Source organism: Haliotis asinina, chromosome 1 (assembly GCF_037392515.1).
Source record: "Haliotis asinina isolate JCU_RB_2024 chromosome 1, JCU_Hal_asi_v2, whole genome shotgun sequence".
NCBI classification, from domain to species: Eukaryota; Metazoa; Mollusca; class Gastropoda; order Lepetellida; family Haliotidae; genus Haliotis; species Haliotis asinina.
The window spans coordinates 51248264-51310424 of record NC_090280.1 but is presented as its reverse complement, the minus strand read 5'-3'; the positions used below and the strand labels follow the sequence as shown (position 1 = coordinate 51310424).

Below are 62161 nucleotides of genomic sequence, written 5' to 3'. Positions count from 1 at the left end.
CTAGTGGTGTGAAAGATATTCCCATATGTGTGGTACAAATTCCAAGCTGCGCGAAAGATATTCCTAAATGTGTGGTACATATTCCCAGTGGTGTGAAAGATATTCCCCAATGTGTAGTACATATTCCCAGTGGTGTGAAAGATATTCCTAAATGTGTGGTTCATATTCCTAGTGGTGTGAAAGATATTCCCATATGTGTGGTACATATTCCAAGCTGTGTGAAAGATATTCCTAAATGTGTGGGACATATTCCCAGTGGTGTGAAAGATATTCCCATATGTGCGGTACATATTCCCAGTGGTGTGAAAGATATTCCCCAATGTGTGGTACATATTCCCAGTGGTGTGAAAGATATTCCCCAATGTGCGGTACATATTCCCAGTGGTGTGAAGGATATTCCCCAATGTGTGGTACATATTCCCAGTGGTGTGAAAGATATTCCCCAATGTGTGGTACATATTCCCAGTGGTGTGAAAGATATTCCTAAATGTGCGGTACATATTCCCAGTGGTGTGAAAGATATTTCCATATGTGCAGTACATATTCCCAGTGGTGTGAAAGATATTCCCCAATGTGTGGTACATACTCTCAGTGGTGTGAAAGATATTCCCCAATGTGTGGTACATGTTCCCAGTGGTGTGAAAGATATTTCCATATGTGTGGTACATATTCCCAGTGGTGTGAAAGATATTCCCCAATGTGCAGTACATATTCCCAGTGGTGTGAAAGATATTTCCATATGTGTGGTACATATTCCCAGTGGTGTGAAAGATATTCCCCAATGTGCAGTACATATTCCTAGATAATAATAATAATAGTAAGTCTTTTATAGTGCACAGTGTCCATACACCAATTGCTCGCGGTGCTTTTGATAAGACAGCTAGTCTTGACATCTGGATAATATTTTCTGAAGAGGAAAGTGTTCAGCTTTGACTGGAAGGTAGACAGTGTTTCAGTCTTTTTAATAAATAAGGGCAGAGATCATCCCAGAGAGAGGCGGATGTGAAAACGAAGCATTTGTGTCCAAAGGTTTTCAGTTTAGGTGTGGGAATTTGAGCACTGAGTTGTTGGCTGATCTCAGACAGCAAGATGGAACATACTCTTTCACCAAGATGTATGGTAACATACTAACAGTGGTGTGAAAGAAATTCACAGATGTGTGGAAGATGAGATACAGAGCAATCTGTGTGCAGTCTGTTTCTGTAAATATCTACAAGTGAGGGTATACATGGCAGCAGGGTAGAAATAGTGTTACTGGTAATTCATGGAATTTCCTAGATCTTTCCATCTGCAGACAGTAAAGGTATGGTTGAGAGATGTGATATCAAAGAAGCAGCTGAGTCGGGAAAATCAGATATAGAGATTAATGAGTGTGTGTTTGTGTGCATGCAGGCTACCAAGGCAACAGATGCTATTGGGATTGGGGTTTAAGCAGCTGTACTTAATCTCACGTAAAAACACTGTCTCCAGTTTTGTTTGTCAGAATCCTAAGTCAAGGTGTCATCAGACCTATTATGTTTTTACTAAAACTGTAGTGAAATATTGCTGCCTGATGGTAGCTCAGGTCAGGGAATGAACTGTCATAGTTTTAGTCACATGGTGTGGATTGTAAATTGTATATACATACTTCCTCCACCCCTTCAGGAAAGCCAGTGCAATGGAGAGGTTATTTGTACATAGATGTATGTAGTAAGTGCTCAGGCCAGTATACAGGCAGTGAGCTTGTGAATCATGTTCTGTGTCTTGAACCAGTAAACAGGTGCTTGTTGTGACATGGCCAGTCAAGGTCCGGGTTAGAATATTGGGCTTCAGTAACCCATGCTTGTCGTACAAGGCGACTGACTGGATCAGATGGTCAGACTCACTGACTTGGTTGACATGTTATTGGATCCCATTTGTGCAGATCGATGCTAATGCTTTTGACCACCGGATTGTCTGGTCTAGACTCGGTCATTTACAAACCGTCGCCATATAGCTGGAATATTGCTGAGTGCAGAATAAAACTAAACTTGTAGTGACAGGGGGACCTCCAGATCATGCCTGTCTCAATGCCACAATATCATGACATGATGTTTCACAAAACACATGATTTCTGACGGAGATCATTGTATTCATTGACATTCTAATGTGGACTCTGAAGTCTGTTGAAATAGGTGCTGGGGTTCTTAATGTTAGCAACATTACTCCATAATCTCAGGTCCTAAAATTATAATATTTAACATTACGGTGAATACAAGGACATACCGACTGTCATATCTTATTTCTTCTATTGCTGTGCACAGTGTGTTTAGTAATGTCTTGATCCCAACAAAAGTCAGGCTGAGATTTGTCAGCCTCAGTGCTTATGTGCATGCAATCTGAAAGTCCAAAGTCATATGTGACTTATTGGCAAACAAGGATAAGTTGAGCACTGGCCAGACAGTTGACTAGTATTGGCATTTAGCAGTGCTGCCCACTGGCGCATGCCATTGTAAGCAAAGTGGTCCCTTGTCTGTGATCAAGTGTATTGCGATGGGTGATGAGAGACACAAACCGGTAGCATTGCTAGCTTCTAACAGTGCCTGTTTCGATGTACGTTCTTTCTCCATAAACTTAATAACATTGTATGACACTTTTCGGGTTTGAGAATATGTTATCTGACCCTGCTGACTTAACTTTGACATGTTTAATTCTCTCAAAATATATATCTATATATCCGAATATAACCAACTTTCTCCAGCCACATGAGTCTCTTTATGAGCAAGGCGTATGTAGCTACATGCGGAATCAGTTTTATCATCATGCAATGCACATGCACTAGCCTGCATCTGCTCTACCTTTCACAAACCAAGATGGTTAGCTCATTGCCTTGCACCGCCAACTTCTCTGCACCAGTCCAACTTATCCTTGTTTACTATTAAGTTTAGTGCTCTTCTGTGTATATATATTGGTGCATAATTCTGTTTTGTTTCATACTACTGTTAAGAACACCCTGCTCTTTCATATTGCTGTAGTATATGCATATTGGCATGAGGACTATAGCAGTGGGAAAGAAGAAAGTGTCCTATGTTCAGTATACTGAACAAAAATAGTTAGGGATATATGTATACCTTTTGAAATTATGAATAATGATCTATTGATTCATTGACACACTGATGAAATATCAATCTTAAAAATACCAATATCCCTAACTTATTTTTGCCAGTGAATGTGTATGTAGTATGTAAAACATCATTCCCAGCATTTAACTCGAAAACATCTCTCTCTCCCATACAATAAGATGTAAGTAGATGTACACTGAAATATTGTTTGTGTTAGATGTGCCTCCACAATGAACTCACCTACATTAGCAAATTGCTGGATTAATGATTCATGAAGGGTGACAATGTATAGATGCCTCTTTCTGTCATACAAGGAGCCAGAGGAACATCACCTAAAGATCAAGTAAGAATATGATCGGAAACATGGTCCATCATATTAGAAGGCTTGACATCCATAAATTAATGTATATCACCTCTAAATGTCATTCCGATCCTTAATGAATCATGGTTATTAGTGCTCCATTGTATCTATAAAGAGGAGATGGGTCATACAGCAGGGATGTCCATATTTACAATGGTATCCCTGTGTAAGTTTGCTGTGTTGTGAGAATACCTCCACAAGGCAGGGTACTGTATAGAACAAATGCTGGGTCACATTGACCCATGAATAAATCATTTTCATATAATACTACCCTGGCTTGTCTTGTTTCTGTGTAGTTAAAGTGAGAGATCATGGTTTGAAGCTGTTGTTAGCAGTATTTAGACAGTATTTCGTCAGCCTGTCTGCATGGGGGTAGGAAGAGAACCATATGATACAGGCTTCCCACAGTGTTATTTCCCAATATAGGAAGTAAAAGCCAGGTCTCCTGGATGACGTGAACTCAAACATTTCTTTTTTTTGGAGTCCTAATAGTGATTGCTTAAGAAAAGCAGTGAAAAAACTTGATGTCCATTAATCATGTCTAGTGGCTTAAAGGATAAGTTACTGAACGAGGGTCCGGACCCACAAAGCGTTCATAACGTTATAACCGGTCATAACTTAAGTTTATCATACGATCATGAATGTCATAGCTCTGTGGAAACGTTTCATGGATCTGGACTCTGATCTCTACATCAATCCAAGGGTGACAATATATTACATTACACTTGGCTCACACAGACGTGGCTTCAAAGACACTGGATGAAATGGTTCTTATTACTCTTCTGTCTGCTCCCCGCCAACTTTCATCAAAATGGTGTCAAAACCCTGCATCACTCCTGTCTGTGCTTGCACCTTAATCTGGCAACTGAAGTGCTGCTCACCATGGTGTTAAACAAAACTTGCCAATCAATCTCCACTAACAGACAATAACACACTTCACAAATTTCACTATCAGATCACTGAGTCCTCACTGGACCATCAATTTGATTCCATAGAATTTCTCCTGCAATCCCACATAGAAGATATGAGATTTATTACCAAGACGATGGAATTAGCGTCTTTACTACATATACCAGGTTTTAAGGGACCACTGCAGATGGTGGTGCCTTGCTCATTCTCAATAATCTCCAGAATAAACATTTCCAAGCTATGATCACTTTCTCCATGATCTCAAGGGGGTGAGTGAGTTTAGCAATATTCAAGCCATAGGCAGCGGTCTGTAAATAATTGAGTCTGGGCCTGACAACCTGGTGATCAACTCATGGTCCGAAGGCATATGATGGATAGACAGATAGTTGGAACAGACCACTTGAACGCAACTTCACGGAAAAATGAATGGAATGAGTTTTCATGTGTCTCAACCACATGAACAAAAAATGATTTGAAATCACTTGAGTTTGATGAGAGATTGCAAGGTACATTGCAATATGCCCCAATGCCAATAACATTTCAATCTGTACTTCATGGTAGTTACTTTTTTTCATTGAATAACATTAAATGGCGCATGACGCATGAAAATTACCAATGTTTTGTGAATGGAAATTGATGGAAGGGAGATAACTCTAAATCTGTTTTCGTTGTGTCGTCCACAAAATCTAGCGATGGCTATAAAATCATTCAACTCTCATTCCAATAAATAATTTTGACAAAACGTTAAAATGTACTCCCTGTGAACATTAAGAAGGGGAATTACATACCAGAAACTTTACTAATACAATACCTACTGGGAAAAAATGCACTATGCAAAATTCAAATCGTTTGATTCACACAGGTGGGCTGAAGTGTACAATTCAATACCCATGCTTCAAACAGTTCAAAATTAACATTGAGGAGTTTGGGAAGATAAATACATTGTTCACTGGTCCCTCAGGGGATAGCACAACAGACAGAGCTTAATAACTTGTCTCATTAGGGTGCACTAAATAGCTACAATGGAGTTAGATTGTTAGGTTAGATACCAGACTTAACAGATCACAGAGGTAACATATTTCATTTCATCACATTTACATTTTTTTAAGAGATTCCCATTTAAATCCCCATTTTTTATCACCTGAATTACTTTATCAGTCAACTGAGAGATTTACATTGGGTTCCCCTCATTAAAGGAATTCATATTATCTAACTTAAAACAATCTTAGTACTGACTTGTTGCTACACAGAGCTACAGGATGATATATTCTGTTTTCCTTTTGCATTACTGGCTTGTAATATACCAAGTTGCATTAGTCTACCAGACTTATCAAATCAAGATCCATTAACTACATTTGAAAGATAGCAGTGGCACGTAATTCACTTCAGTTTCCGCATATGACGTGCAATGAAGATACAGAGATCTGACAGGGAAACACTGGGTTATCCAGTAGCTCAGCTCTATATTGTAGTGACAGTGAATATGGTTTTTACGCCACTTTAGCAACATCGGAAATGGGCTTCACACATTGTACCCATGTGGGGAATCAAAGTGGGTCTTCCACCTCATGAGCTATCACTTAAACCATTGCACTACCCCATTACCCAGCTCTGTATCAATACAAAATCGTTTAAAACAGCAGGTCAGAGACAAAGAAACTGCGGGTAGGTGTTGTCCTGTTCATCCCTTATAAGCATGGCATCCCTAGAAATGTATTGGCATGATACTGAACATACAAGATGGTAAGGATAATACTCTTGGATATGCTATATCTGTTTTATTGCATCATCCAAATAGTTCAATTTTGCAACAAACCTTCAAAACATCACAAATGGACTGGATTAACAACATGAACCAACTGGTCATCAGGTCCAATAACAATTGCAATACAAAACAAATACCACCTCGTCAACAATATCTGAGAAGGTGAAACCTGGGGAAGTTAGGACTGCTTGCCTACTGTTCTCCTTAGTATACCATAGTTGTCTTCTATCTCACCAGTGATCCCATACTTCACCAAAGTGATCGTGTATCTCACTATAGTGATCCCATACTGCACCACAGTGATCTTGTATCTCACCATAGTGATATCATACTTCACGACAGTGATCTTGTATCTCACCATAGTGATATCATACTTCACCACAGTGATCTTGTATCTCACCATAGTGATCCCATACTTAACCACAGTGATCGTATACCTCACTATAGTGATTTCATATTTCCCCAAAGTGATCACATATCTCACCATAGAGAGCGCATATTTCACCATAATGAGACTGTTGTACTACAGTGAAACTATGTCTTATCATACAGACCTTGCCCCTGACTGACCCTATGTCTTACCGAAACTGTGTTACCTGAAACTGTCTTACCAAAGTAAACATGTCTTACCACAGAGACCCTTGTCTTATATAATTATATTCCTATTTATTAACTATCCCTCAATAATTCCCTAGCAGACTTACAAGTTCAATAGAAAAATACCTTCTTTCATGTTTTTAAAGATAACGATCTGTCATAGAAATTAATATCAAACAGAACTCTGAAGAAGAACTGTAACAAACTGATGTCTATCCAATGTCATTTGCCAACCTCAAAACGAGGTGTGAGACCAGTGCCCCTACACAGCATATCGAAGTCTAGAAAACACCACATGAGCTGTTCCAGATATTAACGCATTGTTAGCAAACTCCAGAATAATCTGAATCAGTGGGAAGAGATTCCGCGTCTGCTCTGGCTGCCTCTTGTCTGGCGGACTGTAGTTGTGATCCTGGTTCATACAGTCAGCTGAATGCAGCTGGTTCAGACCAATCCACCGACTCAACAAACGTTTCATCGCAGTTGGAAACAAAGAAGTCACAATAGATTCTGCTGGAGGCAGATTGTCTATACAGTTGATATGCTCTTTCTTGAAAGCATCCACACGCTTTGCAATATTTCTTTCAAAGTTATGAAACTCCTGACCCAACCATTCAGCTACTACACATAATGCAATATTTTTCCTCATAGGAATATTGAAGGCACAGTTTCTCAGTTCCTGTTGGAGGGCTGTATCGCCTAGGGATGTCCTATAGTAGCTGAACATTTCAAAAGGAAAACAGTTTGATGGCGATATTTCATAATGACTTAGTTCCAGCTTCAGAAACTCAAGGACCTGGGCTACAACAGAGAGTTCAGGTTCCGATGGATGAGCATTTCTTTGTTCTACAATGTGTTGTATGAAAGAGTCCACTGTGGTGCTGGCCACACTTCCACTTGTTACAGCCCTATCACAGACTGGGGCAGAGAGCACGGGGGATGGGAGGCTCACAACATGTTCTCGTTTCACAGCACTACTATTCTCTGTTTGGTCCACATTGTCAGTCCACGAGAGAGACATGGATTCTGGAAGGTCAGGTTCACTGTAGTGCTGTAGCCACACATCCTGCAAAACACGAAACACTCTTTAAACTCTGCTTTAGCCAGTGTATATGGGTTCAAAAAACAGCTATTTAGTATCAACAATATAAATGCATTTTGTGCAATTTGCGAAAAACCCACAGAACTACATGTTTTTTTAATATGTTTTATTATTACCATTAACAAAAATAAAAGGTACATCTGAAACACATCCAACTTTCAAGAACCAGCTATTTACTCCCACTATTCCAGACTGGTAGTGAGATTATTCTTCAGTCTATTGGGTATTTATAAATCCTGAATTATCTATTACACCCTTTATCAAAACATGTCTCTATCAAATGCTGTTGTATTATGTCCTTGGGACTTCCCACTAGAACATGCTAATCTGCTGTTGCATAGCTGACAATACTAGCATACATTTCTCAGGTTATCAGAGGTTATGTGCTTTACTGCAATGTGTAACTGTAATGAATGCATTTGATAGGTAAATAAGAATAAGGAGGCAGTACAGTATGTAAGCTATAAAGACTACACAAGGACGTGTCATGTGGTGTTGTTATGCAATTGGATGCTAGGCCTTTACACTATTACAGCCTCAAAAAGGAAGTGACATCTTCATTACATGTATTATTATCACAGTTTACACTTATATTTACATGTCATGCTGCCTCACTCTTTTGAAAATATCACCAAGTGAGTCAGTTATTATCTCAGAATTCTTTACTGCCAAGTTTGCACAATATTTGACTTTTCTATCAAACGAGAATTCAGACACATAACCACAAAACTGATGTTCATAAGTGTATTTCTATTGGTAGTTTGTTCCAAAACCTCCTTCAAAACTTAACTTGTCTCTAAATGGCAGCCGATTATCACATGTGAATAGAGTCAGTTGTTACAATCTGGGGTCCCATTTCACAAAGCTCTCGTAAGCCTTGGATGTCGTAACTTTTCTCACATTGGTATTTCCTGTTACAGTATAGGAGGCAGAAATAGTATGAGGAAACTTATGAGATGTTAAGCTTATGAGACCTTTGTGAAACCGTCCCCAAGCCCCAGATTTTTTAAGCTCTCTTAACACTAAGACAGTCGTAAGTGCCATACATTAACTTATGACTGTCTTAGTGCTAACAGAGTTCTGAAAATCGAGGCTCTGGCTCACTAGATCAAACAAATAATTCTTAACATACTCCTATGGTTTTATTCTCGAGAGTAGTTTGAACTTCTCATAACTGACGTCACGTGATAGTTGCTTCAGTAAACGTTCCTACCCTTAATTTGAGCAAACAGTCTCTCTGCACTAACAGTTCATGGTACTCAAACACGGCTCTGAACACTCCTTGGATGTTGTAAAACCATACACTGCCACTGTTGGCCACACCATTCAGACGAGAGTCTGGAATTAAGAAGCATGGGATGTCAAATTTCAGTGTATAATAAACTAAAACAACTGAAGGACTAACATTACTTTTGGATAAATTTGGTCCGTCATGACCATTGCAACCATGCTAGGCTTGTCCAGCTGTCTAATAAACATAATGAAGCCATGTAACAGTTGTCAGTAATCTGTCACATAGAATCTCACTGATTTTACTTTTACATTTCAAGCTACCTATAACTTACATATTACATGTAAAAATTGCAGAAAATTAGTTTTACTCATGTTATTAGTAATGTTTCTGCTCATATCAGATAGAGAGGTAAGGATTCAAGGAACTGTCTACCTGAAAATAGCAACTTCGTTGCCAAACCCTCCTTTCCAAAGCGATTGTGTATCCTACAATTATTTTTGTTGACTTGGCTGATCCCGCCAAGGACATCAGCAGCCATGAACAAAGGGATGCCAAGAGTCTGCAACAGAATAAACAGAATCTTGTCCAGATGTGAGTTTGTTATCATTATCAGGTAAAGTACCATCCATTGATAATGTTGTTGTTTTCTATTCTAAATGGTTATCATATTCATATCACTAATAGAAGCACTCACATTGATCATAAGTTGGTTGTATTCAGTTCAATTCTCACAAGGTGAGAGTGACTCTTGTTTACTGCCACGATCAGCAATATTCCAACAATAAAACAGCAACCTTAAAAATGGATATGTTTGGATGTGACAAACAAAAGACTGACAGTCACACCAACAAACCACCAAATTATTCTTATCATAACGTAATTACGTCATATTAACAGTGACATGATGAGGATGGGAGTGGTTGTAACATTGTTAAAACAGTATTACAGGTATATAACAACGTTGGAGGAGAGCCTGATGTGCTGCTGGTTATGGACATTTGCGCAGCTGCATAAATGGAGCTGTCAAACCTACAACGAAGTTAGGATGAACCAATCTCTTTTGTCAAATTAATGTGGTGTCCACATGGTGGTCCTTGGCCATAATGTAAAATCACAAACCTGTAAAACAGTACAGTTTGAGTGTTGGTGTAGAAAAACTACCCCTGTTTACCAGATGTATTGAGTTTTATCAAAACAAAATGTCATGTCATGATATGAATGCACAGTTTGGGAACCATCAACTGGCCCTGGCTAAGATCTGTTTTTCAAAGGTTTCAAATAAAATTTGGTGTAAGTTTGTTTTTTATATAATATGGGCTTGTCTGGGACATGAACCAACTTTCTCCTGGCATAGCTAAGAGCTACAACTCTGCAGAACCAAGATTATTACACCTTCGCCTGTTGGGAAAGCAATGGCCTCTTCGAAATCAGAGCAATCATACAGTATGTCTTCAAAGACAATTTTGAACAATATTTGGGAACACCCTGGTTGCACTTTATATTTTACTTTTTTCCATTGCAAATAGGTGTAGAAACAATGGTAAAAATAAAGTCCTACAACAGCAGTGACAAGTCCAATTCAGCCAAAAGACAAGATGTCTATTAAATATGTTTTGTGCCAACAGAAGAGTGGTTGCGGTGTCACTTGCTAATATTGGGAATTTGCGGGGAGGGGGAGGAGTCTCAAATCAAATGCGTGAAAGCTCACGTAAATGATTGGGAGTAGTGCACTTTACCGGGTGCGCTTTTTCCGATTTTTTTCGCTGTGCTGGCGGGGCTCGAACGCTCTCAGCAGGGGTCGTGGGATTCCAACTGAATTCCAATTAGACTAATTAGCGGACACGCTACCTCGGGACCACCAGTGCGATCACAGTTAGTTAGTGCTCGTTTAACGGGTCATTACCCGACTAGCTCTGTGCATGCGCAGTGACTATGGTTTGTTTTCATTTACTGCGCATGCGCAGAGCTAGGCCCCACCTACCCATTCATCAAAGCGAGAAGCCACACCTAGGCATTGTTTTCAAGATGTTGTGCAGCCAATCCAGCGAAGCTATGATATATGATGACGTTTATCGTTTGACTTTCGATTCGTGGATGGATATATGGATATAATCGCATCTAAGGTAAGCCAACCCTAACCTTTACTCACTAACCCTAAGGATCTAGAAGGGGGGTCCCTAACCCTAAGGATCTAGAAGGGGGGGGTCCCTAACCCTAAGGATCTAGAAGGGGGTCCCTAACCCTAAGGATCTAGAAGGGGGGTCCCTAACCCTAAGGATCTAGAAGGGGGGTCCCTAACCCTAAGGATACATCAGCGCGGTAAAGTGAGACAGTTCAGTAGATCACTATAGCGCGCTCATTAGCGAGCGCTCAGCAGTCCCGCGTCGCGCGCCCGGTAAACTGCACTCTAGCCAAATGATTTAGCAATGATGTGACACTGAACTTCATCTTAACTTATATGACCGACAGTATCATCAGTATGAACCCGACATCATGTAGATGATGTTCCTTGTGAATTTCTTACGGTTTTCAACGTAGGTATTACCGAATTTAACATTTCGTTCACTGAATATCCTCTGCTTAATCTTGACACTAGTATATATCGAACTGTACGTCCTCCTAAAACCACGTGAGGCAGTTTGACAGACGGGAATGGTCTGCTAGATGCAGCATCTTCCCTTTGATCCGCCATCATTTCTCGTATTGTCACTGATTTACCCCGTGACATGCACGCACATAAATATGAATGCAAATAAAGTTATAAAGTCGTTGAAAAGAACGCAAAATACTTTCGAAAATTTGAAGTACATAACCTACCTATTCACATTTACTTTTTTGAAACGGTTATTACTATTTCCCCCAATCAACACTCTCTTTGAATTTCCTGGGGAGTTAGGTTAGTCAAACTTCCGGTTAATTCTAAAATGGCCGACTTGTTCGGCGATTCCGAGCTATTTGCTGAATTCGACAAAGAACGGGACACTCAGAATTCTTTCATTCATTCTGTAGAACAGAATGACAAAGGAAGGATTGTGTTTTCTTTAGACGAAGAATCGTGTTCCTCAGACAATGAAAGTGACGAAGGAGATACTCAAAAACTCTCAGAGGAAGAAAGCAAAACTGAAAGTCAAAGAAGTGACAACATATCGGAAGGGGCATCTCTTTCAGCGAAAGATATCTTAAGTCGGTGTGCAGATGAAGGAGACAGTGTTTCACATAATAACCATTCATCGGAAACATCTTTTAAAATACAACATGAAAGTATCCTATGTTTGAACACAGGCTCAATATCGCATGGCAAGACCACGTAAATGTCATGGGCCAAATAATAACAAAGAGCCGATGAGAATTGATATCATGTGTGCAGTGATGACGAGTCATGTAATTTGTAAACGTTTAGCATTTAGTCTATTAATATGTACCAGAAACAAAGCAGTGACACCTTTTCCAACAAAGTTTTTGTGCAAGTAATAGCTTTTAGTTACCTCGGCAATTTACAGTGGTGGGAAAAGAGTGCCTTCCATTCCCCCATATTCTTTCTTCCACAGTTTTTAACAGGGGCAATGCCAAGTGGTTCAACCCTATATATTGTACTTAATTTCGGGGCTTTTAGTTATAGGGACACCTGCAGTTTACGGGTCCCTGCCTTTGGCAGTCACCCGGAAGTAGAATGTATTCTATAGTAACGTGTACGCACCTTTGGCGCGTCATATATAAAAGAAAAGCACGCGAGAGCGGGCTGATCTCCGTTAGGAGGCATTATAGACGAATTTAGAGGTCATTTTCGTGTTTACTGGCAAAAGTTTAGTTTTAAACACGAATTTTAGTAATGCTCCAAAACATTAATCCAATCGTTAGTAATCAAAGGGAAATCCTCATGACGTTCCTTTTCTCTGATTGGTCAAATGTGGACGCATGTGTCGAATGTTCCAAATAAGGTAGTGGGTTACTAGGAATGCCAAAACTTGAATGAGATGGGATATGTGCATGCGACAGTATATCATAGTAAGGAATTTGTGAATGCAGAGAATGGTGTGTGCACAAATAAAACTGAGAGTACGTGGAGAGTGGTGAAAGCGTCCCTGCCCAGGTATGGAACTGCGAAAGGATTGTTTGATAGTTCATCGTGAGGTAAAAATATTTACGTTGTTTTGATGATCCTTTTGTAACATTTCTTGCGTTTATCCACCATGCGTTTGACCCCCTCCAAAACCATGCATACTTTAAAATGATTGAAATTGAAAAGAACCTGCCCCCCTAAAACCCCCCATTCTGTTGAAATATGAGATTACAAAAAAATCATACATTCGGTAGCACTGGGAAATTGTATCGTGATCTTAAAAAATGAATAAACACTGCAAATGACAATATCATGACATAATACTGACCCTAAAATAATGTTGTGGAATGAAGGTCTTGAGCTGATTCTCGATTATAACCCAAAGGTAATTTAATAGGTCAAACAAGGCCATAAAACAGCGGCAGTTAATCGCCGGAGTAAACAAAAAATGGCGTCAGCGTTAGTGCTCGCTTCGATGAAAATATAGCTTCTGCGCATGCGTCACGTACACTTCCGGGGACCCGTAAAGTGCAGTTTACCCTAGTAATATTTGTGAGTCCTCTAGTAATTGTTGTATTAAGTATTGTTAATAATTCGAGCATGTATCAATACATAAATGTTATCTGGGATGGGGAATGGGAAGAACTCTTACCCAGTGGTGGGTCTGGCCCTAGGGGTCCATTCCACCAAGTGATCACAGCAATAAGGTAATCATTACTTCCATACTTCAGCATGTACAAATAAGCGTTCATTTGATGATCACTTTGTGGAACTGGTGTGTTTCAATGTATTCAAGTTTCACAAATCATCCATGCTTCTGTGGGCCTGAGGATAGTATGTGAGAAGGTTAGGGAATTTACCTCAAACAGAACCCTAACCCCTCTGGTCATCTTTCCAACAAAACACTGCTGCACAGACATGAATTGGATACTGATCACTGTGTAAACAAGCATCAGTCATCACTTGTATTTTTGACTGAATGGAAGTAATTTTTTTTAGCCTTAACTATATCAGGGGACAAATATTACAGATATGCAAAGATTATTGATTCCACAAGGTAAGTTAAGACTTATGTGGTTTGTAAGTTTGATATGTCTGAATGTTCATAATTATTGTATGGATAAATACATTTACTCATGCTTTGTGAAATTTCTATAAGCTCATACTTTATTTACTCAAATGTCAAAAAGTGTCATAAATAATTGGCTACATCCCTTAATGTTTTTGTCTGAGAGTTAGGATTTGAAGTAGCAAGTACATTCAGGAGTCAGTTTAGTACTAAATACTACTACTAGACTACTTCACACAGTTCTTGAGTCTCGGGGTATGCTGCCACAATTGCCACCTATTACAATTACCACCCAGGACTATTGCCACCCAAAGCATAAAAATAATTCAGTTTCTTTACCAACTTTTATCAAGTACACATGCATACAACACATCTTTTAAAGTGAGTTCATTACATCTGAATGTTGTGGTCCACACTGCCCAGAAAGTCCACACATATTCTATTTTGGTACACAGTTGTGATTGCTTGTAATCTTTGTTGAAGATCAGTAATAATAATGTTAAAAGTTGGTCAGTATCACATTATTAATACACGCATCCGAAACATTAACTTTTCATGAGACCCGTGAAGGTCCCGGGGTAGAATAGGCCTCCAGCAACCCATGCTTGCCATAAAAGGCGACTATGCTTGTCGTAAGAGGCGACTAACGGGATGGGGTGGTCAGGCTTACTGAGTTGGTTGACTCATGTCATGAGTTCCCAATTGCGCAGATCGATGCTCATATTATTGATCACTGGAATTTCTGGTCCAGACTCAATTATTTACAGACCGCCGCCTTATAGCTGGAATATTGTTAAGTGCGGCGTAAAACTAAACTCGCTTGCTCGCTCGTTAACTTTTCATGATCTATAGCTCAGTTTATTGACAACATGCATTCATTTTCTGAAATATGATTACATAAAATTATGAGTGGCAGTTGTCCTAGGTGGCAATTGTCCAGATGGCAATTGTCCTGCTCTTAGGCTTCCTAGAGCATTGATTTGAAAACACTTTGGAAGAGTATGTGCAATGTTTCTGTTACAGGTCAGTTCCAGATGAAGACAGCCCTGCAGTACAGGTCCTCTTCCATAACAATTCCTTTTCCAGGTGAGTGCTAATACTAAATAGCATTCTCTTGACCTTTCTTCAGTCATCATGGTCATTTAGAGATGTTTGAACACTGCCAGGTTGTCTTGAGAAAGCCAAAGGATCTGTTTATATAGCATGTTGATATGAAATTTTGTGGGCAAGATTGTTAGCAAATTTAGGTCTTTTGTCAAATATGGTTGCACTGTTATGGACAAATTTGTTTTTCATATTCGATTTTCTGCTTTCACATCTGACAGAAACTTTGATCCAGTATTAAACTTACAGGACAATAGATAATTTGAATATTGATGAAAAAGTTTAGCTTCAGTGTTTACGTTTGTTCATAGGCTTTACCTAATGAAATTGTGTTGGCAAAACCACATACCTTGTACTTGAAATGTTGTTAATGTCATTCAGGAAATACCGACCACAGATAGAGCAGTTCCTGGCTGGTTTGGTGGAGAAAGAGATGTACAACTCTCGCCATGGAGACAGGATGCCAGAACTACCACTTCAGGTATTACTTTGACATAGTGTTGATGGTGATTTACAGACTGGGAAATTCAGGCTCAAATACAGTTTATTTTATTCCTTTTGCAATTCTTCTTAATTCATTCTGTTCTGAAAATGTAGTTGGTAAGATGACATTTTATTTGATGCTTTTAGAAGATGCTATTTGATGAACATAGAGATTTTTCTAGGTTACAAGAATAAAAAGGAGATGTATCCCAGGAAAATCTCTATGTTAGACATTTTAGATATTTCATTTGGTTCTGCTCTTCTACATTTTAGACCATGCGTGCTATGTCCATCAAAGTCAACAAGTTTCTTTAGTGAACGCTTTTTTCAATAAGAAATAATCTCTCCTTGAGTCTTATAAAATAAATGCCACAATTCTTTCATTCAACATGTATAGAATTGAGCCATATATTGACGCCAATGCTCTTTGTTCAACAGTCAAGCGTTCCTACCTGTGTTGATCTCAACCCCAAACTTCCAGCAGAACTCCGAACCAACTCCATGTGGATGGCCCATGCAGTGAGTGTCTTGTATATGCTTTTTGATATCATGTACTGTTAATTACTCATAACTCCAGATAGTACAGTGAACAATAATTCAAGGTTAACAGGTTTTACATATGAATAATGGGAAAGCGTTACCTCTATCTATTGGTAAATCCCTAACCATGCCAACAAGATTGCATGGGAGGTAGGGTTTCCAGACAATCAATGTCTGGCATTACTCAGATTGCCTAGGAGGTGAGGTTTCCATACAATCACTGTCTGGCGTTACTCAGATTACGTATGAGGTGGGGTTTCCAGACAATCCACATCTGGCATTGCTCATATTGCCTAGGAAGTGAGGTTTAGGAAGTCAGTGTTTGGCATTACGCTGATTGCCTTGGAGGTTTTGTTTTCAGACAGTCAACATCTGGCATTGCTCATATTGCCTAGGAAGTGAGGTTTAGGAAGTCAGTGTTTGGCATTACGCTGATTGCCTTGGAGGTTTTGTTTTCAGACAGTCAACATCTGGCATTGCTCATATTGCCTAGGAAGTGAGGTTTAGGAAGTCAGTGTTTGGCATTACGCTGATTGCCTTGGAGGTTTTGTTTTCAGACAGTCAACATCTGGCATTGCTCATATTGCCTAGGAAGTGAGGTTTAGGAAGTCAGTGTTTGGCATTACGCTGATTGCCTTGGAGGTTTTGTTTTCAGACAGTCAACATCTGGCATTGCTCATATTGCCTAGGAAGTGAGGTTTAGGAAGTCAGTGTTTGGCATTACGCTGATTGCCTTGGAGGTTTTGTTTTCAGACAGTCAACATCTGGCATTGCTCATATTGCCTAGGAAGTGAGGTTTAGGAAGTCAGTGTTTGGCATTACGCTGATTGCCTTGGAGGTTTTGTTTTCAGACAGTCAACATCTGGCATTGCTCATATTGCCTAGGAAGTGAGGTTTAGGAAGTCAGTGTTTGGCATTACGCTGATTGCCTTGGAGGTTTTGTTTTCAGACAGTCAACATCTGGCATTGCTCATATTGCCTAGGAAGTGAGGTTTAGGAAGTCAGTGTTTGGCATTACGCTGATTGCCTTGGAGGTTTTGTTTTCAGACAGTCAACATCTGGCATTGCTCATATTGCCTAGGAAGTGAGGTTTAGGAAGTCAGTGTTTGGCATTACGCTGATTGCCTTGGAGGTTTTGTTTTCAGACAGTCAACATCTGGCATTGCTCATATTGCCTAGGAAGTGAGGTTTAGGAAGTCAGTGTTTGGCATTACGCTGATTGCCTTGGAGGTTTTGTTTTCAGACAGTCAACATCTGGCATTGCTCATATTGCCTAGGAAGTGAGGTTTAGGAAGTCAGTGTTTGGCATTACGCTGATTGCCTTGGAGGTTTTGTTTTCAGACAGTCAACATCTGGCATTGCTCATATTGCCTAGGAAGTGAGGTTTAGGAAGTCAGTGTTTGGCATTACGCTGATTGCCTTGGAGGTTTTGTTTTCAGACAGTCAACATCTGGCATTGCTCATATTGCCTAGGAAGTGAGGTTTAGGAAGTCAGTGTTTGGCATTACGCTGATTGCCTTGGAGGTTTTGTTTTCAGACAGTCAACATCTGGCATTGCTCATATTGCCTAGGAAGTGAGGTTTAGGAAGTCAGTGTTTGGCATTACGCTGATTGCCTTGGAGGTTTTGTTTTCAGACAGTCAACATCTGGCATTAGTCAGAATGTCTAGGAAGTGGGTTGGCCAAAGTTTCAGGGTTTTAACTATTGATATTGTCCGTATTGTTAAATTTGCAAGTAGCAAGAACGTACAGCAAGGAAAAGTTACTATTTTGCTTGAATGCACAATCTAATGGGCTAATGCTGAAGGGCTGCACTGGGGTTGAACCATCCCAAGTATGGTGGACAGCAGACTTTTAGCAGTGCTATTTATCATGACTGATTCAGGGGATTTCCCGTGATAGACCATGTTTGAGATAATTTGTGTTTCAAATGCACAGGTTTTCTGTGTCCGGGCAGATACAGTTCATGACATCCATTTCTGATGTGACCTTCTGTGGTATACATGAGAATATTTCCTGGATTTCTGTTTCATTTTGAACATTTTTTAGACCAATGTGAATCTGTATCAAATGACCCCTCAAGAGCCCTGGCTAAATTTTCAATATTTTTTTTTTTATCTTTGCTTTGCCATTCTTTGTTTTGCCAAAACTAAAAGAGGAGTAAGACCATACTCACTTTCATAATCAGTCATAATTTCTTCTGTCACTGACAAGCTTATGGTGTAATTTGTTCTGCAGATTATTGGCAATGCGCAGTTTCACCATCTCTTCCTGGTGGACACACGTGGCTGGCCGCTGATCAACCTCAACCCCAGTCTGACTGATGGGTGGGAAGTGCCTCGGTATCCTTACAGTTCTTGAACCAAACTTGTTCACACATTATTGCATTCATGCATCATTCTCAGAAATTCATAACAAAGTATTGCTATGATATATTTATGTATCTGTGAAGATCCAGGTTCAAATTGTCTTCAACAATGCATGCTTGTCAAAGGAAGCTACTAACAGGAACAGGTTGTTAAGCTCACTGACTTGGTTAATATATGTCTTTGTATGCCAGTTTCTGTGTCAATCTTGGGACTGTTCCATGGATACTTGATAATTACCAGACTGAAACGACCACTAACGGAAAACAAGCATTGGTCCAATACTGGCTCTATACTGTTGCACATTATGCTAGTACCAACGGATCTGACCTCTGGGACTCTTTTCACGAAGCAACCTTTACTGAAGTTAGTCTTAACTTCCTTAGTGACTTGACCCGTGAAGGTCCCTGGTAGAATAGGCCTGCAGAAACCCATGGCTGCCATAAAAGGTGACCTTGCGTGTCGAAAGACTAAGAGGCGACTAACAGGATCAGGTGGTCAGGCTTGCTAACTAGGTTGACGAATGTCATCGGTTCCCATTTGTGCAGATCGATACTTGTGCTGTTGATCACTGGATTGTCTGGTCCAGACTTGATTATTTACAAGCCACTGCCATGTAGCTGGAATATTGCATAGTGCGATGTAAAACTAAACTCACTTACTCACTCCAGACTGAAACTCCATTATGTAGCTGATGTAACGGAGTGTGATGAACAACAAACATTTTATTTTGGAAGTTTGTTAGATATGAACATGTGTCTTTGACTAATAAATAAACATTTTTATAGTGTTGCTTTTTATCCAACAACTGAAAATCATTCTATATGTTTTTGTCTGTATGGGTAATTTTACTAAACTAAACATTTGCACATCATTGCTTCAGTGTGTTATTTGTAAAAATGTTCTGAACTAAAGCATTTTGTATTGAGGTTTTAAAGGTTGGACTTCAAACAAATGGTGTGTGTTCATGTTGCCAGAGGAGGTACGTTTCCATAGTAGCAACTCTGTTTATGGAGCCGAAGATTCATCTAGTGTTCCATATTTCACTTGTAGACCAAGACAGGCAACTTCCCTGACCCCCTGCTTTGCAGGTTTACGGGTTGTACATTTATTTGGTGCTGACGTCAGCATAATGAAGACTTTTTTTCTTTTTTTTTTGAGAAAATAAAATTTTCCAAAATTTTCAATTTTTATCTATACTAATCAAATGAATCTCTTTAGTCATCAAAGGCAGTCATCAAAATATATAGTGAAAGGGTGACATTTACTGTAAGGCTTATGTTTATTCTAAAAGTAAATTTCATGGTTGATCACCGAGCACCCATAGCCATTAAGTCCTGTCATTTAGTGTCAGTCATGAGCAGACAACATGTACGCTTCTGAGGAGTAGCCATTGGGAGACTTACTGGAAACACATTTTGTATTTGTAATTATAATACCTTGACCTTTGTGAGGTATGAGCAGCTGTTCGAGGAGCCCCTGCCTGTGGAGGAGGATGGGGACAGGCCGCAGGGGAAGAAAGCAGGACGGTGAGACACCCAACACTCATTCCACTCTCCCCAAGCCTCCAGCACACTCCACCCTCCCAACACTCACTCCACCCTCCCCAACCATCCCAGCACTCACTCCACCCTCCCAACACTCCCTCCACCCTCCCAACACTCACTCCACCTTCTCAACACTCACCCCACACTCCCCAACCCTCACCCCACCCTCCACACCCTCACTCCACCCTTCAAACACTCACTACGTCTACCCTTCACTAGGCCAGAACATACCCTCGTCCGGAGACCCTCAAAACACCTTCTCTCCACCCATTCTCCTAAAGAATACCTGCTCTTCACACCCTCCAGAGGCCCTCAAAACACCCTCACATCACTCTTTCTCCACCCCTCTACCTTTCATGTCCCAGAACACCTGCTCACCACACCCTTACTTCACCTTCTCACCTCTCCACTTCAACACACAAGTGTCATAAAATCATTATTAGGAACATCACTTTAATGTTTTTGTAGCCCCAAACCTAGCTGTTTCAACTGTGGTGGGGAACATATAATGTCGGAATGTCAGGTGCCCAAAGACTACAACAGAATTAAAGCTAATCGGAGAGAATTCATGGACAAGAACTCCCCCACCATGGGCCCCAAGAAAATGAGGTATGTGTTAAAGCATTCACTCGTCACGATGATGACACATGGGCAGAATGTGTGAAGCCCATTTGTGGTGTCCCCCCTCCAAGATATTGCAGAAATATTGCTGAAAGCTGTGTAAAACTAAACTCACTCACTTACTCCCTCCTTTATTTGTATGTACAAAATTATTGCAGTGATTGCATGTTTTGGTATAATCTTCTTGTGGAAGCAGAGCATTGATTTACCATCTGGTTATTCTCATGATGTAAATTGTTTGGTGAAGTCTATATTTCCTTAATCTTTGTTATCCAGTAGACAGTTTGACTTCTTTGCTCCACTTCAATTGTTTATTCATGTTTGGTCAAATTTCAGTTTGTCATCAAATAAGGCTGTTCAAGATCGATTCGCCCACTTCAAGCCAGGTGTCATTAGGTAGGAACACAACTTTCCCAGTGTAAGTTAAATGCTAACTGCTATAATAAGACTTCCAGTACACGGTATTAAGAACCTACACCGAAACATCTCTCCTTCTGTAATAATGAACTTGCTCATCCACGAATCGTTAGCCTTCCGTTCATCTGCGAATTGTTAGCCTTCCGTTTGTTAGCCTTCTGTTTGTTAGCCTTCCGTTTTGCCCAAGCTGCTAATTGTCTCTCAAAAAAGTCAACTAATATTTTTCCATATCTCCATCTGTGTTCATTTTCACCATGTCCATTCCGTGTTCCAGCAAAGAGCTCCGAGAGGCCATGGGCCTCGGTCCGCGCCAGCTACCGCTCCACATCTACCGCATGAGGATGCTTGGATATCCCCCAGGCTGGCTCAAGGAGGCTGAGGTTGACTCTTCTGGCCTTGTTATGTTCGACAAAGATGGACGAGGTAACTATTTAAATGTCCTGGTCTCTTTTTGAGGTTGTGGACTTGTCCCCAGAACTGTGTGCTGTCTCTTTGTATGGCTTCTGCCAAATTGGCTACTTTTGAAGATGTGTGTTAGAACTGATCTTCAGCAACCCAAAGGAAGAGGTGACTAACTGGATGGCTGGACTCACTGATGAAAATGTAGATCCATGCACATACTGGATTGTCTGGTCCAGACTCAATTATTTACAGACCGCACCCTTGTAGCAGGAAGATCTTGGCCATTACAATGATGAAAATGGGATGCATAATACAGCAGTGTGGTTTAGTTTCTCAACATGTTTGTCGAATCTTGCTGATGTAGGATTTGTTTTGTAGAGGTGAACCTGCGCGGAGAGACACTGGAGGATGGGGAGGTGAACCAGGACGAGGATGAGGAGACACCTGAAGGTGAGCAGTAGCACCTGAGGGGGACAGATGACCTTGATGGATAGGGCCAAGGCACCCCTTATTTATGTGATGATGGGGGTAAAGACACCCCTGATTTATGTGAGGATGGGAGTAAAGGCACCCCTGATTTATGTGAGGATGGGTGTAAAGGCACCCCTGTTTTATGTGAGGACTGGGCCAAAGGCAGCCCCAATTTATGTAAGGAGGTGGGAGGTGCATAGTAATCAATGATATTAACCAAAAATTTCAATCATTGTTTTCTGTTCACTTGCCCTTTTAAACTTTCTTGTGAAGAAAGACAGTAGTATTGTGTGAGGAACAATGTAAATGTATGACAAAATAAAAGAATGATCAGCTTAACACTGAGAACCTCTCCTTTGTGCAACATGAAATTCATTCTGGGTTTCAGTGAAAATCGACACAAAGAAAATTATCGAGTATCCTGGATTCACAGTGCCGGTGCCACACAACATGGTTGACGTAAGAACCATACACTCTTATCATGTTACAGTCATGGTTCCAAGACATTTATTTGATACAGGAGAACTTTGTGTGTAAACATTTGTATCAAAGTTTTGAAAATGATATTCCTTATGGATGATTTATACACTGATTGATTGCTTTGAATTAGCTATTTGAAGTGCAAGACTTACTTTAATTACAGAAGTTTAAAAATAGAATTTTTTATGATTTTCTAGCCACCCAGATGTTTCACATACGATCTACCAGAAATGTTTTCACAGGCATTCCATCATGTTTTGATTAATAATTCACCTATGTGCAAAAAACAATCTAGCATTGTCATTTTAACCAGTAATATATCATGGTTTATTTGCCAACAATCCATCATGGTTTGTGTACCAACAATCCACATTTGTCACCTCACCAACAATCCATCCTGGTTTGTTTACTAGCAATCCATCATTGTTTGCACTAACATGCTACCATTGTATGTTTACCAATAACCCAATATGTATTGCCAGGAGTGGGAGAAATTAAACATGCCCCCGCTGCAACCCCATCAGCTGAAGAACACCCTGGAGCAGATTGTGGAGACTACAAACACAGTGAGATCCCAATAGCCCTGTCAACAATCAAATACTATCCAGACATTATCCAGAGTGTTTATATGTTAATAGGGGAAGGGCATTTCATTTTGGATATTTCACGCTTCTCTTTAATGCATCTGTATCTTCAGATTATAACCAAAAGATTATTGACAGTACATACAATCAATGTATTGTGTGTTTAAGCTGTGGTTATTGCATCATTATGTCATCATTAAGGGTTTTAACCACTAAACTCAAATTATACTTGTCATAAGAGGCGACTAATGGCATCGGGTGGTCAGGCTCGCTGACTTTGTTGACACTTGTCATCAATTCCCAATTGCGCAGATCGATGCTCATGTTGTTGATCACTGGATTGTCTGGTCCAGACTTGATTATTTACAGACCGCCGCCATATAGCTGGAATATTGCTGAAAACTCACTCACTAAACTCAAATTAAATGTAACAGATAGTTGACAGTTGCATGAATGGAACATTGTATCTGTTTACCACATTTAAGATCAGATTATGGCAATCATTTAATTGTGTTTTTATTTTTTCTGTATATTGCTTATGATCCTTGTGAACAGGAGAAGAAGCGGAAGTTGGAGGAGGAAGAGATCGAGAAGGCAAAGAAGTTCAAAATGGACAACCCTGAGGTGGAGATGGACCTTAGCGATGAGGATGAATCCAGGGACGGTAAGACCCATGCAGGACATGCGGTGACAGCTCAGTCTCTCCTGGTTGTTACTTAGGAATTTAAGTCTAGCTCCTCTGACTTACCAAAAGAACTGGAGCTTTGTATGGTGCCAACTATGTTCCTTAAATTGCCCACAGAATTATTCACTAATTTTAAACATGGCCACTCTCCATCATCCTCGGCCCTGGGCGGTGGAGTAGCCTAGTGGTTAAAGTGTTCGCTCGTCACGCCGAAGACCCGGGTTCGATTCCCCACATGGGTACAATGTGTGAAGCCCATTTTCTGGTTACCCCGCCGTGATATAGCTGGAATATTGCTAAAAGCGGCGTAAAACCAAAATCACTCACTCACTCACTGGTTAACAAGATAATCATAGTGCAGCATTGCTTGAAACTTACATAATTTAACACACTCAAGATCATTGTAAGACGAGTTGCTTTGAACAGGACTCTGAGCTAAAGAGTTTCGGTATTGATATCGGTATGTTAGCAAATGCTGAATTACTTCAACACAAACGTTTCATGGATTTAAGTATTTGTTTCCTTCCAATCATTTCAGATGCTATCAGGAAAGGTCACTTTAATGGGGACTTTGTTCCTCCTCTACCACTTGACACGCCCCCCAGCCGTCCCCCACCCCCTGACAGCACCCCACCTGTCACCCCGCAATCTTCCTATCCAGGCTATCCCACGACCCCGACGGGGATGACCCCTCCCCCTCTTCCAGATGATACCCCACCAGTACCACCCCCCTTGCCTGATGGAACCCCGCCCTCAACTCCCAGACATAGCCGGTCCAGCAGTCTTATACGAGAGAACTCATCACAGGGCAGCACGCCAAGGTCAGGGTCACCTTCTCTGGAAACTTTGGAGGAGCAGTACAAGGCACTGGTGAAGCAGCTCGGGGGCGAGGGACCGGCAGCCAATATGGTCATTGTGGATAGCTGTTCAGGGGATGACCCAGAATCCAGTGCTACTGAGATGTCCGAAGTTTGTGCTGAAGATTCTCAAGATGAAAAAGTAACCATCAATAGAACTTTATCTCGGACTAATTCTGCCATGTCATTGGAAGGTGTGGACAGTCCAGGATCTGTGAAGTCCCAGGATTCAGAGATTCTTAGAATGAACTCTACATTTAAAGCAACAGAGTCAATATCTAGGGAATACAGTACCCCAATCGTTCAGCGTCCAAACAGTTTCAATGCCCTTCCAGATGCTTCAAAGTTCGGAGTTGGTGTTGAAGATCATATACCTTTTGAAAACCTGCCCGACTCAACAGGAACCTTTGAAAAGATGCGCGGTCTTTTGAAACTGATTCGTAGCAAGGTGACCATAGGGAGGAAGAAGAGGTGATTCTCACAATGGCATTTAATCTTGTGCTGTAAAATCACATTGTAAGGTCATAGTTTCATATTTGCTTGTTTACTGATTTGACCTTCCATGCGTCACAGTGATCAGTAAATAATAAAATCCAACAGGTTTGGTATTGACAGAGAGTGATCAGTTATATTCCACCTTACCGAGGAAGAGACTCCTGGAAGTCAAGTAATTCAAGTGGTGGTAATTCATAATGCTTGTTGTACAGATTTTTATATTTTAAGCTCATGAGAAGTTTCATCTGTGCTGTCTCTTTGAACTGCTACAAGATTTCCTTGACAGATCATTACAGTCCATTCTCTTGCTACCACTTATGTGTCCAATATCGTTTATGTTGACTTTCAGGAACAGAGGCAGCAAACGTTGAAACATTTTTAATCAGGATCAGTCTCCAAGTCTTAACATTTTATGTGTTCAGTCATCTGATGGTTCTCATGGAATCTGTAACTGATCATGGTGAAATCTTCACTCCTGTTTAAATGCTGACATTTGAAGAAGATAAGCCATCATATGGTTGAAAATGTTTGTATTGATGAAATTGTAGGAGATTGCACTGACCCAAGTATTGGTAATCCAGTGGCTGGTCAATCCAAGGGACTGGTCAATCCAAGGGACTGGTCAATCCAGTGGCTGGACAATCCAGTGGTTGGTCAATCCAGTGGTTGGTCGATCCAGAGGTTGGACAATCCAGGGGCTGGGCAATCCAAGGGGCTGGTCAATCCAAAGCATTGGCCAATCCAGTAGTTAGTCAATCCAGTGGCTGGACAATTCAGTGGGTGGTCAATCCAGTGGTTGGTCAATCGAGGTTGGACAATCCAAGGGGCTGGTCAATCCAGGGACTGGGCAATCCAAAGGACTGGTCAATTCAGTAGTTAGTCAATCCAGTGGCTGGTCAATCCAGAGGTTGGACAATCCGGAGGTTGGTCAATCCAGTAGTTGGTCAATCCAGTGGTTGGTCAATCCAGAGGTTGGACAGTCCTGCTGTTGTTTTTTGTCGTTTGGTCGTTTTTGTGGATGATCTTTTTTCAACCATCTGATAAATAAAAAAAAATATTATGCATAGTTTATAACACATAAATGAATGAAAATAGCCTCTGTATTTAGTTGTAAATCTCAGTTTAGAGGTTTTAATTTGGTTTTAATCAATGAAACAATTCTGGCTTACCTCACTGCTGTTATTGAATCTGTGAATCCAAGATGCCAAACATTCATGCATTGTTATGCTTGCACAAGGATAAGTATGAATGAATTGAGTTTTATTTTTATTAAGAACATTCATTTAGTATTGGCTGTTTACTTACATTATCAAGACGACTATACTAAATGCATGCACAATGTCATAAATCATCCAAACTTCATTGGAACATAGTCATCAATCGACCATTAGTTTCACATAACATTTTACATTTAGTAAGACTTGTAAGGAGGTATGGCCTTCTTTTACATGGATAAAGTACATTAACAAATTGGTGCTTGTAATTTGTTTCATTTTCACCCTCACAGCAGTTGTCTCCCCTGGTATTTGCATCAGGACACTGTTCCACAAGGCTGTAGTGGAGTTTGTACATTTGTAAATCTGTGTTATTGTTACTGGAGTTAATCGCCTTACAACTACAGTCACTGTGTGGAGCCGGCTCTGGTCTAAATTAGGTAATAGTTTGCCTTACTAGAAGATGAATATGTTGCCTGATCATCGTACGTTGTGGCACATTTTCTGTCTTTGTATCCAGATAGCTTGAAAGGACACACTTTGCCATGTTCCAGGTGAACGACTGATCCAAAAATAATCAATACAACACAAAGCACTGGTTGGCAACATGATGATATCTGCACAATTGGTATGCAGTGTAACCTGGACGCTGAGCCAACCTCTTCTTCCAGTCTTTTCAGTCCATTCCTATGCCAAGCTGCCTTCTTCGTATGTCAAGTAAGGGTTGCTGTCTTCAGAGGTTGTTATTCTTTGTAATACACACTTTCATTTGACGAAATGAGGAAAGTCCAATTTCAGTTTTACGATTTCAGCAATCAGGAATCACATAAGAAAACCAGGAAAGGAAATTTTATCAATTTTATTTTTGACAAGAATAAGTAAGTCATTCAGTATTTATGAAATATTTGTCAACTGTCTTGCAGTCAACTGCCAGTGAGAATGCCACCACTGTGACAATACGAAAGACAAACAGTAGGAATATTTACAGTATTCAGTAGGACAATGTGAGAGGTAAAGTGACGACCGAGTTGTGTCGTTACAAATCTGGAGAATTTAGTCGACATAGAGCTTAGCTAAACATTCTTCCAGTGAACAGTTTTCCTCATGCATGATCTATGACCTGAAAAAGAACAGCCCTTATTTTAACCTGGTAAGTTCAAAGTGATCTGATCACATTCATATTGAAAGAAGCGTTTAATAGGCCATCCAAGTGGCAAAGAATTAAAAAAAATATCTCAACACTCAAGATTTGTTAATCCTGAAATGTATAAATTGAGGCAATCCTCAACCTCTGAACCATCAGGGGTAAAGAGTGTTTTCAGAAATATGAATAGAAATAAAACAAAAATTTTATTCCATTGTAAATTTCATAATGTACACCTGAAGAGGTAATTGCTCTGTAATACGGCTATGATTGCTGAAACTTCTTGCTGACAAAAATATCTATAACTTTCAATTTCTTGAACAGATTCACAACCAGGATCAACCTCAGAACACTACTACCAGTAACCATGGCAATCAAAACAACCTTTTTGATGATACCAGGAATTCCCAATATGAAAAAATGCTGAAAACTTACAAACATCGCATAAAAATCAATCATCACCATCATATATTATCATTTAATCATGTTTTAATCATGAAAATGGTGGACCAGCTGAGGTTGTACATCATGTAGTGTATAACTAAGGTACTAGTGATCACCTCAAAGTTGAGATTTAGTTTCAGGGCTGTGCTCTATTGCACACCAGACATACTCTGGATTCTAACAAGCAAAGGATATCACAAATAACTGTCGGTCAACTGTCATGTTTGTCATGAACACTTTGATTTCAATACAAGTACAATTAAAGGATAGATGCATGTTTTCATATGTACAGACACATTTTTACACTATAAATAAAATAATATAACAAGAAACAATAATATCTGCAAAAATAGTTTTATCTCTACACATTTTCTGTCAAAATATTTCTTTGCAATTCAATTTCGTGTTCAGGGTCTTACAAATGGTATCACAAAGTTACAAATGAAAATAATGTAACATCACTTTGAGCTTGTCTTAATGAATTAAGTCGTGACATATCCGAGGCAAAAAGACAATCAAAACTGCACTCTGATAGTAACAGATATTGCCATCACTTCATATCATATATTTAATATTTACAATACATTAGTCAGATCTGTTAGGAATAATTCCAAATATCGACATCACGTCAAATTAAATCAAACTTTAACAATATTCCTCAAACCAAACTGCCTGAATGGCTGATTGTGCCTTTCTAACTACAACATAATCAAAAGCTTATTCTAAGATGCCCAATCAGCTGCCTAGAAACCAGGATCATCACTGATTGTATCACATTGTTACATCTAGAAAAAAAACAAGCATAGGAAACATCCAGGACAGATTTCACAGTCAATAGTGGAGAGATGACCGTCTGTTAGACCTTCACAAAAAAAACCACTACATTCAACAAGTAATTCTGTGTTTATGTTTTCTCAACCATGCCAATTTCTAGGCACCAAAGCCTTGACTTCTTGGCTCAAAACACAATTTTGACTCCCTGGGTAAATAGTGATATAAAAGCTATATTAGCTTATATTAGTCTCATGTCAGGACAATACCAGGGCTGATGCCAACAGAGGAGTGGGCCACTCCTTTACCAGCATTGTTGTGGACAAAGGTTAAATGTGGCATATTCAGTCTTAAAGCCACAAGGAGAAATAGATCAGTGATAATATTTTAAAGAATTAAGGAACCTGAAAACAAATGCCAAACGGCGCTTCCAACATATTCCAAAGATTTATGTTGCCAGAGGGGTAACTAACCATTGTATTTAAGGTGACCATGATGAAAGTACTTTTGGGTTTATACAGATGTTACATTAGCAGTCACTGGGCACTGGGCATTACTCGCTTGTTTTTTCCGTGACAGAATCTGTAATGAGATTTACTGTATTAAGCCCTAGAGTCATGTCTAAGTCTTCTACCGCAGATGGGTTGGTCAACAACATACAATGGCATGATTAACAACCACTACTAATAGCCAAGGCCACAACAGGTGTACTACCTGTCCAACAACCAACACACTGCAGCACCCAACATCCTACACTGTCAGCCATGTTTACCGGTCTGCAGCACATAGCAAGCAGTGCCTTATAGAGCCAAACCTTACATCTTGAGGTAACCATCAGGTCTCATTAGAATACTAATAGTTTTTGAGTGTTTAAAAGACTAGTAGACTTGTCCAACCCATGAAATTCCCCCTTCTGTGAAGACTAGTACTATAGCTTGTATGAAGAAAGCATCTTTGTGACAACAAACCTTGTGCGTTTCTAATGGACCATGCTGTATGAATAAACAATTCTACGTATGGTTTGTAGTAAACTTCCTTAAGCAAGTAACTAACTTGCCGTGGCCTTGGCTTATTGTCTTTCAGAGAGATAACACATTATACATTATGCACCACCAATCACCAAAATAATATAAAGTGTGGCTGTTGTTGTGGCAGCACAAGCTTGTCCTCGATAGGAATGCCAATAGATTCACCAAGTCCAGTGTGTGAAGTCAAAACATGCTGACACAGCATTCTGTTGGAATACAGTACAACGTCCCTGTTTCAGCATAAAGCTGAGAATATTCTTCTGTTATCGGTAGTACAGTAACCTGACACATTCTGAAAGAGAACTCCATATTTTTCAAGCTTGTCGGCCATGTTGACTTCACCCAGTGATACCAGCTTGAAAGTTGGGTAAACTTTTCAAGGACAATTGTGTTGAAGACAGTCACTCAGAAGAGCCCATCACACATCAGGATTTGGACAACACTCCCCACACTGACTGGCACCCAGTCCTCCACAGTAGTCTGCCAACAAGTTATTGCAATGCTCACTACCACCACCACATGTTTACATCCAGTAAGAATGGTCTTCAGCAATATTGTGTAATCGATATTCATGTCCATCAGCTGTTGGGAATTCGGGGGAGGGGGCTTGGTCCAGAAGAGTCCACTAGTGAACTGGAGGGGTGGGAGGAGGGGGGCTACCCCCGTAATCCTGCAACAAAGGTCAGTAGCAATGAGTGAATGTTATATATATATTTGTGTTATCAAAAGTAAATGACAAAATGAAGTCATTACATTGCAACTGTTGCACATAGCACATTCCTGAAAAGTAATAGTGCAAGCAGACAATGGAATGACATCACAAATGTAATTTAATTTATGTGACCGTTTTCCTGCATCAAGACATCCTGCAAAAAGGACTTGATGAGCATGTAGTTGAAGCACTGATCATGCAATCATCCATGGTCGAAAAAAAACATGCTGGAGACATAATCTATTCATGGGACCCCAATAGATGGTCTGTGGACCCAACAGTATACAGACTGACAACAGACCAGTGCTTGCCCTATCTCATCAATGGTAAACATTAAATTAAGTAGCAAAAACCTTTCAAAGTCAATGTGGTTTGATCAAACCACTATAAGTACAATGCTTTCGTGATGATGTTAAAGAAGGGAGATTAGCGTCATATAAATAACTGCAGTTAAGTCTCGTACAGCTTTTTCTTGGCTACATAGTGTTTGGTTTTCGGAAATATTCGGATGATGGCTGTCCTGAATCAGACGCTATGACAATTATGAATAATCTTGATCTTGCTGGTCACACATAAATTCTGTTTAACAGGTCAATGGGCTATGACAATGATAAATTTATGTGAAAATATAGTCACTGTGGTGTAATTTCTTTATGACATCAGAGCCACATTCTTGTCCTCATAAGATAATTGACCCTGTCTCTGAGCTGGATTTCTTATAAAATTATTTTCAGATAATTATCCAATAAAACCTTGAAGAAAATATTTCAAAATTTCAAACTTGTTTATTGCAAATTTGAATCAGAATGTATCAGAATCAACACTACCTATTCCTTTCATAAAGGTATCACTACCTGAAAGACCTTCAAAATTGAGTGTGGGATAAAACAAGGCAGTGTTAAACTTACATTATTTCTTGCTGGTTTCCCATCACCCTGGTTACGGAGACTCTGTGGACGGAGGAGGTACAACGCTGTGGCAACCACAAGCCAGCCAACCATCATCATCATCATGGTACCATAGCCGCCATCAGGGGCAGCATTTGGGCCCGGCACTGAAACAACATTATCTCATTGTCAGGAAGAAAGTAAAGATAAAACTATGGATATTATTATTGCATGTCAGAATAATACTGCAAGACATTGCCATCCATGGTGAGACAGTGTCACAACCACTGAAATTCGGAGTAGTCTGTTGAGGAAACTGTTCTGAAGACTTCTTTGACTTAGAAGACCAGCAGGTAATAACTCTGATCCATTGTCAATACCATAATTACACCACAAATGCAAGAGGTGATGTAACTGGCAGAGGAAAAGCAAGTATTTTATCTTGTTCAAAGGGCTTGACACAAGCTGTAAGGTGTAACTTTATTCCCCTGTAAACAAGCCCTCTTGTCTTAGTAGCGAGTGAGTTTAGTTTTGTGCCACTTTTCAGCAATATCACAGCAGAGGGACACCAGAAATGGGCTTCACTTGTCTCAGTAAAGTGATTCACTGAGGCTGTTGTGACTAATGACTAATGCGACTAGTGTCCAACCCCACACTCAATCAAACACCCCACAGTGCCCCAAAGATTGTGACTGGTCCCACATTAACAAAACCGAAGTGTTGACTGGGTTTGCTGTCTGTCCACTATTATTCACTTCCACTTCCTTTTGTGGTAAAATCAACCTGCCTAAAGCACTGACACTTTAGAATTACAGCCCTTAACTGCCACTAGTCAGTCAAGAGTGCCATCAAAGGATATTTACATGCCCTCAGAACAAATTATGAGTATCAGCTTGCAAACTAGGGTGAATTTTCAATTTTTCTGGTCAAACCAGACGTCAGTGAGTATGTCTGGTTGTTAGCTGACTAAAGCTCACAAATATCTTTGTATGTTTTGGGGTTTAGCCACACCTGATACACTTTGAAATTGAAGGCCATGACTTTGTTGAACCAAGCCAAAACAATATACTGAACATATTCTAACAAAGCCATCAGGGCAAAATACTGAGTGATGTTTCTCGGTAATATTTGGTAATCAATATTTTATTAATATTTTAGACCAGCAGTTAAGTATGAGGTTTCAGTAATATTCTGTTGGTCTGGAAATCCATACATTTTATCTCCTATATTAGCTGATATGATAATGGTGACATCCTGCATCTAGCATTTTGTATTATTTCCCACACTGTCATTTGTTCAAGAATCCAATATTTCCCTTAATTATGCATCCGCACACCAGCCTCCCTACAACATATACATCATTCATGGATTCTCCATCAATAATTCAACCTGGCAGTGCTACTTTGAAACAGTATAGGTTGATCGACCAAATGTCAACCATCATGGACGTCATACTTTACACATGCACCCACATGGATACAACACTACATATAAGCAATACTGCTGCAATGGTCAGTGGTTATCATGGTGAGTGAGTATAGTGTTACACTGCTTCTAGAAATATTTCAGCAATATCACAACAGGTATAACAGTGTTAGTGTTACACAGAGTACCCCAAAGTGGAATCAAACCCAGCATGACGAGTTAGTGAGTGAGTGAGTTTAGTTTTAAGCCGCACTCAGCAATGTTCCAGCTATATGGCGGCGGTTTGGAAATAATCGCGTCTGGACCAGACAGCCCAGTGATCAATCGACATGATGAAGACACACTTCTTCCCCTGTCAATATGGTCACTGAAGCAAGAGACCTTACCCTCCAATGACTAGCCCATGTATATTTAACATGCTTTAAGAAACAAATACCTTTCATAATCTGTTCAAGTGAGTACAATCACAACAGGTGATTAAAGTTAAAAAAATATACTTTTGGAGGTCCAAATGCAAGAATCACAGAAACAAACTAAGATGCAGTTAACAAAATAAGAATGGTATAAAGACGGAAAATGTCCTTCACGAAGGGATAGAGAAACCATGTGGGCTCAGGGGGACAACTGGTGAAACAAGGTCGACCTTCACAAGGGAATAACAACAAAATAATGGCAGTTGAAGGAAAGTAGTACTTACAATCCTGGACACAGTTATTGTCTGTGCAGTATGACTGTGAGTTCCGTAGCTGAAAAGAGATGAACAACAACGTTTAACATCACCATCAACCCATAGGGAGGGAAATAATCACTTTATGTTCTTTTGTTCCTAAAAGGTCACTACCCATCAAATATTTATAATCACTGGAGTAAATGTAAGCATTCAACTGTTCTAAACTAGATTTTGCAAAATATTCTGTTTAAGACACTATAATTTACACATGAACGGATCTAATGTACAACAAATTTGTAACATTGAAAATCTATCATTTTCATAAGTTCAAAAAATGATCAAACTGATGGAAAATTGGCAAATTCTTAACTAAGTATTACTCGTAAAAACGATACTTGCACATGCTTTGTAGCAACTGACCGTATGATAAGCATGCAGTTGATCTGCATAAGGTCTGCAGTTGGTTCCCCCAAGTTAATGGAGAAATTCATCTTTCATGTAACCATTTACACTGTATATACATAACATATAGCGAGAGCTTTCAGTGAATCTGAGACTGGTGAAGGTCCAAGGCAGAATAGGCCTTCAGCAACCCATGCTTGACATAAAAGGCAACTATGCTTGTTGTAAGAGGCGGCTAACAGGATCAGGTGGTCAGGCTCGCTGACTTGGTTGATACATGTCATGGGTTCCCAACTGCGCAGATCGATGCTCAAGTTGTTGATCACTGGACTGTCTGGTCTAGACTTGATTATTTACTGACTGTCGCCATATATCTGGAATACTGCAGAGTGCAGCGTAAAACACTCACTCACTCACTTAGTGTGTCTTTCTTTTGTTTGGTAGTACAGATGCAGAATATGGGGTGATGGATCAGGGAAGGGTCAGACATAGGTCAATGGCATGAAACTTTTTGCTATGTAAATTGTAATTGTTTCCACTTATCTTGTATGGGGACAAGGCAATAAGAAAAATCTTAAACGACTAATGGTAGTAAGGAATAAACTTTAAATTAAATAAGATACACACATGCAAATACTGGGGTGATTAACATTGAGGATCAAAAGGAAATGTGGCATTTCTTGACCAGCAAATTACCTCAATAGCCTACATCATATCATTCATATCTATTTCCAATTACATATATTTCAACATTTCAAACTTTCCTTGTCTATGTATGCAGGAGACATATCCCCAAAACCACACATTACTCCAAGCTGAACAAAACAACGATATTAATAACAGCTGTGTTTTTCTTGGAATATTCGATGTGAAATCTAAATCATCCAACCACTCTCTTAACTTTTGCAACAATGTACCCAACAGCTTTTCCTTATATGGCTTGAGGACGATATCTATATATTACACCACTACTACAACAATTTGACTCCCTCACTCTTTCTGAATTGTTCCATGGTTTCATACAAGTTCACAAACTACTTTACTCTATTTGAAACAGAAATAATCACCAATTTGGTTTCATCATGTTACACATATTGATATATTTGCCTTTGTTTTTGAGAATCAGTAAAACCAGAACAGAAAACAAACTGTTATGATATCACATTGACATCATATCACATTATCAACTAATGTGAGAAATACCTCTATACCTTCAAAATATCAAGACATCCATCACTGTTAACGTATTTATTGATCAACATTGGACATATGTGAGCTGTTAACTGCCATCTCCCCACACAGATGCAACAGATGGCAGACAACTAACCTTATCTCACCGGCTGATGTAAACATCCAAGTCAAACCCTGATACATGATGGTACACGCAGTAAAACACATGACACATGCATTACACGTTGGCAGGATGTTGCCATGTTTCTTGCTCTATAACTTGCGTCTAAGGTCAACTATGACTTTTGATTCTGAGCCACATTGAACATCTGCCTCATCACAATGAGTTCTCAAGGTTTACTGTCAATTTGGATAAATTATTTGGAAGTGAATGAGTGAGTTCAGTTTTAAATCAGTGTTAGCAATATTCCAGCAGTATCACAGAAGGGGACATCAGAAATGGGCTTCACTCTTTGAAATACAAAAAGTTGTACCCATGTGAGGATACAAAACTGGTTCCTCAGTGAGACAAGCAAACACTTTAACCACCGTGCTACCCAACCACCACATATACATGAAGAACTGCAAACATGCTGACAGAACAGGGTATTTTAAATACAGTATGCAGTTTTGTAGCTCACATGAAAGTATTCTTGAACACATTTCGACAAGTTATCAAATGGGTGATTGAGTGAGTTAAGTTTTATGCCACACTCAGCAATATCCCTGCCATACAGAGTCGGTCTGTAAGTAATCGAGTCCGGGTCACACAATCCAGGGATTAACATCATGAGGATCTATCTACACAGTTGGGATACAATGCAATGACATGTTTCCACCCAGACATCAAACCTGACAGTCCAGTCTGGTTAGTTACATCTTATGACAAGCATGGGTTACTGAAGATCAATTCTAACCCTGCTTTTCATGGGTATTTACCAACAGACATTTGTTAATAAAGACTATAAAGATTTAACACCATAACTGTCTACAAAATATTACCAAGGGAAGAGATGGACAACCCATTTTCCACATTCTCACAGTGAAAAAATCTCTAACATACTACCTACTGGAACTAGAAAACAACATTGTTTTTAGTGTTATGATTACATCCTTTTGGACAGAAACAACTGGAAAACATTTCTGCTCAATCCACTGGACATTTATTCTCAAGAAGCTGGAAAAGTGGAAGAGCTCAACAAAACAACCCTCAAAATAACTTGAGTGCAATTCTCCAGAGACTTACCAAGTTTATGAGTCTTTGCATAGCATTCTCGTGGTTCCATATACACTCACACGGGTCAAAACCTCCATCGGCCATCTTGTCTGGAATACAGAACATTTGTATTTATAAGGCATACACCTTTATGGATTTCAACTTCTGGCTTATGGCATAGAGCAACTGGAAGAAGTAAATTCATTAAGGAAATGACAAAATAAAATTCATTGATCTTGCATAGCCATTCCTAATGATCAAAATTGTCTGAATCATGCTTGTTGCCATGGCTGCGAATGACTGAACATTTTCAGTCAGATTCAAGGAATTGAGTTACTGACATATTGATTGCAATTTACCATTCACTAAATTCTTTATCTGAATCATTACCCAAGTCAGTATTATTGAATCAGACACTGTCCTGAGATTTGGAAGAACTTGCAAAGACAAATTTTGGATTCTTTGCACCTATGTTCAATTCATCCCATGTAAAACTCTTGATTCCAACTTTCATATTCGCTGCCCAATGAACTTGCTGAGCTGCTAGGGCACATCTTGAGTCATGGCTATTCTGGTCCTCATCAGTGTATAGTTTTCCTGGAGACCCACAGCGCTATATCTTGTATTCAGTAACATCCACACTAAATAGAGCTAGGGTGAGAGGAGGGTAAACAGAAGCAGTGACGTGCGTACCTGCTCACAAGCCACAGTAACGTGTACTGGCTAGTGACCAGTTATCACCATTTTTTAGCATTTTTTAATGATTTGCTCCATTGTTTCTTAACACAATGAGACAAAATTTCTGCTGATGATAGATTAGCTATTCATGCATGTTTCCTGCTTGATTACAGTTGCTGATCGTGCTTCTCTGAAATGCAGTCAACAGGAAGCGCTGTAGTTTGTATCGTGCTTTCTCAACAACTAAAAAGACCAGTCAAAAATTCACAACACAGCCAGAAAGATTTTCATTCAATTCTTATCATTTATGAAATTTCATGTAAACACACTAATGGTCATGTGACATCCCCCAACATGTTTGGGCCTGGTCTTCTCTGAAGATTCATATTTGTAACGTCTACTATGTAAAATACTTACAGTGATTTTACCTGTCATAGTCTATCACTTTTGTGGTGTGCTAATGTTTGAAATACTACAGAAGCACAAGTTAAGCTTTCTGCACAAGCACTAGTGCCAGGTGTTGGTGATAACTGGTACAGTCCTACATCACCCACCAATATCCCTACCCCAGATCTGCCTAAGCCTCCATCACTTCATTTAATTCACAATGCAAAATGAAGTGCCCAATATAAAGCACAACTATGCTACCCTAATTATTATAACAGGTTTTTGCTTCTATCAGTGGCACATAAAAAAAAAAAAAAGTGGTAGAAACACACCACACCTTTCCACCTGTGAAACAACACTTTAGGGGATTTGTTGCAAGGAGGGTGAATTCACATTTAAAATGGACATGCCTGCATTACAAATATGTCCCTGAAATGCGAGTGTTGTCCACTCGGCGACATCACAGATAGGAATTTAGCATCCTCATTAAATAATTTGCTAGACCAAGTACCACAGTGGTTCAGGCTTTCATCAAGTCTCCTACAACCATCTCATTCCAGTAAACGTGTTGTTATCATCGCATCAAAGGCATCGTTGTGACACGCCAGTCCGTAAACTAACCTGACCGTGAAATTGCATCTCCCGTTCAGATCAACCCGACGACTTTGGTGTATAAATGTCATAACTGCCCGGAAGCCAGCCGTGACTTCGACAAGGCAGACAACATCCCATATACTGCCCAACAAGTATTCGTTAAATAATATTCACTGTAAATCTACTTATATCTGCAGCCGTGTAAACTCCATGCCAGCTGTATGGAAAATGAATCGTTATTACACTTTGATAACCTGTTTAGCAACACGAACCCGCACAGCTGCAACAAGCAGTCTTGGGCATACACGTGACCCACATTTGCACCCTCCTTCCAAACCAACGACACCAAGACGACACGGTAATAACGTCCCTATTTGTTTGAGAGTAGCAACACTGACAATGTTTACCTGTTGTGTGACGAAACTGTCCGTTTGACAAAACACTGTAAGTATCCCCGCCCGATGTCCTGAGTCAAATGTTATGATGCTGGCCAACCAAATCGATTCCCGTCCCACTATCAACAAAGCCACGTCAGTCCTGAGCCAAGTGCCCGGATGTAAGTGGTATATCAACTTATAACAGTACGTAACACGCGGAGCTTCCGTGTTGGGGTCACTGTGTTCCGTTTCTTTTGATTGACAAGCTCGTTGCATCATTTACCAGGTCGTCCATTTCATGTGTGCCGTTATTCAATGAAACAAAGCGTCTGTGGAATGTAACCGTAGTGTTTTGGCCACTTTGCAAATTATCAATAGCTTCAGGGGTGCATGCACTATGATTTAGCACACAGTTAGTGTCACTCGACTGATATACAGTCCATCGGTCTTTTCTCACAAAGCAGTTTTAATTGTATATATTTGTTGTGTTTTCGCGTGGAGTAGTAAAGTATATTTATTCAAATGAGTGAGTGAGTCTAGTTTCACGCCGCACTGAGCAATATTCCAGCTATATGGAGGCGGTCTGTAAATAATCGAGTCTGGACCAGACAATCCAGTGATCATCAGCATGAGCATCAATATACGCACCTGGGTACCGATCACATGTGTCAACGAAGTCTGCGATCCTGTCCAAGCGGTGCCGTTAGTCGCCTCTTACGACAAGCATAGTCGCCTGTATAGCAAGCGCGGGTTGCTGAAGGCCTATTCTACCCCGGACCTTCTGGGAGCTATTCAAATGAAGCCAGTATAACATACTACTGATTTTTTTAAGTGCTCATTAACTGTGTGTAAGTCTTATATAACGTCAATGGGATTTTTGTTGCATATATTCATGTATTTCATTCCGTTTATGTCATTCGCTGAGGTTATACAGGTAACAGAACTGTTAATGGTGTGTCTTTATGGATGTGATGGGCATATTACTGTGAAATATCATAGTGAAAAGTTATACCACAGAGAAGTTCTATCATGATAAATAATCCTACCAACCGTATCATCCGTGATTATGTTAAGATAAAAACTAGCTAAGTCACAGTGTTTAAATGTAATGAGATTGTCTCGATGCACTCATTTCTAATTACTGTGTAAATACAAACAGTTAGCAAATAGCCATTTGAGCTGATATATTTTTCTTTAAATGTGGGGAGACTTTATCATTACCAAATGAATCCAGTGTCTTGAAACATGCTAAAGTGGTATTCTAACGCGACGCAGAAAGTCTACAAAATTGCTGGTCCCTTGCTAGAAAAAACTTCCATTAATAATATATTCTTCATATGGTGTAGCAGAATCTGTGAGCTCAATGCTCCAGCGTTTACCAGCGCCGATTGAGCAGTCATGAAGACGTTAATTGTCATTAAACTAAAGAGATGAGCCAAAGCCGATACGAGTATAATAAGGAACGTCAATGTCGCTGCAGGATGTAAACAATTAAGAAACTCACCACAGATAATGATCTCTGAAGGAATCTTAGATATTTAATGATGTGTGTAAATCTAGCTCATTATTTCATGCTACCTAAGTTTCTTATTTAGTAAAATAGCCTTTAAGAAAGTCTCCACGGCTATAAGCAATTCCTCACTTCTCTATATTACTTTGGTATGACGTCCATACAATGAGATGCATAATAACTGTTATAGACGCTGATCGTCAACCAGAAGCTGGCTACAGAATATAAACCACACGTAGTAAAAGTATAGTAGTATATGGAACCGGAGAACGTAACGGGGGATGAAACGCGGCACGTATCATTTAACGTCGAAGATAATGTGTGATATTAAATTTGGTATATATGCATACAAATTTCATTACAAAAGTAACATGAAATACAAGAAAATTGGGAACATAATCCACACGTCAGAGCAAATGGTGATATCTAAGGGAGAGGGGCAGTGTGCTTGCGATTGGGTGCCTCTGAGGGTGTGGGTTCGAATCCCGGATGGGATTCACCCCTATCCACAAACTCCCGCCCACCCCAAAGAACATGAATATGTACTTTATTCAGAAAGTGCAATCCCAAATATACCATGTCACATTTGATCACTTTCTAAACTCTAAAGGGCTCGTGTAATCAAACATATATACTCCTGTGAAATGGAACAGGAGCCCCAGCGAAATGGGAGATTCCGAGTGAGTGAGTGTGTTTTAGTTTTACGCCGGTTTTAGCAATATTCCAGCATTATCACGGCGGCGGAGTCTAGAAAATGGGCTTCACACATTGTACCCATGTGGGGAATCGAACCCGGGCCTTCGGCGTGACGAGCGAACGCTTTAACCACTAGGATACCCCGCCGCCCCATGAGATTCAGAAGAAATTGAGGAAATCTAGACTTGCTTCATTAAGACTTTAGTATTGCAGAAAGGGCTAGGATTAAGTGAAAACAATGCGGTTAAGGGATATGAGTGAGTGATTTAGTTTTACGCCACACTCAGCAATGTTCCAGCTATATGGCGGCGGTCTATAAATAATGGAGTCTGGACCAGACAATCCAGTGATCAACAACATGAGCATCGATATGAACAATCAGGAACCCATGACATGTGTCAACCAAGTCAGAAAGCCTGACCACCCGATCCCGTTAGTCGCCTCTTACGACAAGCACAGTCACCTTTTATGGCAAGCATGGGTTGCTGAAGGCTATCTGATGACTAGAAAACTATGTTCATTGTAGAGTTACTCTTGTCCGCCGTCGCCTATTTCTGTTCATGTCCTGTCTGCTTATATTGCAGTAAAATGTCCGCCCGTATGATTTCATATTTTTGACATTACATGAAAATCAGTCAGACTTTGAACAAATTCCGACCACAAACACACACATTAAATTTGACAAGTAATATGAGAGTCCACTGTAAAATACATTTCCATTTTCCTGTAATTTAAAGTAGAAAACATTTCTGCTGACAGTTGGGGAAAACTACGATAAACGTTACCACTGACACAGAGACACGCATATGCATCGAAATACTACGTAAATATCTATGAAAGCAATAGACAGATACATACATACAGCTAGCTGTATAGGTGAGACAACGATCCTTCAGCACTTGGGTATATAACAGACTCCTTATGTCAAATCACATCAAGGATTATGTTCAGCACTAGTACTTTCGTAGTTTAGTTATATCACATGATCGGAAGAAGATCGTGGTCGACACTGATTGGTGTACGGCCATTTTGAAATGCGACACACGTATGTGACATTTACTGTAAACATGGCGTGAGTGAATTATCCACCGAAACAAACTGTCAGTGATGTCTATGTAATTTTAAATCAGAGGGATTTATTAGGTTTTCCATTTTGTAAATTAGAGGACGTTAAGTTTTGGAGCGAATATTTTAACAAACAGTATTTGACACTATCGTATTACTTGTACCAGGGATAATCTACAATCTGTTGAAGTCTCAATGCTAGTGCGGGTCTCAATGCCAGCGTGGTGTATATCCACCAACATATCCTTAATGACCTTACTTCGCTATATGAAACCCAACAACCGTTGTCCAAGTCCGGGCTTAATGATTAATAATAATTATAAAATGTGTGTTTAGGGGTGAGAGAATTGGGCGATGGGTGATAAATGTGAGTATTTAGCATGAAACAGAAATATCACATGACCACAACAATTTTATAGGGCGCGCGCGTGTGTGTGTGTGTGTGTGAGAGAGAGAGAGAGAGAGAGAGAGAGAGAGAGAGAGAGAGAAGGAGGGAGGAGAAATTAGAAATTGAGCAAGATCAGTAACCACGCAGGGCGACCTAGATAAGAGTACGAAATAACCACTAGTTGCAATCTCATGAAGTATCGGACTCTTTTTATGTTGGCTTGGACTGGATGAATTATCATTTTAATGTAAGTCGTAACCTCATACGGTTACTGAAGAGTCAGACATCCACACACACTCTTTGGTTACTCTCTTTGCTGACAGACAATTCAAGGGAGCACCTTTAGAATACGGCACCACAATTTCAACTTAGGACGTTAGGGTTTGGTCAACCTAGCCTAACTTACCCTAATCTAACCCTAACCCCAACCCTAACCTAACCCTAGTCACTTACAATTATGTTTCTGGTATTCAAAAGGTAGGCCATTCTAAGCGGACCTGTCATTCTCGAATGAAAAAACACAGTCATTACAAGATCAGTTCATCACTGTCCATCTCTTCCCCTAGAACATATTTTTCGAAATGTTTTTTGAACCGTTTGCTGCGGTATGAGATTTCGTCACAGCATCCTTCGCAGCAAACGACAAGTCGAACTGGCGCAAACGACAAACACAGGTGAGCACACAACCCTGGACAACACTGGCTGACACACAGGCAGACGACTGTAATCAGCGAAGCAGAACCACATAAGATGCTTGCGATATATACTGGCGTCACCAACGGCTGTGTCTCGGCAATAACTCCGTCGTCCTTTTCTTCAACCGGCTCATCCAGAAAAACTGACTTTTTGGGAATCATTTTCTTGTATGGATCGTTCAGAAAGTTCTTCTTTATGGCGCCAGCTGTTTCATGGTAAACAGACCTGGAAAGTTTATTAGCGATGTCGGGACGTCGAATCTCACGCAGGCGTAGACTAAGCTTTTGGAAAGTCTGATTGTTCGCACTCTTGTTCCATGCTAGAAGTCGAGTCAGACATGGGAGACTGGCGTCTTTGGTGTCGTCTTTGAGAGACTCGGCATCAATCTGGAACGACTTTATGTACAGGGCGGGGATCAGCTTGTGGCACTCACGACTGGTCAAATGGTCCGCTACAAACTGGATCTGGTGAGCATTGAGATCTGTTGTTGCCACACTGAATGGGATGACACTCAGAATAATGATGAATGCCATGAAGACATCTGCGCACATCCTGTTCGAAAAGACGCGATTTGTCACCGGATATAGCGTCATGGTAGAAATCGTTGCATCATAAAAGCTGGGGTGACGTCATGTTCTAATGGCCTCACTGCCTATACTGACGTCACAATGGACACAACGTCACAATGACCCAACGAATAATTTACTTTCCTACCCAGACAATCGTGACCCACTCGTGTTATTCCGGGACCAGTCTAAGTAAACTTCGTCTCAGTGTATTTCGCTACACTCCACCGCTGAGTCTAACAAAATCCAATAGAAGGTCGCGTCAAGTAACCTTTGAGCAACCAATGACCGTCCAATCAAACGCGAGATGGTTAAATAGATTTAACCAATCAGACAAAAGCTACTATTTAGGGAACGGAGGGACTTTCTAAATATTCAGCTCACCAACACAGATCTCTCCACAAACAAAAATCAGCATATAACAGTTATTTGACCTACAGTATATACGCTTTGGGGTTTCTGGTGACATGGTTACCATTAGCCAATATTTCCGCCAAATAACATCCTTGAATATTGTCAAAAACACTATTTTCAGCGACTATTTACTCACCGTTGTCATGGTTGTACGTAAGCCGTGTGCATCACCCGGAAGCGATCGTAAGCTAAATAGCATTCGGAATCGTTCGGGTACGAACCTTTTCGAGATGAAAAGTTTATAAGGGATGTGCGAATGTGCACTTTCGCGATTTGGTAAACTGTGTTCTGATTGGTCAGTCTCAAAGGTTACCTGACGCGACGTCCCATAAGGTTTTGTTAGACTCAGTGGTGGAATGTAACGAAAAGAACTGGGGATAAGTTTACGTAGACTGTTCCGGACAGGCAGAATAAGGACATGCTTCTTGGAGTTTACGGAAAGGGGCGAATGGTGACGAATGCTACCCAGAGTCATCTCTGCGCCGGATTTCTTTACACTTTCCAACCCAACGGTTCAAACATAGAAAGTTGTCACAGGCTTCCTTTGCGCGAGTCAACTTGTATTTATTGCCATATGCGATTCAGGGCCCAGGTTACCGACACAGTACTTCTACCACTTAAGCACCTTATGTATTATACCTAAGGGACTTCTCAATATCATGGCCGCCTGAAAAAGCATAGCTACGAAGGTCATTTCCGTCTTGTACTGACAGCGGAAAATGTGCATAACATTTGTTGAAAAATACGGTGCCTCCTGTGATCATCGTACTTGCAAGTGTTATATGCATGCAGACTAGCTGATCTCGAAAGATTCGTAACCCTTCGAACTTCTTTAGCCCATCCTTAACACATTGGCTACGATCAAATTTAGAATTCTTAGGGCTACGAACGTTTCGAGACTAAGGAACCAGGGCCTAGATTTTCGAAGCTCTCTTAGCGCTAAGATGGTCGTAAGTCAGTATTAATGTATGGCACTTACGACTATCTTAACGCTAATAGAGCTTCGAAAATCTGTACCCAGGGTCCCGATTCACAAAGCGTTCGCAACGCTACGTCATTCGTAAGCCTATGATAAACTACAGCGTTACGACAGGTCCTAAAGTTACGATCGGGGCGTAGATGGTGTTCTCAGTGTCCAGCTTAACCAAAATATCTAAATATAACATACATATATAGAACGCCATACTAATGCATTTGGATGCATTGTATTGAATGAGAAGATGTAATGAGAGCAGATCCAAATGCACTAGTGTCACGTTCTATATTTACTATATCTTGCATTCATTTATTCAATAATGAACCTGCAGGGGTTCAATACGGCACCTCTGTATTACTATTCTAAGTTTACGTGGGTTTTATAAAGCGTATTATAGTTTGTATGCGCGAACTCAGTCCGGGGAATACAACATATCATCACATAAATTGTAACCAGTTGATCAGTTGTCAATACTCTTTCTGAGGTACAAAATATAGTGTTAACATAGTTTTGGGGATGAGTTCAACGTGGAACATCGTAAATATTTTTAAAAGTGCCTTTATGGTGACTTACTTATCGGTGGTGACATGAAACATGCAGGAGAGGGCTAATTTAAGTTGGATAACTGGCAATTGTTGATCCGTTTTTCAAGTGAATAAAACAAGTTACAGTCAACATGTACACAATGTTTGCGACTTGTCACAATCAAAATACTTTTCAAAACCCTAACTTTTGTGTTATGAAAACACTCTACAAATAACAGGTGTGTACCTTTGTGTGGTAAGTCATGTCAGTGAGTGAGTTTACTTTTACGCCGCACACAGCAATATTGCATCTACATGGTGGCGGTCTGTAAATAATCGAGTCTGGACCAGACAATCCAGTGATCAGCAGCGTGACCATCGATATACGCAACTGGGAAACCATGACCACTCGATCCCGTCTTTCGTATGTCACCGAACATGATAGGAAGGTATGTGTTTTCACAGGACATTGACACAATACACAATAAAATCAGAGGTTGCTGGATAGTCTATGCTCTATACGATCGCTGATTCATTAACCCGAGCGTTAGATTGTTTCTCTGCGTGGTGTGTAATGAGTGCTCCAGGAAATCAATGTCTTGACTATTTCCTTTAGAAATCTGGGACAGATGAAGCTGGGAGATCCGTGGTAGATCGCCATTAGTAATTAATTGTCTATTGTAGATGAGGAGACAGCGGTCTGCACACGCAACGGGGTTGGGTATTTCCGGTTACACACCTTTTACTTCCGGTCTTACATCTTGAAAAGAATGACGACTCATAAATACGGCAATCGTTTGTTTCCGAAACAACGCGGATGAAAGTAGGTGATTGAAGAATGAGGTCAATTTACGCGTAACATGTTCGTGCACGTAGAACCCGAATGTGAAACAGGTCCGTTCTTAAAACAGAATAGATTCATGATTTTCTAATGAAGACTCGCAGGTAATTCTTACAGGTGATCCTGCTTAACGATTTCTTAATGTAACATTGACGTTATACTCGGTCAATAACTTAGCTCCACAGATCAATGTTCTCAGAGACCGCGAGGTGTACATGTGTCCTGATGGGGGCAAAGCATTGTGTGTGCGCTATGGGGAAAGGTTTGAGATGGGGGGTCTCTTACGACAAGCATGGGTTAATGAAGATCAGTAAGCTTATCCGGACCTTCACGGGTATCCTGACAATAGAGGGACGCAACTCTGCAAATCAAGATGTCTGAATATGTTCCATTACCTCATGTAGAGTGAGTGAGTTAGTTAGCAATATTCGGACCACATCAGGGACTGGAAACACCTGAAGTGGGCTTCAAACATTGCACTATTTTGGGATCACCACCTAGACGTTCAGCATATTGAGTCAACGTTTTATCCACGACACTACCCTCATTGAGTGTTTGAATGTTAAGGTGCGGGGTCTCGGGAGCTCGGCCGACTCGACCTGTCTTTACCCGAGGCGTACATCGACCTGAGTCTACCTCACGATGAGCTCACAACGTCTTCGTAACGATCTCAGTACGATTTCGGTCCGACGTTAGTCGACCTTTCTCGACTGAGGTTGACCAGATTGAGAAAACATACCCGACCTAAACTCGACAAGCTAGACCTGTATTCGGCCAGCTCGAACTGTTCATCGACTTAATTTCGACCGCATCTCAAGTCGATCTGTGCCCGACCGGCCGACTGGTTCTCGACGGAAATTCCTTTTTTTCAGCATATACCCTTGGTTTCCAAATTGTAGAAATTACTGGGACGATTTTCATCAGGTACCCATTCGATTTGAGGTCTGCAAAGTAGTAACTTCATCATGATGAACCGTGACCTAACCCTAAACCTGGTCAGTCCCGAGAAGCGAACACTGCTTACTATGTGATTGCTTTCAATTTGTGCACACTGCGTAGCAGAGGGCGGACCTCTGGGTGGCAGCGGGTTGGTGTGAAGAGTAAGTGCTACCAATGACAGCTGATTGGCTCTGATGAAGCAACTGGGAAGATGAGGGCTATTTATAACTGCGGCAGCGAACTCTGTTAGGTCGAGTTGAGGTCGAGATAGGTCGACTTCAGGTCGAGTTGAAGCCGAGTACAGACCGACAGTGACACGAGCGCAGATCGACATGTCAGGCCAGCTCGACCTTCAACTCGATCTAATGTCGATCTAAACTCGACCTTTTATCGACCGACCTCGCCTATTCTGGACCTGGTCCAGGCGAGGTCGGGGAAGATTTTTGACATGTCAAACATTTTGCAAAGTCTTGGTAGACCTGACTCGACCCATCCTCGATATCTCCAGGGTATACGTTCCGATAAGTCTCCACTATACCCTGGACGCATCTACGGCTCTGTCAGATAAATTTATTACCTCCCCTGACTGTCTTTTGATCCAATCAGGTGTCTACGCTGGGAAGTTGAGCGAACCAATCACAACTCACTTTCGTTTTTTGAATTATCTAACCGATTATACTTGGCAACACAAACCATGCAGAGGTTCTCTGGAAGAGTTAGAAGGCGTTCCTGCATATGTTGTTTTAAAGTTTCGGACCTGTCAATTTGTTTGTATGATTTCCCTAAAATCTGGGACGCACTGTGGGCAAACCTTCGCAGTTGCGACCGCTACCTTTGTTGACACTGGCAAGCTCGGTTATAACGGTGGCCTAGCTGATTGGCTACTGTGAGAAGGCGGAGCCAGCAAAGGGAGGTAATGAATGTATCGGGCAGAGCCGTAGATGCGTCCAGGGTATAGTGGAGACTTATTGGAACGTATACCCTGGAGATATCGAGGATGGACTCGACCTAGCTCGATCTGAAAATCGACAAGCTCGACCATTTCAGGTCGAGAAGGTCGAGTAGCGTAAGATCGGCACTGTGAGCGCACCATTAGGTGAAATGAGGTTTGACTCCTGGATGCAACAAGATTATACGGTGTAGGGCAGGAAGTGGCACAACTTCTATTCATGTTTTTAAGAATAACAAACCTAAGGTCAAGTTTTCCGTGTCTGTTTCCTCAATCGAATATTTACACCCTCGCATTGGACTGAATATTCCACATATCTGCAAATGTATTTCGACAGTTGAGTTTTGCATAATATTCACATTTCATCACGGATTAACTGCGCATCAGAAGAATGGTCAGTGTACTTGCATAACGACCATGAAAAAGTGTGTGCGTGTGCGTTTGCGTGCTAGCCCGGACTACTACCTGTACAGTTTTATGTTGAGTCTCCAACATCACCGACCAGCGCTGTGCTGTGGATCGAAATACAAACCTGCCGCTGTCAAAGCAAGCACTCGATATACTACACCACCGAGCCGGTGCATGTATGTTGTAGGTCAGTCAGCAACAGTACGACTGATGTCGAAAAGTCGATAGTTACCAGGAGATCATTTATGACAGCAATGCAAGACCAGGCCCAGAAGGACAGTTTCCTCACGCTGTCAACATTGACTCAACATGGCTGATAATTGTCAGCCATTGCAGTCGTTCACATTGTAACGTTTATCTTCAGTCTTATAGTAGTGAATGAACACATCGGCAATGCCTCACCCATATCGTGACGACCTAGTGTGTTTTTGACTAGTCAAAGTATACACTTTATAGATAAAACAGAAGAGACGAAAAGCGATCCTCCAACTACCTTTAACGTCACAGACCAGATTTTCTATTTATGTTTTATGGCATGCATCAGAAACTCTATAAATAATGCACTGCAAGGGAATCGATGTCCGTGTGTAAAACAGTGAATTATCCCTTCAGAACATTGTAGACTTCATCAGCAGGAATTGATTTCAAGGGACTGAAGTAGATTGTGGTGTTTTTCCTCCGCAACTGCCATGCCAACAAAGGGCTGTAACGTATTGTTTTCCATTCAAACAACTATTCATCGGCTGTTATTGTGAAAACCTGTGCGTGGTCCTGCTCGGTGAGAATGGCTGGTAACTGAGTTGGCTTTAGTGTTCTCAGATCGCCTATTCCTACGAACAACTAACTATCTGTCAGAAGAAAAGAATCACTGCCTGTCAGGAGACATAAAGGAAGGAACCACTGCCTCTCAGCAGGATGAAGGGAACCACTCTGTCGGCAGGATGAAGGAAGGAATCACTGCCTGTCAGCAGAGATATAGGAAGGAACCGCTGCCTGTCAGCAGGATGAAGAAAGGAACCACTGCCCCTAGAGGATGAAGGAAGGAATCACTGCCTGTCTGCAGGATGAGAGATTGAACCACTGCTTGTCAGCAGGATGAAAGAAGGAATCACTGCCCTTCAGCAGGATTAAAGAAGGAACCACTGCCTCTCAGCTGGATGAAAGAAGGAACCACTGCCTGTCACCAGGATGAAAGAAGGAACCGCTGCCTGTCAGCAGGATGAAAGAAGGAACCGCTGCCTGTCAGCAGGATGGAAGAAGGAACCACTGCTTGTCAGCAGGATTAAAGAAGGAACCACTGCTTGTCAGCTGGATGAAAGAAGGAACCACTGCCTGTCAGCAGAATGAAAGAAGGAACCACTGCCTGTCAGCAGGATGAAAGAAGGAACCACTGCCTGTCAGCAGGATGAAAGAAGGAACCACTACCAGTCAGCAGGATGAAAGAAGGAAACGTTCTCTGCCAGCAGGATGGAGGGGACCATTGTTTTTCAGCAGAATGAAGGAAGGTACCACTGCTTGTCATTTGGATGGAGGGAGGAAGAATCACTGTCCGTCAGTAGGATTAAGGAGGGACCATGTGTACAGTAGTGACAGTAGCTTTAGATCATGTGCACATTAGTGACAGTAGCTCTAGACCATGTGTACAGTAGTGACAGTAGTTCCATACCAAATGTAAAGTCGTGACAATAGCTCCAGACCAAGTGTACAGTAGTGACAGTAGCTCTAGACCATGTGTACAGTAGTGACAGTAGCTCTAGACCATGTGTACAGTAGTGACAGTAGCTCTAGACCATGTGTACAGTAGTGACAGTAGTTCCAGACCACGTGCACAGTAGGGACAGTAGCTCTAGACCATGTGTACAGTAGTGACAGTAGTTCCAGACCATGTGTACAGTAGTGACAGTAGCTCTAGACCATGTGTACAGTAGTGACATTAGCTTTAGACCATGTGTACAGTAGTGACATTAGCTTCAGGCCATGTGTACAGTAGTGACATTAGCTTTAGACCATGTGTACAGTAGTGACAGTAGCTTTAGACCATGTGTACAGTAGTGACAGTAGCTCTAGACCATGTGTACAGTAGTGACAGTAGCTCTAGACCATGTTTACAATGGTGAGAGTAGCTCTGGACCATGTGCACAGTAGTGACAGTAGCTTTAGATCATGTGCACAGTAGTGACAGTAGCTCTAGACCATGTGTACAGTAGTGACAGTAGTTCCATACCAAATGTAAAGTCGTGACAATAGCTCCAGACCAAGTGTACAGTAGTGACAGTAGCTCTAGACCATGTGTACAGTAGTGACAGTAGCTCTAGACCATGTGTACAGTAGTGACAGTAGCTCTAGACCATGTGTACAGTAGTGACAGTAGTTCCAGACCACGTGCACAGTAGGGACAGTAGCTCTAGACCATGTGTACAGTAGTGACAGTAGTTCCAGACCATGTGTACAGTAGTGACAGTAGCTCTAGACCATGTGTACAGTAGTGACAGTAGTTCCAGACCATGTCTACAGTAGTGACAGTAGCTCTAGACCATGTGTACAGTAGTGACAGTAGCTTTAGACGATATGTACAGTAGTGACAGTAGCTCTAGACCACGTGTACAGTAGTGACAGTAGCTTTAGACGATGTGTACAGTAGTGACAGTAGCTTTAGACCATGTGTACAGTAGTGACAGTAGCTCTAGACCAAGTGTACAGTAGTGACAGTAGCTCTAGACCATGTGTAAAGTCGTGACAATAGCTCCAGACCAAGTGTACAGTAGTGACAGTAGCTCTAGACCATGTGTACAGTAGTGACAGTAGCTCTAGACCAAGTGTACAGTAGTGACAGTAGCTTTAGACCAAGTGTACAGTAGTGACAGTAGCTCTAGACTATGTGTACAGTAGTGACAGTAGCTCTAGACCATGTGTACAGTAGTGACAGTAGCTCCAGACCATGTGTACAGTAGTGACAGTAGTGACAGTAGCTCCAGACCATGTGTACAGTAGTGACAGTAGCTCCAGACCATGTGTACAGTAGTGACAGTAGCTTTAGACGATGTGTTCAGTAGTGACAGTAGCTTTAGACCATGTGTACAGTAGGGACAGTAGCTCTAGACCATGTGGACAGTCGTGACAGTAGCTCTAGGCCATGTGTACTGTAGTGACAGTAGCTCCAGACCATGTGTACAGTAGTGACAGCTCTAGGCCATGTGTACAGTATAGTACAGACAGCAGCAGTCCTTACCTGACAAAGTCACAAGCATCTGCAGGTACATTGATGTGCTTAATCTTAAAGTTACCAATTAACATCTGTTGACTTAAAGGTCACATGCAACCAAAAATCAAACATAATTAAAACACAGTCAAGGTAAACTCCAAGAAGCATGTCCGTATTCTGCCTGTCCCGGAACAGTTTAAGTAAACTTATCCCCAGTACTTTTCGTTACACTCCACCACTGAGTCTAACAAAACCTTATGGGACGTCGCGACAGGTAACCTTTCCGATTGACCAATCAGAACACAGCTTACCAAATCGCGAAAGTGCACATTCGTACATCCCTTATGAACTTTTTATCTCGAAAAGGTTCGTACCCGAACGATTCCGAATGCTATTTAGCTTACGCTCGCTTCTAGGTGATGCACACGGCTTACGTACAACCATGACAACGGTGAGTAAACAGTCGCTGAAAATAGTGTTTTTGGCAATATTCAAGGATGTTATCCTGCGGAAATATTAGCTAATGGTAACCATGTCAACAGAAACCCCAAAGCGTATATACTGCAGGTCAAATAATTGTGTTATATGCGGATTTGTTTGTGGAGAGATCTGTGTCAGTGACCTGAATATTTTGAAAGTCCCTCCGATCCCGAAATAGTAGCCGTTGTCTGATTGGTTAAATCTACTTAACCGTCTCGCGTTTGACTGGATGGTCATTGGTCGCGCAAAGGTTACCTGACGCGACCTTCTACTGGGTTTTGTTAGACTCAGTGGTGGAGTGTAACGAAATACACTGAGACTAAGTTTACTTAGACTGAATTAAAACACATTTATCAGTTATTCATGACATATAATATACACTGCTGCTTTAAAAAACAAATAAACAAAATTATAAGCGTACAATCGTGATTCAAAAGTGCAATATTTTCTACTTGGGCTTACTTCCCCCGAAACGAAGCCCTCACGAGACCGAACCCAGTCATAACGGGTGGATGTGCACTCAAGTGTAACGACGGCTTCCGATTGGCTGTTTCATTTGCTGATATGCTGAGGGTTCATTGTGTGTACAGAAAGATGATCTGTTTGATGGGCATTTTAGAAGTATGGCGAGTCACAAGAAAGAAAGATTCTTTATGGATAACAACTTCTTTTTGTGCAATTGATGCGTCGTTTCAGTATGGATTCATATACTGCTGTCAAACAAAAAATTATATACTCTAAAAGAAGTTGTTATCCATGAAGAATGTATATTGAGATGTTAGGTTTTGAAAATACATGTTCTCTGAATTTGCGCTCGATCAAGTCATAAATCATCTCAGTAGAGATGGTAAACTACTGTGTGGCTGGAATCTGTCATTCGTCCAAGAACAAAGCAGGGCTTGAAACTGACAAGTGTTTGCACCAGTTTCCGTCAGATCCATTCATCCGAAAAAAAATGAATGTAGTTTGTTTGCAACCCAGACATGAAAACATGCGATGTGTATCACACGTGCCTAATTACATAATGTGGCAGTCACGGGACTCGGGTGCACCAGTCAGAAATCAATTTATTTTCTTCATGTCGTATAGTCTGATAGGTGTTAACTTCAAATTGTGGTGAACGTGGTCAATGACTGAAGCTGTGTACTGCATGTTGTCTTTAGCAGACAGGCAAGCAGACATATAGGTGTGAATAAACCAGACACTGAGCTTTCTCTGAGACAGAGACTGCTTACCACAATCAACAAGTTTTTTTACGTAACAAGTAGATTATTTACTTGTTTGTGTACACAACCAAGATTAGACTACTGCTCACGACCTCAGACTCTGGGTATGCATACTGTTTCAAGCTCTGCGAACCTATTCACTGCGAATGCGTTACGGACGCAGGGCAGCACAGCTGTTGAAATCAGTTTCCCCCCAAGCGCTGGGGGAAATTTAGTGAAACATTTGAACTCCGATTTCGCGGGCTTTTTTTCATGGCGCTTTTTTTCAACTTTATAGGTTGAATTGGCATTTTTTATGATTTGTTTCGGTAAGTGCATACCGAAAGGTACCAGAATATGCAAAGTTGTGTTTTACGTTGCATGTGACCTTTAAGTATCATGTAGCTGTTAAAAGCAAGAAGTGTTACACGATTATAGTAAAATTCCATCAACATCATGCCAAATACTTGAACTGCTTACTATCACTGCCTTTAGTGGTGTTCACCCAGACAGTTGAAACCTGAAACTTTACAAATTCAAAGTTTCGGGTTTTACATAAGGAGGTATATAGGCATTAACACTATACGACGCTCTGGGCATTATGGAAAACAAAATATGTTATACAGTATATTCTTTATGGTGGACACTTTGTATTGTGGTTACATCATGGTCATATCTAGCTCTCGGTAGCAGCGCTTCCTTGCTGGGGCACCTCTGTGGCAAGTCACAAAGGCCTTCACAAAGGACTGCTCCCTCTTCAACACACGAACATGCTCATAAATGCTGGGATGACATTTCCCACCGACTTTGTTCAAATGATGATGAAAACCTTCTAGATTCTTGTTCTTGCAATGGCCATCATTAAGGAATTGGTTCCACAGTTTCATGCACCCATGTCTCTGTGATGTGGTTCATATATCTGGTGATAGCAGTGCCCCGAGGAGCTAAAAGGAGTAGAGCGGATTAGTGTCGTCTTTCTGTTATTTGCAGGTTTATGTTGTCCAAGTCCATCGACACTCTGGGTGTAATTAGAGCAGTCTTGAGTATTGCCACTGCTTTTTGACAGTCCGGGTGCGTATTCGACAAAAATATCTGACAGTCCGGGTATGAACCCCTTTAGTGTATTGAGTGGTTTACCGATGAACACTGACACTTACATACTAGGAAAAATTCCTATCCATGTTGTAACATAACAAAGAAAAACCAAAAACTGTCTGGAGTAGTTGTCAGTTTATGGAATAAGTTATGGTATATACAATGAAAAAGTGGACACAGTGATGTCCATAGCAAGGTTACAAATACTGGTGACAAGTGAATGTGAATCTACAACATAGGTTATATTGTTTCTTGAAAGAATGCGATGAATTCTTCAGAAAACATGCCCGGGCTGCAAAAACACTAATGGCAGGCTAAACTTCATTATCCTGCCACACACTCACACATGAGAGACTCCATTAGTGATGCTGGATCAGATTACCTCTCTGGTGATACACATCTGCACAGCTGACCATCATTATGAAATTGAATTCAAGGTTCAAATGTCATGTGATCATGCACACCATAGGGACACAACTCTTGCAGTGAGAAATGAAACCTTATGAGACTAATCCATTCTAGTCACTAGCTCAGTGTTCAAGTAATAACATATGGTTTCTCTGTTGAAATGAATAAACCTGATTTCCCCAGAAAGTTGCCAGATATCTCAGCTCATGTTTTCTTGGGCTTTTCTACACAGTCTTTTTACTCAGTCGTGCAGACAGTAAGGGGATATGTGTGTTTCCATGATTTCATTATCCATCCAAAGACTGGATCAACACCAATTGTGTACCTGACAACAGACATATACATATTTTGTCCTGGGTGAAAATGACCCGTAATGAGGGGATTCTTCTACATCTTTACTGCATCTTCTGCTGCTCTTCATTCCACATTCTAACCAGTCACCTCTTCACGTCTTCATCACTGTCTTCTTTTCCTACTCCAACCTCGGGTTGTCCATTCTCAGCTGCATCCTTCTCTTCGTCACTCTCCTCCTCGGATTCATCAGACTCAGCTGAAACAGAACAGTGTGTGAGTGAGTATTTGTCTGTCATGACAAGAGTGAAATGCGTGATGGAGCAGCATGAGTGAGTGAGTTTATTTTTAAGCCACACTCAGGAATATTCCAGCTATATGTCGGCTGTCTGTCAATAACCAAGTCTGGAGTAGGCAATCCAGTGATCAACAACATGAGCATCAATCAAAACAACTGGAAATGAATGACGTGTGAACCAAATCAGCAAGCCTGGACTCCCTGATGTCGCTAGTCGCTTTTCACAACAAGGATAGTCGCCTTTTTTGGCAATCATGGGTTACTCAAGGCCATTTCTACCCCAGATCTTCATAGGTTGAGTGAGTGAGTGAGTGAGTGAGTGAGTGAGTGAGTGAAACAACCAGCAAAACAGCATAAAACCTTGAGGAAAGCTTTGAATTCAAAGAGAGGTAAATGACATGCTTCAAACACAGTTCAAAGAGATCAGATCAAATCAAGCAGATGGCAACATGGAAAAACCTGGCTCAGAAAAGCTATGAGACAAAATGTAACATGGGACCAAAAATATGATATTTTTTTCAAATTTTATGAGATTTAATTGTTTGATAGTTAACAAGAAAAGGAATGGTGGAATATATGACATTGCATTTTGAAGTTTTAATTTTCTGCGAAACATCACGCTCTTGTCATCATCATACTTCAACCACTCACCAAATTTAATTTTCCAAGTATTTTGAAATTTGGCGTGTAATTGAACCTGTAAATCAACTAGTATCACCACTGGTGTCTGTTTTCTGGTTTTCATCAAGTTCAATGATTTAAGTTGTTTGGTTGTTTTCATTTGTAGTTTTTAAAAAATGTAGTATCGAATGAGATGGTTTCATTAGTAGATGCTCTCTGGGGAGGCAGGCCAGGAAAATACGCTGTGTAAGCACAATGGAAGACTACAGGAAGACTACAGCATATCTAATAGCTAAATATTCTTCTGAACACGAGATAAGTTAACACAAACATAAAAAACAAGGCAAAACATGCAAACCACACCACTCCAATCTAGCAGATCAAACTCAGACGCAGACCAAGTAAATATTGTAAATATAGTTACTGTAAATGACCCCCTATCAATATAAGTGGAACCAGTTTTAGTATTATTCAATTCTACCTGCTCAGACAAGACTGTAAATGGTTTCTCAGTGTCTGAGTGTCATGACTCGGATAATGCTATTTTATCAGAACATATTCGGGAACACTTGGTACTATTGTCAGGTAAAACAAGAATCAGTTTGGGTTGACCCCCTATCAATATAAGTGGAACCAGTTTTAGTATTATTCAATTCTACCTGCTCAGACAAGACTGTAAATGGTTTCTCAGTGTCTGAGTGTCATGACTCGGATAATGCTATTTTATCAGAACATATTCGGGAACACTTGGTACTATTGTCAGGTAAAACAAGAATCAGTTTGGGTTGTTAAGGAAGTAACAATCAATTGTTGGTGAACATTTCACAGATTTCTTACTCGTTAAGCACATAACAAAAGATGCAATACTTAAGGGGTAGAACAATTTCAGAGCATAGATTGTCGATGCTGCCTGTAGACTAAGCGACTTTGCACTGAAGTGTCAGCCTGTTTTCAGATACAATTTATTGCACAGACAAAGAATTTATATAAATGTAAATGATCTTTGAAGCAATTAAGCATGAGTCAGGATAAGGAAAAATAAAGAGATTTAATTACTTTATTATTTCTAATCATACAGGTGAGTAGGACGCAATTTTAAATCACAGCAGATAAATATGAGTGTGATTTCACAGCAATTGAGGCAAGAAAATTATGACATCCATGCATAAAAAGCATGACTGAGGAAACTGACGGTAGTAACATATCATCAGAGAACATTACCTTTCTTCTCTTCCTGTTTTGCTTTCTTGGTCTTTTGTTTTGCCTTCTTTTTCAGCCTGCAACATACAACAAATACATCTCAGTTAGAGTAAAGACATATAGGATACCATATTCACTTTAATAAGCATTAAGGGCTTACAGAACTGACAAGGAGGGCTTATTGAAACATCTCGGGGATACAGCAATTAATTTTTAGATCTGAGCCAGTATAATGTGTCAGGGTGGGATATACATGTTATACTACAGGGCCCTGTTTCATAAAGCTCTCGCAAGCCTAGATCTTGTAACTATCCTCATTGCATTCCTACCTCCTATACTGTAACACTGACTTACAATAGTCGTAGTGCTACCAGAGCTTTGTGAGCTGGCACTACAGACAATAAATGGTCAGATCTGAACCAGTATAATGTGCCTGAGTGGGCTGTACATATTATACTATGGCATGGTATATCAGTGAGCTAGCTTTACAGGCAATGCAGGCAATAGTGAAAACAGCTGTACACACACCTGTACATGTACACAAACATGAGTGAGTGAATGAGTTTAGTTTTACGCCACACTCAGCTATATTCCAGCTATATGGTGGCGGTCTGTAAAATAATCAAGTCTGGACCAGACAGTCCAGTGATCAACAACATGAGCATCGATATGCACAATTGGGAAGCGATGACATGTGTCAACCAAGTCAGAAAGCCTGACCATCTGATCCTGTTAGTCGCCTCTTATGACAAACATAGTCGCATTTGCCCTCTGCTGGTCCCATACCACCCTCAATAACTACTCATTAACAATCTGCAAACATCTATCTAGATGTACCTCTTTGCTCTCTTTTTGGCTGTCCTGTCATCAGCAGCCCTCTTGTTATCCTCCACCCTCTTCTGATAATCCAAGTCCTTCTTGTCCTGAAAACACAATAGAATAGAAACCAAACTTCCTCTTGGGTGAGGCATTTTCTTGGGACAAGGGAGATAACTGACCATAAAAGAACTGGACAGAACATTCCCAATATTTATATTCCATATATATGAACTTAATACTTATATATACTTAGATATTGATCCAGTTTTTTCACTTGTACACTGACAAGAAATCAGTTGTTTTGCATATAAAGAACCCTTTTATCCTAATGAAACGAATAAAAAGAATTTAAAAAATAAAATGACTGTAGGTTCATGCATGAGTATCAGGTCATTCATAACGATACTGCTTATTAAATATTTATTAGTTAGGATTATCATAGCAAGTATGCATTCTTCAAAAATGTTAAAGATTATATTTTGGATTAGTGCTTCCAGGTGGAATTTATTGCTTTCAATTTCTCTATGCAAAAATGGGACCTCTAAACTGCCCAGTACACAATGAGATGCAAGAGTTACATACCTTCTTAGCCTTCTCTGTGATGAACTTCTGTCTAGCGTACTCCCTTCTCCTCACACCACGGTAGACATGGAAGTCCCCACTGCCAGCTCCAGCACTAGACCCTGCACACCACAAATGTTAGACTTGAGTACTGGCGAAAACACTGAATTACAAAACAATGGGACAATTAATACTGTAGACGTGTTTGTTTAGTAGATGTTTAAAGCCACATTCAGAAATATTCCAGTTATATGATGGTAGCCTTGACATCACTGAATCTGGATCACAATGATATTACGAGCACTGGACTATGCTGGCTGTGGGTAAGGATATGCGAACAACAAAATCACCAAGTTGGACAACCAAATCTATTTTGTCTCCATACAACCAAACAGGTAGCTGTGGACCCATCCTACGATCGAATCAACAGACAAGAATCAGTAGCTGACAAGATGATCATGTTGTGGAGGAACTAACAGTCACAGTCAAGATGACAATAACTGAGTAGCAATAGTCATACTAAAGATCTGTGAAACGTCACAGACTTCACACCATGAACAAACAACACCCCTAGACATGAACATTTCACCTGACATGCACCATCAATCCATGTGCATGGCTACAATATCAGGCTAAAAAATCTCCACTGGAAATAATTTTTCCCACATTAAACTTTTGTAGTAACAGGCATGCTGAAACACAGTCTCAGTAAACTTAGTCTCAGTACTTTTCGTTACACTCCACCACTGAGTCTAACAAAACCTAGTAGGAGGTCGCGTCAGGTAACCTTTGAGCAACCAATGACCGTCCAATGCAATGAGAGACAGTTAAATAGATCTAACCAATCACACAACAGCTACTATTTTGGGATTGGAGGGACTTTCAAAATATTCAGGTCACTGACACAGATCTCTCCACAAACGAAAATCCGCATATAACACAATTATATGATCTGCAGTATATACGCTTTGAGGTTTCTGTTGACATGGTTACCATTAGCTAATATTTCTTCAAGATGACATCCTTGAATATTGTCAAAAACACCATTTTCAGTGACTGTTTACTCACCATTGTCATAGTTGTAAGTAAGCCGTGTGCATCACCTGGAAGCGAGCGTAAGCTAAATAGCATTCGGAATCGTTCGGGTATGAACCTTTTCAAGATAAAAATTTCAAAAGGTATGTGCCAATGTCCACTTCCTTGATTTGGTAAGCTGTGTTCTGATTGGTCAATCTCAAAAGGTTACCTTACGCGACCTCCTTCTAGGTTTTGTTAGACTCAGTGGTGGAGTGTAACGAAATACACTGAGACTAAGTTTACTTAGACTGGCTGAAACATTCCTTCACTATCAATGTGTAACTATGTTAACACATACCATGTTAATGTTTGAAAAAAGGTTCTACCACAATGAAGAACTTTTTACATCCTCTTTACTATCCTCTTGGGCAATCTTCTTGAATTAGTGTTCCTTGTATTCTTACCCCAAACATTTCTGATGAATTCTTGTGGCCCTCGAGGATTCCAGTCTTTTGATTTATCAGGGATGATGACTTCTTTTGTCTGAAATGAACAGACTGAATGAGTGACTATGTTCTGTTGCATGGAGAACATTTATCTGACTAATTGTCAAAGGGAATGGTGTTGGTCGGAAAGTTTTCTGCACATAACCTGCATTTTTGTTTTTGATCATTCTATGCCTAGGAATAGATGGGTTTTTTTCTATTTAAAGAACCCTTAATCCTAACCCTTAAAAACTCAAAATATATAAATAAATAGAAACCATTTCAAGTGGGGGCTAGTGCCTCTATAATTAAGGTAATGATTAAAGGGATGAACATAACAATAACATTTTAAATTAACAAAATATGTTATCAGTTACTTTATATATGTACGTAATACACTAATACCAAAAAGAAAGTATTTGATGGTAGAAACCAATTTTCCAAGGAGTCGAAGGGCTGGCAGTTGGTAGAAAATTAGCACATGGTTTACTGCTCATTTGCACATGTTTATGCCACAGGCAAGAGGTATTTCAACATTTCATGACTAATGCTTGCTGGGTAAATATTACTTGCTTTCCTCTGTAATCACTGAGTAATTCTTAATTTGCGTAATAAAACGGTTTACTAAACAGCACTATCTGTGCGCGAAATCCGAATCGCATAAGAGTACGGTAAGAATGATGTATAATGCGTCACTATACACGTGTTTTCAATGGAGATACTTCGTCTACACATATTCATTGTCTACCCACTGGATTTTTCATGAGTTTATCTAGTCTCATTCTTTGAAGTTCTGACGGCGTCTTTGCAATGACAACGGACTTATCCTCACTCTTGGACTCCATCTTGCAACGATACGGTAAGGGGAGACAATTCTTCCACGATGGAGACCACTAAAGAGATAATGGGTTACCAGGGAAATTTACATTGCTGTTTGCATTGCAGAATGACGCTAGCATTTGTTCCATGCAACCCTATGCTTTTGCTAATTCCACTTCACCCAAGTAAGAAATATTTTCCTCTTGAAAGTCTTCAATCAAATTCTAATTCTCACATGGTACGTCTAGATTTGCCGTGACGGTATATCTGCAATGAAAAGAGGTCTTCGCACCCTTTTCCTACGATAGAAATAGGAAACTTTTTTTAAGCTGTCCAATTTCAAAATGTATAAACATTGCGGCAATACCAAATGAAAGTTCATTTCTACCGTCCAGATTCTAGTATTTGTGCGTGGATCCTTGCCCCTTGTGTCAGCCTGTGTTCAAACAATAGTGTTTGTAGCACCCAGCTCTGTCGGGTTGTCGTGACATAGCTGCTACATTTAAGTTATGAGGGACACCACCACCAACAACAACAACAACAAAAACAACAAGCCCGCAAGTCCTGGTCGGATATAACCAGAGACCGTATACCTTATCGGTATACATTCTCTGCATATTACCGATGATCGTGAAATCCCAAAAATTGGTGGATGAATAGCATCATCCTCTTCTTCTTGAGGGACCATGTCATTTATTGAGATACTATTGTTGTACCTCTTTTTTCGAGTGATATGGGTACGTTTTGTGTGTAAGCATCTCCTCTAATGTGATTGCGTTGGTGTGTGAATATGGTTTGATGCCGCGTTTAGCAATTTTCCAGCAACATCACGGCGGGGGACATCGTGTTGGGAACGAATCAGGGTCTTCGGCGTGACGAGTGGACGCTTTAACCACTTTGCTAACCAACCGCCTAATATTAACACCACTTTAATTCTCATCGGGAATCGCACTTGATCAAACCAGTAGGCTGCCTGTCATCACGATTATCGGATAAAAACCTATTCTAAATGTGTAGAATAGGGTTGTGTCATGAAGGAATTAGTCCCTGCTTTCAAGTACACTTACTGGTGATGCCAGTCGGGGCGCTGGGGATGCGGCAACCCACAACCATCTTCAAATGCCTCCTTCCGGCTCTGAATTTTGTTTATTGAAACACAGATGAATATTCAAAACTGAATCCATACTGGATATTTCTAGTCACGCTTGTGTCTTTTGAAATGTTGAGATGTCTTTAGTTGAGTTGAGTTTTTATTTCAACCATATTGACGAGTCTAAATCTGTATGTATACACATTTGAAGTACAAAGACGGATATTTGTTGAGAGAGGAAGCATTACCTT

The 62161-nt window shown here is 40.5% G+C and overlaps 4 protein-coding genes across 5 annotated transcripts; 1 reads left to right on the top strand and 3 right to left on the bottom strand.

Moving 5' to 3' along the window:
* Positions 1-6113: 6113 nt before the first annotated feature.
* LOC137293474 (uncharacterized) lies at positions 6114-11770 on the bottom strand. The gene is made up of 4 exons (XM_067824037.1): positions 11594-11770; positions 9481-9607; positions 9028-9152; positions 6114-7778 (listed from the first exon to the last, which is right to left on the bottom strand). The coding sequence occupies exons 1-4, from the start codon at positions 11741-11743 to the stop codon at positions 6975-6977; spliced, it is 1206 nt and encodes a 401-aa protein (XP_067680138.1). The 5' UTR covers positions 11744-11770; the 3' UTR covers positions 6114-6974.
* Positions 11725-27261, top strand: LOC137293434 (zinc finger CCHC domain-containing protein 8-like). Its single transcript, XM_067823971.1, has 15 exons — positions 11725-12309; positions 14123-14165; positions 15201-15263; positions 15663-15762; positions 16203-16283; positions 18542-18645; positions 20124-20198; positions 20685-20825; positions 21174-21233; positions 21529-21677; positions 22035-22106; positions 22516-22586; positions 23090-23173; positions 23747-23855; positions 24415-27261. The coding sequence occupies exons 1-15, from the start codon at positions 11973-11975 to the stop codon at positions 25206-25208; spliced, it is 2283 nt and encodes a 760-aa protein (XP_067680072.1). The 5' UTR covers positions 11725-11972; the 3' UTR covers positions 25209-27261.
* A 25-nt stretch (positions 27262-27286) lies between these two features.
* On the bottom strand, positions 27287-41590 carry LOC137293481 (small integral membrane protein 14-like). 2 transcript variants are annotated; one of them, XM_067824058.1, is made up of 5 exons: positions 41412-41590; positions 36342-36421; positions 33551-33599; positions 31450-31595; positions 27287-30499 (listed from the first exon to the last, which is right to left on the bottom strand). In XM_067824058.1, the coding sequence occupies exons 2-5, from the start codon at positions 36414-36416 to the stop codon at positions 30455-30457; spliced, it is 315 nt and encodes a 104-aa protein (XP_067680159.1). In that variant the 5' UTR covers positions 36417-36421; positions 41412-41590; the 3' UTR covers positions 27287-30454. The 2 variants fall into 2 exon arrangements, with proteins under 2 accessions (XP_067680159.1, XP_067680151.1); XM_067824050.1 differs by lacking the exon at positions 41412-41590 and adding an exon at positions 38378-38562.
* Positions 41591-54421: 12831 nt separating this feature from the next.
* On the bottom strand, positions 54422-60871 carry LOC137280119 (PRKR-interacting protein 1 homolog). Its single transcript, XM_067811862.1, has 6 exons — positions 60754-60871; positions 59981-60059; positions 58521-58621; positions 57957-58042; positions 57141-57196; positions 54422-55259 (listed from the first exon to the last, which is right to left on the bottom strand). The coding sequence occupies exons 1-6, from the start codon at positions 60844-60846 to the stop codon at positions 55147-55149; spliced, it is 528 nt and encodes a 175-aa protein (XP_067667963.1). The 5' UTR covers positions 60847-60871; the 3' UTR covers positions 54422-55146.
* Positions 60872-62161: the final 1290 nt, after the last annotated feature.

Bases quoted from the DNA above. Each gene is read 5' to 3' on its own strand.
- LOC137293474 (XM_067824037.1), bottom strand. From the start codon at position 11,743: ATGATGGCGGATCAAAGGGAAGATGCTGCATCTAGCAGACCATTCCCG. The intron at 9,608-11,593 runs GTAATACCTACG...ATTCTGTTGCAG, and splicing joins TGAACGAAATGTTAAATTCG to ACTCTTGGCATCCCTTTGTT. The intron at 9,153-9,480 runs GTAGACAGTTCC...TCTTAATTCCAG, and splicing joins AACGAAGTTGCTATTTTCAG to ACTCTCGTCTGAATGGTGTG.
- LOC137293434 (XM_067823971.1), top strand. From the start codon at position 11,973: ATGGCCGACTTGTTCGGCGATTCCGAGCTATTTGCTGAATTCGACAAA. The intron at 14,166-15,200 runs GTAAGTTAAGAC...TTTCTGTTACAG, and splicing joins AAGATTATTGATTCCACAAG to GTCAGTTCCAGATGAAGACA. The intron at 15,264-15,662 runs GTGAGTGCTAAT...AATGTCATTCAG, and splicing joins CATAACAATTCCTTTTCCAG to GAAATACCGACCACAGATAG.
- LOC137293481 (XM_067824058.1), bottom strand. From the start codon at position 36,416: ATGGCCGATGGAGGTTTTGACCCGTGTGAGTGTATATGGAACCACGAG. The intron at 33,600-36,341 runs GTAAGTCTCTGG...ATCTCTTTTCAG, and splicing joins TGCAAAGACTCATAAACTTG to CTACGGAACTCACAGTCATA. The intron at 30,500-31,449 runs GTAAGTTTAACA...CCTTTGTTGCAG, and splicing joins GGAAACCAGCAAGAAATAAT to GATTACGGGGGTAGCCCCCC.
- LOC137280119 (XM_067811862.1), bottom strand. From the start codon at position 60,846: ATGGAGTCCAAGAGTGAGGATAAGTCCGTTGTCATTGCAAAGACGCCG. The intron at 58,043-58,520 runs GTATGTAACTCT...TTGTGTTTTCAG, and splicing joins TCACAGAGAAGGCTAAGAAG to GACAAGAAGGACTTGGATTA. The intron at 57,197-57,956 runs GTACATCTAGAT...TGTATGTTGCAG, and splicing joins GCCAAAAAGAGAGCAAAGAG to GCTGAAAAAGAAGGCAAAAC.